Raw genomic sequence first — 61,632 nt, 5'->3', positions numbered from 1 at the left:
GAAGGCACTGAAAACATCCAGGGGTGTCTGGGTGGGTGTGTTAACGGAATCATCCAACATGTGGCTGGTGAGATGGCCAGGTGGGGAAAGGCATTTGAAGCCAAGCTCACTGGCCTGAGTTCAATCCTGTACACTCACATAGTCAAAGGAGAACCAGCTGAGCTACTGTGGGTTGTCCTGACCTCCACCCTTCTCTGAAATAAACAGTAGTGCAATAACAGGAAATCTAAAAAGCTAACATCAACTGAGAGCCTGTGAGTCTGTGTAGTCAACTCTAACTCCATCAAGAGCCGTTCTGACTTTTACTCCAGTAGTCAGGCAGTGGCTACCAATTAGTTTTCACATCCAGGTAGCTGGAGCTTTAAGAGAGCAGCAACTTGTCCACAAGGGCCCCCCCTTACTGGTTCAGCGCTGCTGGGGGCAGCTGAGGTGGGTACAGTGCTGGCTGTCACCACATCCGGGGGCAGAGGCTGGGGAAGGAAGTCTGAGGCTGGAGTGAAAACCCAAACTACCACCTGGGGAAGTTGCAAAGAGGGACAGGGGGAGGCAAGGCCACGTGGAGCTCACAGCCTGGCTAATGAGTGTCCCCTAAAAACCACATGCCTACATGTACCTTCTAGACAGGCATGTCCCCAGCATGTTTGACTGCCTGCTTCTGGGACTCACGGCCCCCTTTACCCCGTGACCCTGGGGCAGGTCTAGAAGGCGGGGGTTGTGGAACATGCTGTGCCTGCTGTTTGGAATGTCAGAGTGGCTCATACCCTGCTCTGTATGATGGGACTCCAGTCCTTCCCCACTGTGGCAATGAAGGCCTAACTCCCACCAGCCGACATTAAACGTGGGTAAGGGGAGGGAACTCTGTACTGCTCTGCACATCCTGCCCTCTGCCTGGGTCTGGTGGGCCTACCTTCCTGCTGTCTGCCAGTCCAAGAGTGGGCATGGGGCAGGAAAGGGGCTTTTGTTCTCAGCCCCTGAGCAGGCAAGGGGTCTTCAACTAAATGTTCACTGCTCCATCCCAGCATCTGCTCCCTAGCTCACTGCGCGGGGGAGCACAAGTTGAGGGACAGGAAGGGGAGGATCATGGAGATGTGGCCATGTGCTTCCATTTCCACCCCCCCCACACATGTCACCTCGTTCCCCATCCCAGTCGACCACAGACCCCCAATCTACCATATATCCCTCTCTCCAGACTCCACTCAACCAAGGCAGAGGGAGTGGCCTTCCCCTACTGTCCACCATCCCCTTGACAGATGGCCTGGAAAACCTATCTTACTCCAAAGGGTTTATTGAGACAATTTTTTTCACATACAAGTTGGGGCAAAAAGGAAGGGGCTTATGAACAGGAACCTGAAAGGGGAACCGAGGGCATAAGGTGGGACCCAAATAAAGAGTGAAATAAATAGAGGCCAAAGTGTGGAGCAAGGAGGAGACTGACAGACTATCACACAGTGATAACGTGGGGTGGGTGCCATTAAAATCCCATTCCTTTATACAGATATACAGAGAACTAGGGGCACAGGGCCCACTCCACCCTCTCTCTACATCTCAAGGAGGGCCTGTGGCTAGGACAATGCCCCAGAGGAGTGGAGGCCCTTCCCAGGAAGGCCTGGCCCCAGAGGCTTGGTTAGTGTTGGGAAGCAAGAGGAATGGACTGAGGTCCAAAAGGACAACCTGGGGCCCACATAGGAGGGCCCCAGGAGACCCCTCTCTGCACAGCCCTTCATCTGATGAATGAGGGAGGGTGGCACTCTAGGAGGGAGCCTGGCATCTTCTTTCATCTTGGTCAAAATCAGATCCCAAAGGACACCCAGCCTGGGCTGTGTCAAACTCAGGACGACAGCTATGTCAGGAGTTGGGGTTGGGGCATGAGCAGAAACCCCAGAGGCCATCCTTGAGGGGTGACTCCTGGGGAAAGGGCCTTTAGCACCACCAGGCTCCAGGAAGATGAAAGAGGCCAAGACTCAGAGCCTCTGAAGGTGAGGCTGGGGGCTGCCTGGAGAGACAAAGGCAAGGCAGCTGGTTAGGACAGTGCCCCTCACTAGCTCCAATTCCTCCCTCTATCTTCTCCGGGAAGCCTCATTTATCCCACAGGACTGTGGGCTTTGGCACAACCCAACTGACAGGCAAGTGGATCATGGAGGTGGGGTGGGTATAGGGGTGTCTTCTGGGGCAAGGACACTGGGTGTCTGCATTCCTATCTAGAACACAAATGGCCCTGATCCTTACCTCAGCCCCACTGCCTGGCCCCGCTCCCTGACACTGTGCAGCCAGGGCGAGGCCAGGTGGGATCATACGAAGACCTTGGCTAGGGCATCAGCACCAGCACTGGCAATAAGTGCCTTGCTGGGATGGCAGGCCACTGCATGGATGGCCTCCTCATGCTTCTTGCGGTGGGCCGTGATCTCCTGCACACATGTCTTGTTGTCTAGGCTCCATAAACGCAGAGAACAGTCGTGGCCTGCGCAGGCGTGGAACAAAGGAGGTTGTTTCAGCCCAGACCTGGGGTTTGAACCCTCACCTGCCCTCATGGAAAGTCCCTGGGGCAGAAGCAGCTCAGCTCTCTTCCTCCCGTGCCTCTGCCTTAAGGATATTCTCTCTGTCCCCATTGCGTCTACCATCCTGCTAACTGTCAAGTATATGTGAGGACTCTGGGAGGAATGCTACACACAACAGGCAGCTCTCAGCCTACAGGGACACCAAGCAAGAGCAGCTGGAAGCGGTAGGGTGTGGCTTAGTTGATGTGTATTGGCTTGGCCAGCCCACTGTCCTGGGTTCTATCCCCAGTACAACAACAACAACAACAACAACAACAACAAAGAAAACAGCAGACACTAGCTCCAGGTGATAAACAACCTCAAGCCTTCCAGACAGAGGGATGGCCACTAAGGGCCTGGCACAGGCAGCAGGCAGCCAGTGAGGACTGATGGCTGTGGGAACTGAGGTGGACGACACAGCAGCAGAGCAGCCTAGGCTGGGCCTCTGTTGGGCATGAGAGGAGAGGGCCTGACTGGCCTGAGGCTCTGCTCCTCAAGTCAGCTCAGCTCCAGGACTCAGCCCAGAAAGCAGAGCCTCAGATCTTAAGATGCTATCAGGACTGGGCCTAATACCATCGGGTAGGGAATAAGGAGACCTGGGCGTGGCTGCTCAGCCAGCAGTACATGGCATCGTCAGGCAGAGCAAGCTGATTCACCCGAGCCTCCCCACAGCCTCCACTACCACTGCCTGCACATCTACAAACACATGTGCACACCCTCGCTGCAGCTGACACTAGTTTGAAGGCCCTATCTACTCATTCTAGAGTAGATGGCTGCTGAGCCTGTATCTGAAAGCAGAGATGGATCAAGTACTCAAACTCTGATCCCATCACCACATGCCTACAACACAAGAGCAACCCCTCTCTCCCCCCAGGCAGGGCTCCCAAGGAGAGTCAATGAGGCCGACGTGGGAACTTATAGCACACTCAAGAGTAGAGTTGCCTGACATGGCTGTAGCCCCTCTCTTTGCCTCCAACCCTCCTGAGGAAGGAGCAGCAAGAGGCGCTCAACTTACTTCCTGACATCAAGAACACGCCATTTGGGTCCACAGCTAGGCAGGTGACTGCATCCAGGTGGGCCACCATGGAATGCACAGATTTACCTGGAGAGAGGATAGAGAGTGGCTGGGAGTCCCCGACAACTACTAGCCTTATTTGGGAAGCTGAGGGGCTGGGAGCGGGAAGTCTGAAAACCTCTAAGGTAGACACCAGAGTTTGGTAGTCTTGAATGTCCCTGTCCCATGCTGCCCGTACCCCCAAAAAACACAACGAGGGGACAATTAAGGCTGGGCCTCACCTGTTCGATTGTCCAGGAACCGGATGCCCCTGTCGTCGTGTGCAGTGATGGTGAGAGGCTGGCTTGGGTGACTCACCACCTGGTTGATCTGTGCTGGGCCTGGAGGGTCAGTGGGAAGAGTGGGAGAGGCAGGCCTGAGGGGAAAGCAGGGCCGGACAGAGGCAGGAGGGGCAGGCCACTTCTGCAGTTGGGAACGTGCCTCCCAGCCCTGTGTGTCAAGCTAGCTGGCTACCACTGAGCCTTGCTTCCTTCCTGCTTGTGGCATATGGTAACATTCTCTTCTCACTGATGGCTAGGTCCCCAGAACCACGGGAGGAACTGGGGTCCTATGGGCACTCAGCCCCCAGTCTTACTGGCCTGCCTGGCTAAGGGCCCTTACCACTGCTCCCTCGAGACTCCAATGTGAGAAGGGCGCTGCCAGCTTCCAGGTCATAAAGAACGGTATCACCAGAACGAAAGGAGGCCACGACATGGGCAGGTTCAGTGCTGGTGAAGGCCACTGAGGTGGGAATTCCATGTTCTGAGAGTACAGGGGAAGAGAGAAGGCTACTCAGAGCGCTGGTCCTGCCCTCCTCAGGAGCCACCAGAGTCCTGGGCTCTGTATCCTGCTTGTGAGACACTGGGGTCAAAACTCACCTCCATCCATGGGGAAGGTACAGAGGCAGCTTGGACCACTGCTGCTGGGATCCCAGATGCGGACGGTGCCATCGGCAGAGCAGGATGCTAGGCGCTGGGAGGTGGGACTGAAGGCCAGACCCCACACAGCATCCCCATGGCCTTCCAGGACATGGCTCAGCACACTTGGGTCTGGGCAGGCCGGGAGGAAATAGATTGTCAGGGACACCAGCTACACTGATTGGCCCAAGGGCTTTATCTTTGCTGGGACCTGGGTGGCTGCCACTGCCCACAAGCTCCTCTGACTCTAGGGCTCAGGAACAGCTCAAGAGCTTAGAAAATGAGGCTTCCATGTTCACTGTCTCTCCAGGGCCAAGGTCAGCAGCTCAGGGGACCAGTGGAGCACGAAGGAAAGCTGCCTCGGCTCCCCTTTTAGTCCCTGCAATGTCTTTCCCTTCTACTTTCTCAGGCTCTGCTGTTCAAAGGACCTTCTGTGGTCTCTCTCGCTGTTAAGTTCACATGGTTCTGGGTCAAGTCCTGCTGACACCTGAAGTCCACTTAGGATTGATGCCTGACCTTCCCAAATGATCATTAGTTTGACAGGAAATGCAACTCTGTATTCTGCCATAACCAATTTAGCACAAAGCCATGTTCAAGAGTAAACAGCACTCAGGAGGCAGAGGCAGGAGGATCTCTATGAGTTTAAGGCCAACCTGGGTCTACATAAAGACAACACAGTGAAATCCTATCTTTTAAAAGAGGGGTGGGAGTGGGGTTGGAGAAATGGCTCAGTGGTAAGAGCATTTGCTTTTACTCACGACCATCTGTAACACAGAGATACATGTAAAAAGAGCTCACTAAGCACCAACAAGTTAGGCAAGGGCACTGAGTAGGAGGGAACTCTGGGTATCTCTTCACATTAAAAAAAACTACTTAAAATTTTTTTATTTAATTTTATTCTTTTATGGTTACCAATGGTGGTAGCACACACCTTTAAGGGAGGGAGGCAGAGGCAGGTGGAGTTTGAAGGCAGCCTGGGCTACAGAATGAGTTCCAGGACAGACGGGGCTAAACGGAGAAACTGTCTCAAAAAACGAAGCCAACCCAAACAAAAAAACAAAACAAAATAAAAAACTTTTTTACTTAAGCAGAGATGGAGTCTATAATAAAGACATTTCTTTCTTTCTTTCTTTCTTTTCCTTTCTTCCTTTCTCTCTCTCTCTCTCTCTCTCTCTCTCTCTCTCTCTCTCTCTCTCTCTCTCTCTCTCTCTCTCTTTCTTTCTGTGTAGCCCCAGCTGACCAAGAACTCAGCAGTTCTGGCTCACTGAGCTCTGCTTGTCTTCTGCCTCAAGGGCTGGAATTAAAGGTGTACATTACTACATGCAGCCTATAAGACATTTTTTAAAAATGTACTTACCCTCTCTTAAAAAGAAAAAGAACTTTAAAAAGTTTTAAAAAAATACTTAAAAGAATTTTTTCTTAAACTATATTGTGAGCACACTCTTTCTCTCCCCAGCTCTCCCCAGATTTTCCCACCTCCTTACTGCCCAAGCAACTTCATGTTCCTTCTCTCTAAAAGACTAAAACTAAAGCAGAAGATTTTAAAAAAAGAAAAAGAAAAGGAAAAATAAAGGAAGGAAGGAAGGAAGGAAGGAAGGAAGGAAGGAAGGAAGAAAGAAAGAAAGGAAGAAAGAAAGAAAGAAAGAGCCAAAAATGAAAGAAACATAAAATTTCCCCCAACAACATGGAGTGTGTTCTGAGTTGTCAGCCACCCCTAGGCATGAAGCCTGCCCTGGAGTGTCACTGATAGACCTAGTGACTCTGGCTCAGAGGCAGCTCATTTCCCTTCCTCACAGAAGTCAATTGTAAATAGCTTCTTGGTGAGGGATAGGACGTGGTGTTCATTTCTCCTAGTAAAAGACTTTTGTCTGTTTGTTTGGTTTTTCAAGACCAGGTTTCTCTGTCCTAGAACATACTTTGTAGACCAGGCTGCTGGCCTCAATTAAAAGTGTGTGCTACCATTGCCAGGTAAAAGGCTTCTTAAAAACAGACTTAAAAACTAGTTTTAAGACCTTGTTTCAAAATAGAATAAACAAAAACACGGGAGTTAATATAAAATGAGGTCCTCAGGAAGGTGAGAAACATCCAAGAACATGGGTGAGGGTGTTCCCAAGACAGTGTTACCCACTAATTAACTCTTTTTTTAATAACAATAAAAAATATTTATTTATTTATTATATGTAAGTACACTGTAGCTGTCTTCAGACACTCCAGAAGAGGGCATCAGATCCCATTACGGATGGTTGTGAGCCACCATGTGGGATTTGAACTCAGGACCTTCGAGAGCAGTCAGTGCTCTTACTCCCTGAGCCATCTCTCCAGCCTCCTCCTATTTAACTCTTATTCCTCCATCTACCTGCCCACTTACCTGCTCATCTGTCCATCCCTCCCGCCTGCCCTGCCCCGTGTCTGGTCTGCACAGAGACAAGGTTGCTCTGTGTAGTCCTGACCACTCTGGTACTCTGTAGACCAGGTTGGCCTCAAACTCAGAGATCCTTCTGCCTCTACCTTTCAAGTGTTGGGATTAAAGGTGTGCACCATTGCGCCTGCTGGCTGCTGCCCAGCACGTGTGTGTGTGTGTGTGTGTGTGTGTGTTCACGCACGCAAGTATGTGAGAACCCAAGTGGTGGCAAGATGACAACTCATGTTGGTGTTGGTTCCCTCCTTCTAATGTGGGTTCTAGGGACTGGACTCTGACCATCAGGGGTGCCTTTACCTGCTAAGCCATCTTGCTGGTCCTATGTAGTGTGTTATTTTGAGACAAGACTTTTCTATGTCGAGCAGGCTGACCTGGACCTTAAATTAAAATCCCCCTGCCTCAAACTCCTGAGCACTAAGATTATCACTTCCTCTTTAACTTTTTCTTGGAGTGGAGAAGACTTTTCCTCCCAATAGGGATTCACTATGTCCGGGCAGTAGCTTGATTGTTATGTGGCACAGCAGGCCTGAAACCCAATACATAATCAAGCTGGTCTTGAACTTGTGATTGCGGTTATCCCTCCTGCCATTACTGCTCCATTGTAAGATGAAACAGCAATTTTTTTTTTTTTGAGACACTATGTAGCTCTAACTGGCCTAGAACTTAGTATGTAGACAAGGCTAGCCTTGAACTCAGAGCATTGTTTGCTTCTGCCTCCTGAGTGCGATTAAAGATTTATGTCTTGTTTTTTGTTTTTGTTTGTCTGGTTTGTTTGTTTTTGAGATATGATTTCATGGCCTCAAACTCCCTATGTAACCAACAATGAACTTAGCATTCTGATCCACCCAGCTCCTGTGGTACTGGGATGGGACCCAGAGCTTCACTCCACCTACTTACTGATCCCCATCTCCAGCTCCTCCACTTAACTCTTAAAGGGCTAAAGGACAAGGCCTCAACTCCCTGCCATTTATGGTCCCCCCAATGCTTCTCAGCTCACCTCCTCTGTTTCTAACAAACCCCTGACCCACAATAAGACCTTAGCTGATCCCCAACATAGTCCACCAAGTTGACCAAGCCCATTCTGGCCCTGACCCAGGCTAGCCTCTGCTTCCCCAAAAGCCAGCTCACACTGTCCCTCAAATGCAGCCCAACTCTCCCCTCACCATTACGCCTCATCTCCCTCCGCCCACTCTCTTAACCTTAAGTCAGACCAGGAAGCTTACAGTGCTACTTCCCAGAGCTGTGACAGGAGGAGGGAGTGGCAGGGTCTGTCCTCACCATAGCCATCATATGGGTCCATGTTGAGGTCAGGAATCTTCCAGCTGTGGATCCTGGCATCAGCCCCACCACTGTAACAGTACTCGCTGTTGCTGCCCATGGTGACTGCCAGCACCGGGCCCCTGCAGGGTGCAAGGGAGAGGCGATGCAAGGCAGCTAAGGCTCAAGCCTTCCTTGCTCACGGGAGCTTGAGGATTTCTCCTAGCTTTTAGTTTTGTTTTGTTTTTGTTTTTTCAAGACAGGGTTTCTCTGTGTAGCCCTGGCTGTCCTGGAACTCACTCTGTAGACTAGGCTGGCCTTGAACTCACAGAGATCTGCCTGCCTCTGCCTCCCAAGTATTGGGATCCAAAGTACATGCCACCATGCCTGGCTCTTCTAGCTATTTTTAAATATCATTTAAATGTATTTATTGTCATATATCACAATGCGCATGTGGAGGTCAGAAGACAACTTCTGGAGTTGGTTCTCTCCTCCTAGCACCTGAGTCCTGGGGATCAAACTTATGTTGTCAAGCTTAGTAGAAGGCACCTTTAGCCACCTAGCCCTCCCATCAGTCAGTGTCCTTTCCTAGGTATATCTTAAGGATGCCATGAGGAATTTGGCATCTTTGCTCTAGGGGCCTCAGTGAAACCACAATGGGAACCAACATGGCCCCTGAGTAAGGGGTATGCCCAAGCCTCCACTGCTCCAGGTCTCCAGGGCAGCAAGAAGCAGCAGCCCATCTATGCTGCTGGGTCGCAGGGCTTACAACAGGCTCAGCCATCTCCCTACCTGTGAGCTCGGAAAGCATGAATCGGCTCCACATCCAGTGCAGCATTTCTGTGGGAAAAAGAGGAATCCCATCACTAGGACCCCAGGTCCTAAGGCCCCGCACCCTCCAGGGTGGCACCCTTACTTCTTGGCCGTAACTGCCTTCTGCAGGTTCCACAGTTTGAGTGTGCCATCCTCAGAGGCAGTAAGCAGTGCTGACTGGCTGTGGTGGAAGGCCAGGGAGCGGATGCCATCGTAGTGTGAGCGGAGGGTAAACTTGGGGTTCCATGTCTTCTTGAAAGCGTCTTTGCTGTCAGACAGCTGGGGATGGGGAGCTGCCTCAGTGTCCTCTTGGATTCCCCAGCACTCATACAAACACTGACAACCACCCATGAACTGACTCGACTAGAACTGACGGTCCCCAGCCTGATATTTCTTTCTGTGTGCCTCAGAAGAGCCCTTCACACATACTCAGGTTTTAGCAGCAAGGGAGGCTCTGGAGGGGCCAGAGGAACCTGACTCTTTGGGGCCTCACAGTTCAGAGGCCTCTAGGAAAAGAGAGGCAGGTCTTTCCTAAACACACAGAACCGGAAACTCTTAAGGATGAGAAAGGGACACCAAGGCACCCTAGCCTCCTCTGCACAGACCAAGAGGTTGTCATGAGGGAGTGACAAATTATGTAGGACTTAACCAGTACCAGGGAAGAGGACGTTTAGGAACAAGGTGAGTATGTCAAGGCCCTGAGGCAGGAGACAGCAAGGCTGGGATACACAAATTCAGAAACATGCCACACACACAAGAAGAAGGCAGAAAGGTCAATGGCAGGCACGACAGTGGATCCCTTAGAAACCGGCAAAGCCCCAGAGTAATGAGAAGCCACATGGGCTGCAGAGCAGTGGATGACAGTCGGTCCTGGCCTCTCTGGGGAAAGTCAGCATAATTGCAGAGATAGGTCCCGAAGCTTCAGTCACAGGGAACGACCTTCACTATGACTTGGGAACCAAGTTCTAGGACAGGGGAGTCTGGAGACTCGAGCCTCAGACCCCGGGAGAGACACTCTGAAAGCACGTGCCCTAAAAGGTGAGGCTGCTCACTCTGAGTGGAAGGCCCGGTCTGGGAGAAAACATGAGCTGTCAGGCAAGCCTCAGCACCCCCAGACCCCTTCACCTGCGATCAGCTAGATTTGCACCATGATTCTTAGGAACTAGATTTGTGCTCAAGTGGGTTCCCCCTCTCTGAAGGACCACTGTGGGGCAGGTTGAGGGATGCTGCACTACAATCCCAGGTAGATCCTGCCCAGCCTCTCTTCTACATTCTCCACAGGTCCCCAACCTCACTGGGGTCAGTAACCTGATCTTCTGCCCTGGAAAAATGCATCCGATCCTACACCAGAAAGTCCCAACGACCCATCCAAGGTGCACAGCACAGAATGCCAGGCATGAGGCTCTTCATTCCAGCCCAGCTGCTCCACTCAAAACCATCTCCCCACATCCCCCAAGAGGGAGGGCATGGGGAAGACCCTGCACCCTCTAGTGAGGCCCAATGTGTTGGAGCTGCCCAGGGGCTGTGGAATGACCTCTCACAGTTCTCACATGAAAGGGACAGAACCCAGGCCTGTAACACGGTCAGAGCTGAGCCTGACTGATGGGGTACCCCAACAACTTACATCACAGCTGAGGTCGTTGTCATTGGTGACGGTGAGATCTGCCAAGTCCCCCAGGCTCACCTCCCCGCCCCCGATAGTGTCCATGATGAAGACGTCTGAGGAGAAGCCAAAGGAACCTGGTAGGGGGGAGGGGTGGGTGGGGCAGACAGGGCCAGGGAAAGAGAAAGAGGCAGAGAGAGGCGGAAAGGATGAGGAGCAAGGAAGAGAGGCAGAAAGACAGGATCAAGAATCACAGCTGGAAAGGAAGACAGGGACAGACAGACAGACAAGGGAAGACAGACAAAAAGAGAGGGAAACAGACAGACAGACGACCTTTTGGGACAGGGAGGCTGCAGACTGGAGGCTGGGCCTTACCTCTGAGGACACAGAAACCCCAGGCTTAGCTCTGCAGCCTCCCTCTGTCATGAACCCCAAGGGACTGGAGTGTGGGGCTGAAGATTACCTTCATGAGGCCGGGGCTGGGGTGTGCCAGGAGGTGGGACAGTCACTTTCGGGGGCAGCCCATCCACATCCCGGAGGTCAGCAAGAATTCCCTGGAGTTTGACCCGACGGCTTTCTGCATGGAAGAGGGATGAGCAAGGGTTGGCCACCAGTTCTACTCAATCTCTCAGGGAAGCCCCCTTCACTGCCGCTGCCTTTTCTGCAACAGGGGAAGCTATAAAGACCTGACCCCAGAAAGGGACAGACTGAGGAGACAGACTGGCAGGATCCCAGTGAGAGGTGGCAGGCAAATCCTGGCCCTGCGCTAGACCCAGAAGACCTCACGGCCCTTCTGGCCAGGAGTCACAAGACAGGAAGACACAGCCCACGCCCCTCCTTCACCATCAGTTTTCATCCTGCCCTCTGTTTGAGCTAGATAGGCACTGGTCACCTGCTGTAAGGACCAGCGCTTGACTTCTGGCAGAGCTGCTTGAATACAGCTTCCAGGGACTTTCCAGGGAAGAGTAAGGGCCTGGCTCTGACTAGGGGCTTGAGCTATCCTTGACCCACCTCGGGAAGTATATCCGTCCGGGCAGAGCCCTGGACAGGAAGCAGCTGAAGCATGCAGGGTCAGATCCTGCCCTAGCCAGGCCTCTCAGTCAGTCCTCAACTCACCCAGCTCATGGGGGTTCCCCTCTGAAGTACAACGTCGAGGATCTGGAGACCCCTCTCCATCCTCTCCTGAGCCCAGGAAATCAAACTCATTGATGGCATCTTCTGAGTCATCCTCTTCATCCTCGTCCTCCATTTCAGGCACTAGGGCCTTGGATGGGAGCTGGGACGGGAAAAGAAGTGGGGATAGGGGTCAAACCCACCTGGCTCCCAGGAAAGGAAAGCCACCAGCTCCTTTCCCAAAGCCTAGATCCAGACACTGTGTAGTGGGCACTGGGCACTCACACATCTCTCCTCACACCTCCGCTGAGGCCCTCCCCAGCACACGGCTCTCAGGAAGGCATATGGTACAACCCCTAGGGGTATACAGAGACACACAATTGCAGGCAGATGAGCAGAAGCCTGTATCTGGGCATAAAACTAACAGTGATAACACGAGGAGCATCAATCAGTGACTCATGGAAGGAGCTTTGAGGCATGGCTTCACTCTGCCCCACAGCCCTATAAACAGATTCAAATTACAGCCCTTTTCCCCATCCTACATGTGTGGGAACAAGCTAAGCAGAATAAAGCCAATTGTTCCAGGTCCCCAAATTCATACCTGGCCCCAGGGTATCAGTGTCCCCCTCCCCACTCCCCCCACCCTCCCGCTCTTGTGTGCACGCACACACAGGCAGTCTTGAGTAGGGGTTAGGAGGAGCAGAGGACTCCAGCATCTGACCCAGGAAGCCAAGTCAGAGTCCACATACTCAAAGATGCCCTTTATCCTTTTGCCTCCTTCAGGATTCCAGGTCTGTGTATTTTGCTCCCATCAGAATCACATCAGGACAGGACCCTATTCTAAGTTATGCTAAGAACCATAGAGACAGAGTAGAAACCAAGCCTCCCCAACACATACGGTAAGGGGTGGTCAGAGTCTGGAGAAGGGAACCCAGAGGCTCTAGAAGCTGACACAATAGATCCTTCGTGGCCCCAGGAGACCCAAGGCAAGACAGAGAAGGGGTGCCTGTAGAGAGTGGGAAAGAGCCACAGAAGCTACATATCTGAGTAAAGCCCAGGTATTTCCCACAGCTGACGTCTCTGCCTCCACCTCAGCACATCCTACAGGTGGCCACCCCAGCCACTATTGACCCACTTGTGGTCTAGACTTGTGTCGTCTTGTCCCATACTTGCTCAGAGCTGGGCTGTGAAGGGCTCAGCAAATGCTCAATAGGCAACTAAGGCTACACCCATGACCAAGGACAAAATTCTGAAGAAAAGAAGTACAGAGCCCAAAAGGTATAACAACAGATGTGAGGACATGCAGTAAGATCAGGATGCTACCCCAAGGTCAGTGTCCACAGGCAAAGGTCCTGACCACGATAGCAGACCAGAATGCCCAGATCATAAACTCCCCCAGGCCTCACCCAGACCTGGGTCCAGGCACATTTATTTCATTTACAAATCTTTACTGAGGGCCGTGTTTCACACCCTTTTCAGGATATGGGAACAGAAAGCAAGAGTCACTGGAAAAAACATTCAACTTAGGGGGGTGGGCAGGCTGGCTGAATGAAGGCAGACTCAGTGGGTCAGGGCACTGAGCTAGCCTGCAGGACCATAAATGGGAAGGTGGGATGGGGCATTGTCTGGAGCCAGGGAGGGCCAGAGCAAAGGTCAGTAGTGGAAGGCTCACCCTCACACGTTGCTTCTTATGCTGCACACTGTCCAGTTCATCATCCTCATCGCTGTCTTCATCCTCGCAGTTCTGCAGGAAGGGTATCTGCTCCAGCACCGAGCCACCCAGGCGCTCCTTGCCATCTTTGCCAGCTGCATTCCTGCCAAGATAGGGACGTACACAAGCGACACTCAGTCTTCAGGTGACAGAACCCAGAGAGGGAGACACTCCAGACATAGCTGAGCTCCTAAGCCCCACGGAGTCTTGGCTTTGAGCATGCAAGCCTCCTATCAAGCCTCTGCCGTGTCCCATCATCCCTGGACCCTTGTACAAACCTGAGGCTGTGCCTCCCATAGCACTGAGTTCCAACTGTGGTGACAGAGCAAGCCCCCAACCCTGAACATTCCTGCTCCACATCTGGCCAAATCAGATATGAGCTGGCTAAGAAGATGTCTCTGCCCAGCAACCCCCTCCCCTAGTCAGCCATAGGCAGCAGCCACTCTGCAACATTCAGTCACCTCAACTCTTCAACCACCAACTAACACGGACATGGAGAGAGCCTTGCCCCACCATATAAGCAGCAACTCCTCCCCTGCCTCCTGCCTCCCAGGGGATCCAGACCCCAATACCAAGTTCAGGTAACACAGACACTCAGATGCCCTCTCTCCTGCTGTCCAGGGTCACACCACAGCTGTCAACTGCCAAGACACAGTTACTGCTTCCCATGGAAATCAGTGTAGAACATCCTTTATGGTCACCTCAAACACTTTCTTTTGAGGACTTCCTCTTCCACACCCACCTCTGCCTCCTCGATGACTGTTTCCTCCCTTAGCTCTTTTTGCCAATCTCTTGCCTTAGGAGCCCGCAGGATATGCAGCTGGATCCCTTCCCAAACACATCAGTGTGCTGGTAAACTAGAAATCTTTAGGGCTCTTGTAGGACACACGGCACCTTACCCTTCACACAGCTGCACTACTGCTGATCAGCTCCTGCTGTTCCCCTCGGGTTTCTGACCTTAGGAGGTGCCAGTCAATTCCTCACACTTTTCTCTCTCTCCCTCCCCTAAGTCTTTCACAAGAGCACATTTCTTACCTGTCCATTGCTAATGTCCACCAGCCCTGGCCTGGATCACACAGTAAGCCCCACCTGGTCTCCCTGCTTCCTCAATCTCTCCTCGAAGCAGACTAAGATGTCAAATGATAGACCTCTGCTGGAAATCACTGGCTTCCCACAGCCCCGTGGGTAAGCATCCACTGTTTATCATGGCCTAGGAGGCACTCTGTGATCTGCCTCCTGAGACCTGGCCTCACCACAGACCACAGGCCACAAGGCTCATGTGTTTACTGCAGCAGCCATGCCACACGGGTCTCCTGCTTCCCACATGCATTGAGCCCTCTCTGTCTCTACTACTTCCCTTGCCTAGAGAACACTATTTCCTGCTACTCTCTGGCCACATGTCACCCCCACAAAGTGGTCCTCCCTCCTAGCCACCAAGAGGGGTACTACTTCCGTTACTTCTCATGTAGCCCAGGCTGGCCTCAAATGTGCCCTGTAGCCAAGAGTGACCTTGAACTTCTGATCTTCCTGAATCTACCTTCTGAGTACTGGGATGTACGTGCCTGTAAAGCAGGAGTCTGTTTTCCATGTCTGGTTTATACAGGGTTAGAGATGGAAACCAGGGCTTCATGCCCCCCTCTTCCTCCTTGTCCTCCCCCTTTTCCTCCTCTTCCTCCTTTTTGGCCAGGCTGGTCTCTAACCCCTGGGCTCAAGCAACTCCTGCCTCTGCCTCTTGAGTAGCTATGACCCCAGGGGTATAGTACAGTACCAGGCGGTCTCCTGTCACTCTTTCCACATGCTTCACCTAGCACCACCTAATGACATTTCTGCTTCTGAGGGGTATCAACTACTGATGGGAGATGAACTAAATGAGCTCCTAAGACAAGGGTGGAGGCCTCATGTGTTGCTAACCACTGCAGCCAACCCCTCCCCCACCTCCTCCTACCCCACCCCCACCAAGGTCTGTCCTCAGCTAGAAAAAGAGGCCATGTGGCAACCTGAAGGGGAAGCACTCAACACAATCTAGAAGGGCTGGCAGCGAAGCTGGGAACACTGCCTTCCTGCCCAGCCTCCCCGGGGAAAGAAGAGCAGAGTTCCTCATGACTCAGGGTCTCACCTCTTGATCTGTTCCTCGATCTGTTTTACCAGTAGAGACTCGCCACCGCTAAGTCCCCCAGGGCCTGGTGAAGCCCTGGGGGCCCCCTCAACGGGCTCACCGGCCCCATTGAGTTCCAGTGAACGGCCCAGAAGGGAACGCACACGCTTGGACCGCATGTCCAAGATGGTATCTGTGTAGCCCACCTCTTCCAGGTACCTGTGGGAGCAGAGCCAGGGCAGGTAACACATGAGCCGAGCTGCTTCTGACTGCTGGGCCACGCACAAGCCAGCAGCCTTCTGAGGAGCCACCAAAGAGCAGATGGCAGTTTTTCAGAAGCAGCCCCTGAGCAGCAGCTTGGCTTCTGACACTTATCAATGGAAGCCCTGGTCCCCATGCACGCTGCTATGGCACACGGTGTCCCCAACATGTAGGAGAGAGCCCACGTGCAGGAACAGCCAGATGTCCACTGATGGACGCTAGGCAGAAGGTGACAAAGGCAGAGTGCCACAGAGAGATGGCTATGACCAGCAGCACAGTGAACATGGCGGATGTTCCATGTTCCCACGCGATTCCGAGTTTTATAAAAATGCAAAGAAGAGTGTGATGGTGTGTGTATGCTCTCATCACACACAGACACACCCTTATGCTTGCTTCCTGGACGCCTATTAGACAGACATAAACTGAGCAACAGTGACCTCTGCAGGGGAGGATACAGGACACAAGAGTACACTGTTTTTTTCTGCAGTACTGGGGATGGACCCCAGTGCCTTGAGCATGCGAGGCAAGCGCTCTACCGCTGCGCTACATCCGCAGCCTGAGGTCTACTTACTTCTATACCTGAGCATTTATTACTTCTGCAACTTAAAAAACTGAAGCCAGCTGAGACTGGCCTAAAGGAAAAAGAAAAAGAAGAGAAGATCAAAAAGTCAATCCTGAGTATGTGCGGCTTCCAGGGTTAAGGGACAACACTGCCTCACTGCTCTGTTGCAGGACCCTTTGGATGCCTGTGCCCTTCTCTGCTTCTCCTGCCTCTGCAATGCCTTATGTGGCCCAGGGAACAAAAGAGGCGGAGAAGCCTGGCAATCTGGAAAACGGGCTCTATGGGTGACTGCCTAAGATCTCACTATGGCCCTCCATGCATTTATCAAATGCTCTTGGCACCAGTGAGAACCAGGGGCAAGTCAGCAGTTACACAGTACAGGGACTATGGGGAACCAGAGGACAGGGAGACATGAGTATAGTGGCAGGCCCATGCTCCCATAATATTTGTTTTACAGCCCTCTGGGGTTATTTGTGCCCACTTAAACTAGCAGTGGTTTGCAGATACTGAACTGAAGACAGTGAAGGTCGGCTTCCTGAGTTCTGTCATTTGTCTTAGACTCAAGTTTTAAAGTAGCTCTCAACACAGCACCTCAGGATGGATTGGCTCTGGAGATCTGTGGCTTTCCAGCAAGGTCCCTGTTACATAGTGGTGATTTCTGTAGTGCTGTGGATGGACCCTAGGGCCTGGTCCACAGTAACTAAGGACTTAGCCCTTAAGCCATACACTCCACTCCTTTAAGTTCTTAACTTTACATAATCTGACTGATCTATATGTGGGAATTGACAATACTTAGTAAAAGCATTACAAACCACAGGGACAGTTTAAACAAACAAACAAACAAACAAACCAGTCCTGGCTCTTACACATCATGGAGCACACCACTTGAGGGACTCACAGTACCTCTCCAAATATTAAGACTGACACAGCTCTTTAGCCCTCACCTCTCTTACTCTCTAGTCCTCCTTCTCTCTCTCTCCCTTCCCCCCTCTCTCCAGGTGGCCATGGCCGGTCTCTCTCTCTCTCTCTCTCTCTCCCTTCTCTCCTTTCTCCCCGCCTTTCTACAATAAAGCTCTAATACAATTAAAAAAAAAAAAAGAGAGATTGACACAAAGATGCAAATGTGAACAGGGCCACATTTCCTCAGAAATAAGATTATTTACTTCTCAGATATCCTAAAATGCTAAAATCTTTACAGTAAGAAAAAAAAAAATCCAGATTTGGTTAGAGGCTGGTGAACCTCTGATTCTGTTTGAAGCCTTTCTCTAGTCAGGAGGCAGGCCAGCTCACCTCTCAGAAGGCAGGCCAGTAGAGCTCATCTTCTCTGGGTTGAGCCCACAGCACTCAGGTACTACTACTGCTATCATTTAACTTCACTGTTAAAAATATTTTACCCCAACACTACTCTTTTAAAAGGAAATATCAGAGAGGCATACAGGGTCAAGTTTGGGGGGAGGAGTGTTAGGGGGTGCCCCCTGCTGCAAGCCTTTCCTCTATTTCCCACTGAGTGTCTGGGTGGAATACTGATAGTTCATGTCCCAGTGGGGACAAGAAGGACTGTGGATTCCTTGGGCCTATCTCCTGAGCCAAGTATGCTGTGAAGTCTCATGTCCCATCCTGTCCCTCCCTTCCCATCACTCACTGTCGCAGAAGCTGTCGACCCTCCTTCCACACCAATGGGCTGTTCTCCAGTGTGACCGACTCTACAGGGCCATTGGAGACTAAAAAGAGAGAAGAGGAAGATGTCTCAGTCAGGGCATGGACACTCTCCAGTCACCCCTCCATCTTCTCATATCAAGTCTGAATGAATCTGCCACCATCACAGGCCTGTCCCCATTTCCTGAGTCCCCTCCACCCACACTCCCCCTCCGAGTGACTCCTCTCCTGGAAGCTCTCCTGTTAGGCTCTTGACTGGCCCCTGCCAACCACGGCCAAGAATAGCAGAGCTGTGCCTCCACATGCACGGCTGGCTGCTGCTTTCTTATGCAAGGAGTGGGTAGTCTAGCTCTAGAGAATGAGCAAGCAGGCTGGAGAGAACCGAGGGTAGCGGCTATAGGTGAGCTGGCTGGGAAGCTAACTCTATGCATTGCTCATCTATCCATAAGGCCTGGCTGAGTACCTTTGCCATCCCAGTCAAGAGCGTACATCTCAGTAGCAGGGCATGAAAGGAAGACCTCACTTAGCCCTGTAGGCAAGAACTCCACAGAGCCCCAGGACCAAGCTCCAAACATCACTGGCACAACCGTGCACACTGGTGCCCTTGCCACTGGGCCCACCTGACTAGACACTAGTGTGTCACCCGAAAACATTCCCGCACTCCCATGGACATCTGTTTCCTCCTTCCAGAAGCTTAAGCTGCCAATGCCCACAGAATAAGCACACATCTATTCTGCTCTCTGCTGTGCCCTGCTCTATGACAAGAAGCCAGCACCTCATATATTAATTGAGGTGGGGGGGGGGGGTTAGTGTAAATGACTGAATGACAACCCAGTGCAAACACTACCTCTTCAATGAAGTTTTTCCTAGACTTTCCACAGCACACCATAAATAGTTACACTCATTCTCACAACAAAAGGATGCAGGAGATGCTGGGCCATCCATCATGTCCTTGGGAGGACAGCAAGATGGCAGACAGGTAAGGCTGGACACAGTCTGACACAGAACTGGTGGGAAGAGCCCCTGAGGTTGCAACTCTACCCCACCCTATGGCCATGTGCAACTTCTCTATGCCAAGCAGCTGCTCTGCTGGGGTGGCCGCAGGAAGTTGCAAGGGTGGGTACCTTGTTCTGACAGATCTGTCTTCTTCTCCCCCTGATTCAGGTCTGTACCAAACTTCAGTTTATGATATTTGGCCCTAAAAGAATAACAAATGAGCTGAGAGAGGAGAACAAACAGGATAAGGGACCACCTCAGGAAACCCGGGGCCTCCCTCATCAGCTCCCTGCCGCAAGCATCAGTTCTAGAATTCTCAAGGCTGTCTCCCCTCCTCCTGAAGTCTCAGTTCCTTCCCAGACGGCAACACCATCAGACTATGGCAAAAATAAGCAAGGTAGCTGCTGTGCAGAACTGGAGCACATAGTAGGTGTGCTCAAGCCACAATGCTGCTGCTGCCATTTGAATCCCACCCACTAGAAGCTCCTTTATACTCCTAGGGATGACAGCAAGAGGACAGTAGAGAAACTTCCTTTGCCAGCAGAAGTGTAGTTAGCAGCCTGCCACCTTGTCAGAACAGTGACCTCTCTAGCAGGGGCAGGGCTCACCTCTCCTGCTTTAGTGCATACTCCAGCATCTTGATCCGCCGCACCAGGTCCGTCTTTAGATTCTCTTGGCCTTTCCTCTCCCCCTGGAGGAAAGCCACCTGAGCCTGGGACAGAAAAGAAGGGAGGACAACAGGTTCAGGGGTTGTCTCCCTCCATATTCAAACACAGCTTCAACCCCTCCCCTACATCGATGTCAGGGTTCAGTGAGAAGAGATGACATGCTGGACCCACCTCCAAGGTCTCTAGGTATGTCACCCATAAAAGAGCTCAGTCTATAATCTCAGCATTCCCTAGGGATTGCTATGAGTTCAGGTCCAATGTGGGCTAAGACTCTACCTTTACAAAAAAAAAAAAAAAAGGCCGAGGAGTCACCTTTAACCCATGAAGTTCCAACAGGGACAGCAGAGCCTGACTTGGCTGTAGCCTTCTGAGGAGTTAGGTCAGGGATGGTGCTGGGGGTATTAACAGCCCTGGACTCCTCTCTCCCCCCATCAGCTGCTGTCCCTATGGTTGCTGGTGGAGGTGGTGTCCCACTATTCCTTCAGAGCATCTGTTGCTGGGAAGCGTAGGAAGCTACTTCTGGCACTCGGGGACAGGAGTAGGAGGCTGGGCTCAGCTCCCACTGCAATGCAGAAGAAGCTGTTCCAAGCTTTATGCTGCCCAAGGCATGAGAAGATGTGCCACAGACATGACCTACGGGTTCCTGTCAAGCTCGTCTGTCAGTCTGCTAGCTTGGGCTGCCCCAGTAGGCTCAAGTCTGTCAACATGTCATTTAGAGACACTGGACCAACTGCCTTAAGGCAGAACCCTGTGGCTTCCCAATCATGTCTGAAGGCCTTCTACCAAAACCCAGAGCCTGGCACTCTTGCAGGCTTTCTCAGAATGGCTTTACTGTTCCAGTCCAAGCAAGTCTAAGAGCCAGGCCTGGCTCTGCCGCTGATTTGCTGCAGATACTAAGTAGTTCATGGGGTCTTCCTCTGCTAAGAGAATGGAGCATTGTGGGCACTGTCCCTCACATGCAGCCTGCATGAGGGTTGCTGTGTCAGTCCCTGCCTCTGACTCTTTTCATTTTCTCTCCCTGTCCAAATTCCAAAGCTCAGCTAGCCAAGGGGACCTAGCCCTTGAACAAAAAAAAAAAAAAAAAAAAAAAAACATCATCAGGAAGAGAGCTTGGGATGGCAGGCCCTTGCAGATGTCTGTCTTCCTGGGGCCCCACTTCCTGAACATCACAGACCTGCTTAAGTGCTTCCAGGGCTCTCCCAAAAGCTCACAGGCTGACCTGGCTGGCCCCAGGCGGTGTTCAGATGTCTAGCAATGTTGCTCTTTGTGCCAGCAGGGCCCTGACCTATCTGCCCTGTCCCTGTGCTCCAGGCTTGCTCGCTCTCATCTCCATTGTAACTAGGGGCTAATAGAGAACTGAGGCTTACCAGACGCTAGGTGAGGGAGGGAGAGAGTTGCAGGCAGAAGACAGAAACAACAGGGCAGGGCAGACTGAAGATACTCTTAAAACTGCATCATGGCTGCATCAGAATGTGAACTTAGGCTTAGTGTGAACTTAGACTGAGAGGAGCATGGCCACCGAGATGAACAAGATGTCTACTGGAGGACCACAGGAAATCCATACAAGAAAACTACAACGAGGTGTACAAAGTTTAGGTGTAATGACCAAAGCCATTACAGCTACAATGTGGAGAATCAAGTGTGAATTTAGCAAAGCTCAAAGAAGAGCCACCCTAATAAAAGAAGTAGCTACTCAAACGCTGGAACTGGGCTGAGCATGTTAGCATGTTGATCTAACATGCATTTAGTCCTAAATTTGATTTACAGTACCACATAAAATTGGGTATGGTGGCATTAATACCCAATAACACATGAATACAAAAATGCAATGAAAACTTTTTTAAAGCCCAGAAGAACTGAGAATGGCTGACTGGGAGTCTCACCAACACGCTCTATTCTGCTGTCTTCTTCCCAGTTCCTCTAGTAGAGAAGAGGAAGGAAAACCAGGAAGACATGGCTGAAGTGTCTTATTAGATCAGTGGAATCTACCAAAAACGGGAAGTGCTGGCACTAGCCTGTCAGTCTCCTACATGGGAGCTGGAAGTGTCCTCCCTGCCTTCCATACACAGGATCCCAACACCCTGAGTTCTGACTTGGGGCTGCCATCTCTCCTAGGCGGCTCCTCTCTCTAAGGCAAAGTCCTGAACACAGAGCCACTCCTGCTGCAGTCTTTCCAGTTCTCAAGCTCCCATTCACTGCGTGGCCTGGAGGCCATAGCTCACACAGCTCCTGGCAGGGAGAGCTTCCATAGGAGGTGGAGGGAACGAAGGGACTACACAGTCCTTTTTCCTTAATGTCTTATCTATTTTCCACACCTCAAGAACATCAGGTTCAGACCTCTCCCCAAGGGCTCCCTTCTCAGAAGCACACAACGGAGCCCCACAACCGACTTTATGCATGAGTGCAGACAGTTCTCTGCAATCTCCTTAGCTGGTCTAGAAGCTTCTGAGGGGCAGGAGCCACATTATCTACTCCTCAGAAGCCACCCATCCCAACACATTTCCACTCGTTATCACAGCACACTCCACCTCTTCTCCGCTCTGATCTCTGGAGTCTCTTGGCTAGCCCTCTCCCTACCGGTGTCCTGGGCACTGACTGCACAGTGGGCCTCTTATCAAAAACAGCCAGGGCCAGCTCCTCAGTACTGACACTGCCCAGTCATGAAGGGTCTCACAGAAGTTGCCCTTCAGAAGGTGTGAGTGCTGGGTAGAAGGAAGGTAGGTAAGAAGGGATACTGCTTGTGAGATGTGTTGGTGCACACCCATTACAAAGGATGGGGTTACTCCTGTAATGGTGCAAGACTGTAATTCTAGCCCTCCAGAGGCTGAGGCACAAAGATTGTGAGTTCAAGGCCATCCTAGGATACATAGTAAAGACCTGACTCAAAAAAAAACAAAAAGGGGCCAGATGGGGTATTGGGCACATCTAATTCCAGCACTCGGGAGCCAGAAGTATTGGGAATGGGGGATGAGCCAACAGGAATTTAAGGCCAGTCTAATCTACCACTCTACATATGGAATTCCAATACAGCCATAGCTACATAGCAAGATCCCACCTCAAAAATAAGCAAGCAAGCAAGCAAGCAAGCAAGCAAGCAAGCAGATAGATAGATAGATAGATAGATAGAGGTGTGTGGGCCAAGGAGATGATTCAGAGAATAAAGATATCAGCTACCAAGCCTACTATCTGAGTTCCATCTCAAGATCAACATGGTAGAAGGAGAGAATCAACTTCTGCAATTTGTCACCTGATCTCCACAACAGTGCACACCTTTAAACCCAACACTCAGAGGCAAAGGGATCTCTGTGAGTTTAAGGTCAGCTTGTTCGACATAGTGAATGCCAGGATTACAGCGAGAGATCTTATCTTGAAACAAAACAATAAAGTAAAATAAATAAGTAAAAATGTAAAGAGCACAAAAGACGGAGCAATCACCATTTTATAAACACATCCACTTCACTACTCCACGTCACTCTCTCACAGGATAAACACTGCCAGCAAAGCCATATCTTGTGTTGTGTGTATACATACACACCATTCCTCAGGACCCTCCCCTGGAGCTTAGCTCTCTCTCATGTGCATCCTCCCCCTCCACCCCTCTCCTCCCTCTCCCTCTCTTGGTGGGTAGGATGACTACCCAGTGAGCGCCAGAAACCTGCCATACTGGATTACAGTGTGTGCCACCAGACCTGGTTTTCTCATATGGACTCTAGGGGATCAAACTCAAGTCCTCATCCTTCGCAGCACGTACTTTACCAACTGAGCTGCTCTTGAGGCCTCAGAGCCATTTTGGGCAGGGGGAAAGATGGAAATAATCCTGAAAATCCATTGACAAGGGTCAAAATAAATAAGCTATGGTGTGAATACCCAAGAGAATACTACCCAAGCTATCAAAAATAAGTATTCTCTGCTAATGGGGAAAGGGAACTAAATGTATGACTTATGAAGTGTCGAATGTGGTATATTCTAACACATTCAGGACATGTACATACACACACACACACATCCTGATGTCTGACTTAGAATGCAACAAAAGTAGCAAAAGCATGAAGTTGGTGATGCTGGAGCCTTACAGAGCATGCTCTGTGACTCCACAGAAGGTCACTAAGTGAGTGGGAAGACCTCTTCTTAGGAGGCAGCACATACTGTACACTCTGAGTGGAGTCTGGGATACACAGCATGGCTGACACAGTGAAAGCTGTCAACTGTACCCCTGTCAAGCTCTGCTGTGATGGCCTGGGTGACCTGGTGAGGTCTCTAAGCTTCCTTAGAGACTTTTCTCACCTGTGCTCAGTGTCAGACAGGGAAAAGACACAGTCAGCACTGCCACCACTGCTGGGATCCGTAGCATCTCCCTCCCCTGCTTATTAAAAAAGAGAGGAAGGGATACCATTTCCCCTCTCAGAATGCCACAAGAATTAAATGATAGCATGTATAATACTTAATACAGTGTCAGGCACATAATATGCCCTGAATAAATAGCAGCTGCTGTCGTTATTGCTGAGTGAGGTAATGACATTGGCCCTGCCTACATAATGGGGTATTGAGAAGATCTGATGAGATGTATGCTGGGAAAGAGCCTGAGTTAGAGTTGGGCACAGCACGAGGAGCACTTACATAAGGACTTCTCTCTCAGGGATGGGAGCTACATACACAAAATTCAAATGCTCTTGGCATTCATCCCATGGACAAAAACTGAATCAGTCACTTATTTGGGGCTCCATTTCAATCTGACAGGAAAGAGCACATTGGAAACAGAAAGATGGGTTGCCAGAAACCAAGCGCTGACTGTTTTTGTTAATAACATCCCAGCCTAGGAACCATTTGACTCCTGGGGGCCCATCCCTGAAGGCCTTGAAGTGCTCACCTTTCTGATTCCCCACAAGCAGTACCTAGCTCAAGGTCACAGAGCCCAGCCCAACTTCTACTCCACGAGCCATCACCTGGCACATTCTTCTCCACAAACCATCAAGTCCCTTTAGAGGCCCTTACACAATCACTTCCCTCACGGAGTCCCTCCTCGTGCTGTCTTTTCCCCCTACTCATCACCCAAAGGCACCTCCATCCCTCTTCACCGTGTGCAGCATCTCAGACGCTCCTGTCTTCCCACTGAATATACCCAACAAACGCCCTAACAGTTCAGGGGTTTCTACCTAACATCCTCAAATCTTTCATAACGGAACTCTAATTCCTTAAAGCACCCAAAATGTCGCTTCCCACTCTCAAGCTCTCCTGGGGGAGCCCAAAACATGTCCTCTACCCTCTCCGTGGTTCCACCCAAACGATCCCAATGTGTCCCTACATTGTAGCCACACGTGCCCAAAGTGTCCTTCTTGGACAGGAGGCCACACACTTCATCCTGGGACCCCTTCCTATCAAGCTTCCTCCCACCTTTCAATTGCTCCGGGCCAGCCACTCCCCCAAGGTACCCCATGCCAGCTTCCAGTCTTCCTCTCTTCACTCCCTGCACCCAGTGGATGTTAAGAGTGTGTCACCCCACTAGACATCTAGTCCATTCCACCCTGACAGCCAGCATCTGGTTAGGATCCGGAGGCGAGGCGTGGCATATTTATTCGCGCAGACCCCATCCACTTTCTCAGCACTCTGTCCCCCGGGAACCCCGAGTCGCATCGCCCAGACAGGCTCTCTGGGCTTGGGCTCGTCACTCCCACTCGCGGCTCCCGGCAGACTCGGCCCTGCTCAGATCCTCTGACCGGTCCCGGCCCGCGTCCGCCCCGAGGCCCCGAGGACCCCGCCGCCGGCCCGTCGCCGGCCCTGCCCGCCCCCTCCCGGCCGTCCCGGCGGCCATTGCTCCAAGATGGCGGCGGCGGCGGCGGCGGGTGAGGCGAGGCCGGGCCGGGCAGGACTGGGGCGGGGAGCGCGGGAGGGCAGCGGTGGCGCTCACCTGCAGCTCGGCGCGCTCGGCCTCCCAGCGGGCCTTCTCGGCTTCGAAGCGTGCCCACTCGTGTTGGATAAAGTGCAGGATCCCCGGCAGGCTGAGGGGCTCCGGGCCCGCCGTAGGGCCCGGGCTGCCTCCGCCGCCACCTCCTTTTCCTACCGGGCCGGGCCCAGGAGCAGGGCTGGAGGCCGGGGCCGCCGCCGTCGGGTTGGGAGCCGTGCCCGAGCCCAGAGGGCGGCAGGAGGAGGCGGCCGATGCGACCGCGGCGGCCGCTCGCTCCTCCATCATGGAGGCCCCGGGGCCGGCCCGCGCGCCCGCTGTACCTCGCGCGCCTGCGCGGACGCGCAGCTTCACACTTCTACACCCCCGCCTCGTGTGCGCGCGCGCGCGCGCTGGGCGGGCGAGGGGAGCGGGGACAAGCACGGGGCTGGGCGCGAGCCTCGCCCACCCACCCGGGTCGACCCCGGTGGTGCGCGCGGGCGGGGGTGCTGACAGGGAGGGGGAGGGACTGCCTCTACGTAGGCAAAGGACCCAGGGTCCCTCGCAATTGTCTCCTTTGCGGTCGAGAGACCAGACCGGACTTTTTTTTCTGCATTCTCCCCAATGTCAGAGTCCTATCCCCTCCAAATGCAAATACACCCCCATCTCTTTCACTTAGTGAAGAAAAAAAAAACAAAAAACAAAAAAGACGACCTGGGGTGGGGAGTGGGCTCTGACCAGAGGAAGTCGGTTGTCATAATAACCCTATCCAATCTGGAGGCCCCTTCCCAGTTTGCATATGTGGAGTCCCAAACCTCTACTATCATTGCACTAGGAGGAGGTTGCTAAGGTAACCCAAGTCCCTGGTGGTTCTTCTGACCCTATCCTCATCAGTTACTATAGCAACCTCCCCTCACCTAGAGCTCAGGTAGAAAAAAGGCCCAGCCCCAAAGACATTCCTCTAAGAGGAATGCCTCTGTCCCACTCCTCCCCCAGCCAACCCAGTTGCCATTACCATGGTAACCATCTCCCCTTCCCTTATGGAAAGTCCATGGATAAACCAACCAGGTGTTTTTATTTAGAAGACAAGTGCTGCTGTGGGACAGTTGCTATGGTTACAGGGCCTGGACCATTTCCAGGGAGATGAGAAACAGTTAAATCCATGCCCTGGTTACTATAACAGGGCAATCTCCCACAGTCTGATGATCCTAGCAATCAGGTCCTGTAAGATAGGGGATGTTTAGGATTAGCTCCAAAGGATGCATGAGTCTAGAGAAGAGGTTGTCATGGTAACAGTTGCTGTCACTTCTGCCCTTCTGGACACCATCATGGAAGAGGGATAGTTATAGCTTACAATTGATGACTCCTACCCACCACATCACTCCTGAGACGACTGAAGTGGTAACCAGGCTTATGGACTTCAAATAGACAAAAGAGTCTGTGACTTCATTAGCTACTTTCACGGGCGGGTAGAATGAAATTGCACTTTGTTGGGAGGGGCTGGCTCATTTGATGCTTTCTGGTTCCTCCCTCAGCAGGGCAGATGACCCAAGGTGAAACCACTCTTCTTGATCACCCTCAGCCTGAAACCTAGGGAGGTAAGAGTCCCTGGATGTCACAGTAATCACATGGGTAACTGCCCTTTCTATGTCCTTAAAGGCTTTCCTGAATGGGTCTCCTTTTTGTACCTACTGTGATTGAAAAGGCTAAGGCTAATTCCAAGTGATGCATACGCTTAGATTTTTTTCATGTGTTTGTTTATTGTGTGCATGTGCATGTGTGGAAGTCAGAGGCTGAGTTGCCGGAGTTGATTCTTTCCTTGTATTGTTTGGGTTCTGGAGACTAAACTCAGGTCTGCCTTGGTATCAAGAACCTGCTGGGCCATCTTTAAACACTGTTTTGTTGTTGTTGTTGTTGTTGTTGTTGTTGTTTTTCTGACAGTCTCATGTAGCCCAGGCTGGCCTCAAACTCAAGCAGTGGTCAAGGATGACCTTGAATTTTCAATCCTCCTGCCTCCACCTCCCAAGTGCTGGGAATACAAGCATTTAACATCAGACTCAGCGTATATAATGTGTGGGGGAAGAAATGGAAAGCTAGTATGAGCTCAGATTCACTCTCTTCCCTGACCACTTTTCCTAGGCAAGGCCCCATGTTACTCACTCCTGCTCCCGGCTGGTCTCCTACCTTACCACTAAGGTGTGCCTGTCTTCTCAGATCTGCAGAACACAGAGGCTGGGGTTGGAGCTGAGGAGACAGCTCGGTTGGTAGAGCGCTAGTGGATAATGGTAGTGTGTGCCTGTGATCCCAGCCCAGCCTTTGCCTTGTAGCAGTGTCATCCCTCAGCTACATACCTAGTGCAAGGTCAACCTGGCCCACATTGAGACCCTGTCTCAAAAACAAACAAACCCAAAACACCCTGGCACAAAGTACCTACTTGTTGATAAGGTGACTTTCGGCTGGAAAGTCACATGCCATATTCAGCTTTAAGACCACCCATCAGCTTAGCTGTAGTGTAAGAGTTGGGATATGTGATTGCAAACAAGAATTAGCTGGGTGGACAGTGGTATACGCCTGTAATCCCAGCAGTCAGAAGGCAAGAGGTTCTTAGTTCAAAGCCAGACTTCAATACTTAGTGAGACCCCCTCTCAACAAAACAAAACAGTTTTTTGGTTGTGAGACAAGGTCTCTGTACACCAGGCTGGTGTCGGAGTCATGGAGATGCCCCTGTTTCTGCCTCTGGAATGCTGGGATTAAGGCAAGTACCATTGGCTTACTGGTTTGAAGCAGGATTAGTAACCAGCTTCTTCTTGCATCAACTCCCGCGTCCCTCTTTTCAGATGTATGGCTTTAAGCAAGTGCCTTCACCTCTCAGTGCCTCAATTCATTAAGAGTATGAGTGTTTTACCTGCATGCATGTCTACACACCATGTGCATGCCTGGTGCCCACAATGCCCACAGAGGCCAGAAAAGGGCACCAGAGTCCCTAGAACTGGAATTCCAGATGGGTGTGGGTGCTCTTCACCGCTGACTTCTCTCTCCAGCCCTGCTTTGTGTTTGTTTGTTTTTTCCCCCTTCTTCTTGATTGTATTGTAGTTTAAACATAAAGTAACTTTTCATGTTATGCAATAACACCGCTAAAAGCCACACCCCCCAGGGGACCCCCTTGATGGTGAATTTTAGACTAGCCTTCTGTCTTAGGTAGGGTTTTACTGCTATAAACAGACACCATGACCAAGGCAAGTCTTATAACATTTAATTGGGGCTGGCTTACAGTTTCAGAGGTTCAGTCCATTATCCTCAAGGCAGGAACATGGCAGGATCCAGGCAGGTGTGGTGCAGGAGGAGCTGAGAGTTCTATATTTTCATCTGAAGGCTGCTAGCAGAATACTGAGTTCCAGGCAGCTAGGCTGAGAAGTACAATGACACACCTACTCCAGCAAGGCCACACATCCTAATAGTGCCACTCCTTGGTCCAAGCATATACAAACCATCCCACCCTCTATTGCAAAGCCATGCCTCCAGCCCTGCTTTAAATTAAAAAAGAAAAAAAAAAAAAATAGCACGTATAGCCCTGGCTAGCCTGGAACTCACCCCATAAACCAGACTTGCTTCAAACTCATGGAGATCCACCTGCCTCTGCCTCCTGAGTGCTGGGGTTAACGGGAAGCCACTGTTGCTTCTTTCCTCCTTTTCCTACTTTTGGATTTTTGTGGTTTGGTTTGGTTTGGTTGGGTTGAGTTTGGTTTAGATTTTTGAGACATGCTTGCCTTTCCCATCCTCCTGCCTCCTCTTTCCAAGGGCTGAATTACAGAATGTACTATGGCTTTTAAACACTGTGATCCTGGGCTGAAGAGATGGCTCAGAGGTTTAGAGCACTGGCTCTTCCAGAGGTCCTGAGTTCAAGTCCCATGGTGGCCTATATCTCATTTATAATGAGATCTGGTGCCCTCTTCTGGTCTGCAGGCATACATGCAGGCTGTGTACGTAATAAATAAATCTTTTTTAAAATTTGTGATCTAATATTCCTAAAATCAAATGCATCACTGGCACACTCACAGTTCAGTAGTACTAAGTACATCTACAACAGTGTGGTGTCCACACCTGGAAACCCCACATCGGGAGGTAGCTGCAGAAAGACCAACAGTCCAAGACTGGCCTCTGCTGCGTAGCCTGGGATAATGTGTGAAACTACAGCCCTCTAAACACCCTCACATTGTTAGGCAAGTAAGGTGTCAGAAGTGTTTCACCTTACAAAACTAAAACTGGGTGCTGGGGTTGTGCTTAAACCACCTTCCTGGATCCACCAGTGAGGGGCTGGGAGTGGGGCTTGGTGGTAGAGCATTTGTCCTGGGTAGGGCCCCAGGTTCAACCAGTTCACAGCTCTCCCTCCACCCTCTGGCAGCGACCAGCATTGTTTTTTTCATTTGCAGGGGTGATGGGTTCAATTTTTGGTTTTAGTTTTAAACAGGCCCTCACACATTAATTTAAGAACTCACTGTGTAACTGAGTGGGAAAAGTGACCCCATGACGTGATGCTTACAAGTGGTCTGTTTAGGGCAGGGGCATGAACCAACCTAGGAATTCCTGGAGGGCCTGAAATCAGATCCAGGAAGGGCAACTGAGAATTCAAGGGTAAGGAATGCTGACAACTTGCTCCACACTCCCTTTTCATCCTGTCTCCCCAGGATGCCCTGGACGCCCCAGCTAGGGTCTGACATCAGGCCCCATGCGGCTCACCCGCTGCTGGGCTGCCCTGGCAGCCGCCATCATCCTCAACCTCCTAGTCTTCTTCTATGTGTCATGGCTACAACACCAGCCCAGAAACTCCCGGGCCCGGGGTCCCCGCCGGACTTCTGCCATTGGCCCCCGAGTCACCGTCCTGATTCGGGAATTTGAGGCTTTTGACAACGCGGTGCCAGAGCTAGTGGATTCCTTTTTGCAGCAGGACCCAGCCCAGCCCGTGGTAGTGGCGGCCGACACACTCCCTTACCCACCCCTGGCCTTGCCTCGCATCCCCAACGTTCGCCTGGCTCTGCTCCAGCCAGCCCTGGACCGGCCAGCGGCGGCCTCGCGCCCGGAGACCTACGTAGCCACCGAGTTTGTGGCTCTAGTGCCTGATGGAGCGCGGGCCGAGTCACCAGGCCACCTGGAGCGAATGGTGGAGGCGCTCCGAGGGAGCAGCGCGCGCCTAGTGGCCGCCCCGGTCGCCACCGCCAACCCAGCGCGGTGCCTAGCTCTGAACGTCAGCCTGCGGGAGTGGACTGCGCGCTACGACCCAGCTCCCAGCGCGCCCCGCTGCGACGCTTTGGATGGCGACGCTGTGCTGCTGATGCGCTCCCGCGACCTCTTCAACCTCTCGGTGCCCCTGGCGCGGCCGCTGGCCACCAGCCTCTTCCTACAGACCGCCCTGCGCGGCTGGGCAGTGCAGCTGCTGGACTTGACCTTCGCCGCGGCGCGCCAGCCACCGCTGGCCACCGCCCACGCGCGCTGGAAGGCGGAACGTGAGGGGCGCTCACGGAGAGCGGCGCTGCTGCGCTCGTTGGGAATCCGTCTGGTGAGCTGGGAAGGCGGGCGGCTAGAGTGGTTTGGCTGCAGCAAGGAGAGCGCGCGCTGCTTCGGTACGGTGGCGGGCGACACACCCGCCTACCTGTATGAGGGCCGCTGGACCCCACCTTGTTGCCTGCGCGCGCTGCGCGAGACTGCGCGCTACGTGGTGGGCGTGCTGGAGGCGGCGGGCGTGCGCTACTGGTTGGAGGGCGGCTCGCTGCTGGGTGCAGCTCGCCACGGCGACATCATCCCTTGGGACTACGACGTAGATCTGGGCATCTACCTGGAGGACGTGGGCAACTGCGAGCAGTTGCGGGGTGCCGAAGCTGGCTCGGTAGTGGATGAACGCGGCTTTGTGTGGGAGAAGGCGGTGGAGGGCGACTTCTTCCGAGTACAGTACAGTGAGAACAACCACCTGCACGTGGACCTGTGGCCCTTTTACCCCCGCAATGGGGTTATGACCAAGGACACGTGGCTGGACCACCGGCAGGATGTTGAGTTCCCAGAGCACTTCCTGCAGCCACTTGTCCCCCTGCCCTTTGCGGGTTTCATGGCACAGGCCCCTAACAACTACCGCCGCTTCCTGGAGCTGAAGTTTGGGCCTGGGGTCATCGAGAACCCGGAGTACCCCAACCCCGCACTCTTAAGCTTGACAGGCGGTTGAAGCCCTGGTACCCACATCTGGGGCTAGGTGAACAGCAGGGTACAAGAGTCTGTTCTTGCCTCGGATTGTGTATGGATCTGAACCAGTTTGTGATTGGGTAGTGGGGCTGTGCACTGGAGGGAAGAAAAAAAAAGGGTGAACTGGCCAAGGAAGATTGGAGGGAACACACAGGACAGTTTCAGCTTTGGCGGGAAGCAGAACCCAAAGACTGGAGCAACTCAGCCTCATGAGGGAGGAAAGTGGTGGCCTTTGATAGAAAAGCCCAGGGAGTCTTTAGGGCTCTGCATAGTCTCTGCCCTATATTCCAAGAGCTGTAGGCCCTTGGAGAGTGAGATCCGGAGAACAGACGAGCCAGCCTCAGTCTACCACATACAACTTAGGTATCCCTGGACCAGTTAGTTACCCAGTCTGTTTCATTTGAGATACCGAATGCCTCCCTTTGTGTTTAGGATCCTCAGGACGCTTGGCTCCAGTGCTTGCTTCCTCCACTAGAGGGCACTTCTGTCCCGCTTCAGTTCGTGTTTGATGACCGCTCGCGGCTCTGCTTCATCACCTTCATCTCTGGTTTTCTTGGAGTGGCTCTGGGAGGTGGGACAGCACTGGCCACCTCCTCTCCTCCCCGAATGTGGCACTTTCCTTTGAGAGTGCTGCTTGATGTATCTGCTGCTTCTAACCCCATCTTGCTCTTGGAGGACTGACTGGGCTCTCTCTGGTTTGGGATCTGGCCAATGCATTACCTCTTTATTTCAGCCCTCTGCACCTGTTCCCCGCCTTCCCCCTCCCTTCTAGGAAGGGATAAACCTTCGCCATAGCTCACATTTACAAAGAGCTTTCGGGCTCAGGCATACACTCGGAAGTGACAGCTGCTATTACGTCCATTTTCCGGGGAGGAAAACTGAGGCCAAAATGACAGTCACTTGCCAGTAATCAGATATTTTAGGAAGTGGCTAGTAAGGGACTTGAATTCAGATCACCGTTTCAAGGCCCACACTTCATTTCCTCTCTAGGTTCTGCTGTAGAAATAGTACCCAAGTGGAGCCTTGCCATGGCTGTGCCACTCAAACAGGTTTAAAAAAAAATTCTCATTTAATTATGCATATAAATTATGTTCAAACCAGTCTGTATATTGTTAAATAAGACTTAAATTATGCTACTTTAAAGTTTAAAAATTCAAGACAAATAGAGCCGTTTGTTTCCTTGCTTCATTCTACAGCTTGTTCCACACACTCCCTGAATCTCCCCACACCCACCCTGCACCCCATGAGGAGCAGGAGTTTAAGGCAGGTGTCTAACTTTCTAGGCCAAACTGGCTTCAAACTTACGGTCCTCCTGTCTCTGCCTGTGGAGCGCTGGGATTACAAGTGTGCACCACAATATCTGGTCCAAAGGAGGAGGAGGATTTTTATTGGTGGTCCTTGACCCAACCTCTGTCCTTGCTGCAAATCCTAGGCGAGCCTGCAAGTCATAGCCCTCCCTCCTCAGTCTCCCTGGCGCTAGGGTTACAGGTCTGTGCCACCACGCCCTTGTCCCGGCTTTTTATTTATTTTTAAAGCACAGGAACAGGGATGTAGGCCTCGGGTTTTTCTAGCCTGCACAGGGCTTAGGCTTGGTCACTTGTACCACAAAATAATAATAGCTAACGATTACAGCAGCGCAGGAAGCCAGGCACAGCTGTATCCATCTGTGATCCCAGCTATTTAACTGCAGCTGACTGAGGCCGCATTATCTCCAGCCCAGGCTGTTAAGGCCAGCCTTCGACACAGCCAGATGTCTCAACCAAACTAAACAAAACCACCAGGAGTGGTGGTCTATGCTCAGCCTCAGCACTTGAGAGGTGACAGCAGGAGGAGCAGTTCAAGACTCAACTTCATGGAGAATTCTAAGCCGGCCTGGGCTACAAGGGTCTCAAGAAAACCATACTATTGGTCCAGGTTTAGTGGCGTATATCTTTAATCCTAGCACTCGGGAGGCAGAAGCAGGAGGATCTCTGTGAGTTTGAGGTCAGCCTGGTCTCCAGATGAGTTTCAGGATAGTGGGGGCTACACCGGGAAACCCTGTCTCAAGAAAAGGAGGAGGGGGTAGTCCCAATGGGGAAAGTGCTAACTGCTGGTTAATTTGTCAGCTTGACACAGGCTAGGGTCTTCTCGGAAAAGGACCCTTGGTTGAGAAAAATCAGAGTGGCCTGTAGGAAAGTCCGGGAGCATTTTCTTGGTTAATCGATTGGTGAGAGGACCTAGCCCACTCTAAATGGCGCCCCCAGGTGGTGGTCTGGGTTTGGTAAGAAAGCAAGCGGAGCAAGCCAATGGGGCATCCTCCAGGGCTTCAGCTTCCGTTCCCGCCTCTTTATTCCTACACTTACTTCCTTAGTGACAGTGACCTGAGAGTTGCAAGGAATAAGCCCCCTCATCCCCAGATTGCGTTTGGTCCTGGGTTTTTTATCACAGCAATAGAGACCGACCTAGGATACTGTTGAAGCATGAGACTTGAGTTCCAACCCAGCACCCAGGTGACCTTACAAGGGGCTCAGAGAAAGACAGACAAGCTGCTCTTGCAGAAGACTCAGGTCCCGTTCCTGCAACCCACACGGTGTCTCAGAACCATCACCAACCGTAGTTCCAAGGGATCTAATTAATGTCTTGGGGGGGGGGGGTTGTTTGTTTGTTTGTTTGAGACCGGGTTTCCTGGAACTCACTCTGTAGACCAGGGTGGCCTCGAACACAGAAATCTGCCTGCCTCTGCCTCCCAAGTACTGGGATTAAAGGCGTGCGCCACCACAGCCCGGCAGCTAATTAATGTCTTTTCTGGTTTCCAAAAGCATCAGAAAATACACACAGGCAAACCTCCTAAAGCACTCAGGAGGCAGAGGCAGGAGGATCCCTTTGAGTTCAAGGTCAGCCTGGTCTACAGAGCTAGTTTCAGGTTAGCCGGGGCTACACAAGGAGACCCTGTCTCAAGAAAAGGAGAGGGGGAAGTCCTTTAAATATCTTAAAATAACAATATTTTGCCGGGCAGTGACGGCGCATGCATTTAATCCCAGCACTTGGGAGGCAGAGGCAGGCGGGTTTCTGAGTTCGAGGCCAGCCTGGTCTACAGAGTGAGTTCCAGGACAGCCAGAGCTACACAGAGAAACCCTGTCTCGAAAAACCAAAACAACAACAACAACAAAATTGTTTTCAAGACAAAAGTTGGGCAGTGGTGGTGCACGCCTTTATTCCCAGCACAAGGGAGGCAGAGACAGGCAGATATCTGTGAACTCGAAGTCAGCCTGGTCGACAGAGAGAACTCCAGGACAGCCAGAGCTACACAGAGAAATCCTATCTTGGAAAACAAAACAAACAAACAAACAAAAGAATAAGGTAAAAGGAACTATTGAGGGATACCCTGAGGTCACAACTGAGCAAACCCTTCCCCACACAATAATAGGGCCAGCAAGATGGCTCAGGGGGTAAAAACATGTGCTGCGGAGCCTGACAAGCTGAGTTGAAGCATACATGCCCGTCCCCAGTAAATTTATAAAGAATATGTAAATTTACCATTTTACCAATTGACTACCAGCCAGAAGAGATATTATTTCTACATTTTAATACCTTTCGCCTTGCAGGTGAAAATACTATTGATCTTCGCTCCCCGTTGACGAACCCCTCCTTCGTGAACAGGTCTTCCGTGAGACTCTGCCTCTGAATTTTCCAGGAAGTCTAACAGCCATGTAAAATGAGGGAAGCTTGTGTCAGCGTTCATTAGAAACTTGGCCAAGGCTTGCCTATCACACGGGAAAATCTTGTTGCCCACAGCACTTGGTAATTAGCCACCAGAACATCTTCCAACACATTTGGAGCTGCCAGTTTAGTAGGTACCAGTGTCAGACTACCTCCTGGCATATCAAGAAGGGGAACCCACAGATGTGCCTAGTATTACAAATGACTAGCCTTTCGGGTGGGACGTAGTCAGTGGGAGAGAGGTAGAGTGCTGGCTTAGCATTAGTAAAACCCTATTTTCAGCTCCCATCACTTAAGGAGGTTGTGGCAGAAGAAGCAGGAGCTCAAGGGCAACCTTAGATACATAGAAAATTCTAGGCCAGCCTGAGCTACATGTTGAGTTCTCAGCCAGCCTAGGCTACAAAGCAAGACCCCTGTCTCAAAAAAAAAAAAACAAAAAAACAAACAAAACAAAACAAAAACAAAAAACAAAAAAACAAAAAACAAAAACAAGAGCCGGGCAGTAGTGGTGCACACCTTTAATCCCAGCACTTGGGAGGCAGAGGCAGGCGGATTTCTGAGTTTGAGGTCAGCCTGATCTACAGAGTGAGTTCCAGGACAGCCAGGGCTACACAGAGAAACCCTGTCTCAAAAAAACAAAAGACAAAACAAAACAAAACAGGACCCAGGAGACTGCCTGGTAGATACAGGTGCTCAGCCTCTAGGCCTGAGTTTTGAGTCCCACAGCCCACATAGGCTGGAAGGAGAGAACTGGGATTTGTTCTCTGACCTCCATATGCATACATGCGTGCCAAATGCACAAAAAACAGTAAGTGTAAAAAAAAAATACCTAAATAGGTGACAGGTTAGTAACAGTGGTGGTGGGGGTGGGGGGGAGGGTGGAGATCAAATTAATATTGTCCAAGATGAAGAAAGACCCAAGTAGAGATGTAGGCCAAAGGTGTCTTGGGGAAGGGACAAAGGGTTCTGGGGCAAGAGCTAGCCTGGCATATGGAAGAAATAACTAACAGGCAAGACAGGGGGGTCAGGGTGCTTGCCACCAAGCCTGAAGACCTGAATTCGAGTCCTAGGTTCCACATGGTAGAAGGAAAGAACACATCTCTCTCTCTCTCTCTCTCTCTCTCTCTCTCTCTCTCTCACACACACACACACACACACACACACACACTGCTGCACTTGAATGTGCAGGAGCATGCATGCACACACATACTTTTTTTTTTTAAGAAGAGAGAGTAGAGGAGAGAGTTAAAAATGGATATGATCAATATATATTGTATACATTTAAGAAATTGTTGCCGGGCAGTGGGTGGCGCACTCCTTTAATCCCAGCACTTGGGAGGCAGAGGCAGGAGGATTTCTGAGTTCGAGGCCAGCCTGGTCTACAAAGTGAGTTTCAGGACAGCCAGGGCTACACAAAGAAACCCTCTCGAAGAAAAAAAAAAAAAAAAAAAAAAAAAAGTAAATAAATAAGAAGGAAAGAAATTGTCAGAGAGTAAGTAATAGATATTCTAAACAAAATCTTAAAAGATTGGCTTATTTTATTTTATATATATGGATGTTTCCTCTGCATGTATGTCTTCACACCAGAAGGAATTGGATCCCACGAAGTTATGAGCCACCATGTGGGTGCTAGAAATTGAACTCTGGACCTCTGGAAGAGTACCCTATGCTCTTAACCACTGAGCCGTCTCTCCAGCCCTTAAAAAAATATTTTTTTTTTCAAAGAAAGAAACAGTAAACGCTGGAGGGAGTGGAGGGAGGCTGAGACCAGGAGTTTCAGGCCCCCTTGACTAGGGAATGAGACCTTGCCCCTAAAACAAAACCAAATGAGCAAAAAGCAAAATAGGAACGGATGCCCTCTTGTGGACATATGAGGAACAGTTCAACAAGAAGCCTGTAGAGATAGGGAGTCTCAGAAGCCATTCAAATGGGTGAGGGGTCAGCTGGACCAGGGAAGCAGCCAGTGTGGGAGGCGAGAGGAGCCAGATGTGAAGTTCTTTCGAGAGCAGGAAAACGTGGTGTGTGGTAGCTTGACTATGAGACATGAAGGGCAGGGACTACAGCTCAGGTGGAGGAGGGTTGCCTAAAGTGCAGTGGCCTGGGTTTGGTCCTCAGGGCCACATATAACTGGGCACAGTGTAACATGCATGTAGTTATACCACTCAGAAGATCAGAGATTCAAGGTGGCTGGGCAGTGGTGGTGCACGCCCTTAATCCCAGCACTTGGGAGGCGGATCTCTGAGTACAAGGCAGCCTGGTCTACAGAATGAGTTCCAGGACAGCCAAGGCTACACAAAGAAAACCGAAAATCTTGTCTTGAGAGAGAGAGAAAAAAAAGGGGGGCGGGAGAGATGACTCAGCGGTTAAGAGCACTGACTGCTCTTGCAGAGGTCCTGAGTTCAATTCCCATCAACCACAGGGTGGCTCATAATTATCTATAATGGGATCCAATGCCCTCTTCTGGTGTGTCTGAAGATGGCTACAGTGTGCTCATATACATAAAATAAATAAACAAATCTTTAAAAAAACAAAATAAATAAATAAAAACCACGCATGAAAGAAAGAAAGAAAGAAAAAAAGGAAGAAAGAAAGGAAGGAAGGAAGGAAGGAAGGAAGGAAGGAAGAAAGAAAGAAAGAAAGAAAGAAAGAAAGAAAGAAAGAAAGAAAGAAAGAAAGAAACTCAAGATCATTCTCAACTACACAGTGCCAGACAAACTTTGTTTAAATAGGATCTTGTCCTAGAAAAAAATGGAAGGAAGGAAGGAAGGAAGGAAGGAAAGAAAACCCTCTGAGTTAAGCATGGTAATAGACATCAGTAACCCAGCACTCAGGAGGAGGCAGAAGAATGGAAAATTCAAGACCAACCTGGTTCTCCCTTCTCAAACTAAAGGCAGCCCACTATGCTAGGATTTTGAAAGCACTGATACAACAAAACTACTGTTTTGTATCATATCACAGGATTCAACCTTGGGATTGAACCCAGGACCACAGGCTTGCTAAGCAAGCCGTCTACCACTGAGCTACATCCCCTGCCTACTCCTCTTCTGAGGCAAGGTCTGATGTCGCGTAGGCTGGCCTAGAACTCACTAGGAAACCTAACACTCCTGATCCTCCTGCCTGCACGTCCCAATTATATTCCCAAGTTCTGGAATTATAAGTGCGTCCCGCCATGTGTATATATGCACACACACAGAGGGAGTGTCAGTCAGAGGGCGATATGCAGTGCGTCCTGCCATGTGTATATATGCACACACACACACACACACACACACAGAAGGCGTGTCAGTCAGAGGGCGATATGCAGTGCATCCTGCCATGTGTATATATGCACACACACAGAGGGAGTGTCAGTCAGAGGGCGATATGCAGTGCATCCTGCCATGTGTATATATGCACACACACAGAGGGAGTGTCAGTCAGAGGGCGATATGCAGTGCGTCCTGCCATGTGTATATATGCACACACACAGAGGGAGTGTCAGTCAGAGGGCGGTATGCAGGAGTTGGTTCTTTCTTCATTCTGTGGATCCTGAGGACTGAACGCAGATCTTCAGGCTGAGCAGCAAATACCTGTCCCCACTGAGTTGTTATCTTGACTTTGTAAAGCTTTTACATGTATGGGTGTTTGCTCATGTGTATGTATGTGCACTGCATGTGTGTGTGGTGCCTGCAGAGGCCAGGATAGGGCCCAGGTCCCCTGAAACTGGAGTTACTGACTTATGTGAGCTGCCATGTGGGGGTGCTGGGAATCAAACCCAAGTCCTCTGCAAGATCAGCCAGTGCTCTTAACCACTGAGCCATCTCTGTAGCCCTCCCACAGTTTTGGTTTTGAGATGGAGTTTCATTCTATAGCCGAAGAAGGCTTTAAACTCATAGCGATCCCGGCTTAGTCTTCTAAGTACTAGTGTTTCACTACTTTCTCTGTGTGGCCCAGGGCACCCATGTACTGGGTGGGGATCCTTGCCTCTGCCTCTCTGCCTCTGCCTCTCTGTCTCTGCCTCTCTGCCTCTCTGTCTCTGTCTCTGTCTCTGCCTCTCTGCCTCTCTGCCTCTCTGCCTCTGCCTCTGCCTCTCTGCCTCTGCCTCTCTGTCTCTGCCTCTCTGTCTCTGCCTCTGCCTCTCTGCCTCTCTGCCTCTCTGCCTCTGCCTCTCTGCCTCTCTGCCTCTGCCTCTCTGCCTCTGCCTCTCTGCCTCTGCCTCTGCCTCTGCCTCCCGCATGCTGGGATTACAGGCACACCACACCCAGCTCTGTTTTTTAAAAAATCCTCTTACACTCTATTACCACTTAATAAGGATTAGGACATACCAGAAAGCATTTAAGACATCTGTTCCATAAGGATTCAACAGTAAGCTCATTAGTAGTGTTTGTGTATGGCATAGGATGGGCCATGGAGTCAGGACCATAATGACCATGGGGAGTAGCAACCAAAATCATGCTCAAGAGACTCAAGATTCCTCCATGCTAAGACCCAGGAAGATCCAGGAATGAGTCAACAGAGCGACCTAGGATGGGGAGAAAGCAGGTGCTGGACTGCAGCAGAACTCACAGCCTGCACACAGCAGGGCTTGACGGATCTAAGCACACGGGAAGCTGAGGCCATGGGATCTAAACACAGCAGACACAGCAAGAGTGCCATAGCAGAGTTGGGCTTTCCAAGACAAAGGAGAATCAGAGAGCAAATCAAAGTCAGGCAAGCGGCTGATGCCTTCAGTCCTGCCACTGGGGAAGGCTTAGGCAGGAGGGTTGCTTTCTCGGGGTTCAGCCTGGGATATGTAGGAAACTCTGCCTGAAAAAATCCTAAAACGGGGTTCGGTGTGGTGGCTCAGCAGTTAAGAGCACTTGCTGCTTGTGCAGAGGACACAGGGTCCGACCCCAGAACCTACATGGTGACTTACAACAGTTTGTAACTCCACTTCCAGGGCTCCAGTGCCTCTTCTGACCTCTGTAGGTGCCACACATGCCGTCATGCATGCATGCAGGCAGAACATTCACACACATGAAGTAAATCTAAAAAAAAATTCACAGAAGATGGGGCTGGAGAAACGATGGCTTAGCAGTTAAGAACATTTGCTGCCCTTTAAGAAGACACAGGTTCAGTACCCAGCACCTACTTTAGAGTGTTAACATCTGTGTGTAACTCCAGTTCCAAGGTAGCCTCTGCAGATGCACACAACACACACACACACACACACACACACACACACTCACACACTCACAGCATGCATCCACACAGACAGATACACATAAATAAAAATGAATCTTAGGCTGGACATGGAAGCAGAGGCAGGTGGGTCTCTGTTAATTCAAGGCAGCCAGAACTATGTAGAGACCCTGTCTCAAAATTCTAAAACTAATAAGAAAATAAAAATAAATAAATAAAAATCCAAAACGTTAGAGATGGCCCAGCACTTAAGAGCACTGACTTCTTTCTACCAAAGGACCTGGATTCAATTCCCAGCATCCACATGGCAGCTTACAACTGTCTGCGATTCCATTTCTACAGGATCGGTTGCCTTCTTTTGGCCTCTGCAGATATCAAACATGCACATGGTACAGGCATACATTCAGGTAAAACCTGATTTAAAAAGGGATTGTAGGAGCCGGAGGGATCAAGGACACCACGATAAAACCTACAGAACCAACTAACCTGGGCTCATAGGGTCTCACAGGGACTGACCTGCCAACCAGGTAACCTACAGAGGACTGACCTAGGCCCTCTGCACATTAGCTATGCAGCTTGGTCTTCTCGTCAGACTCCTAACAGTGGAAGAAAGGGCTGTCTGACTCTGGTGCCTGCTTTTGGGACCCTTTCCCCATGCTGGATTGCCTCATCTGGCCTTAATAGGAGAGGAAGTACCTAGTCTTACTGCAATATGATAATGCCATGGCTGGTTAATATCCACGGGGAGGCCTGCCCCTTTCTGAAGAGGCAGAAAGAGTGGGAGGAGGGAGGAGAGGGGCAGTGGAGGGGAGGAACTGGGAAGAGGGGAAGGCAGAGAAGCTGTGGTCAAGATGTAAAAATTAATTAACTGGGCCTGGTGAGATGGCTCAGCGGATAAGAGTACTGTCTGCTCTTCCAAGGTCCTGAGTTCAAATCCCAGCAACCACATGGTGGCTCACAACCACCCGTGATGAGATCTGACACCCTTTTCTGGTGGGTCTGAAGACAGCTACAGTGTACTTATTTATAATAATAAATAAATCTTTTTTTAAAATTAACTGACAAATTAATTAATTAATTAATTAATTAATTAATTAAAACATGCTAAAGCAGACTTAGTGTCATATATCTTTAATCCTATCACCCAGAAAGCAGAAGCAGGAGGATCTCTGCTAGTTCAGGACCAGCTGGAGCTACACAGAAAGAATTTATCTTTAAGAAAAAAAAAAAAAAAAACAAACCTAAAAGAGCAAAGTTATTGTATGGGAAATATTTGGATAGTGAGGGTTCAAGCAGTTAGTCATAGTGGTATAGTGGTAAATGAACTTTCTAGAAGTTGTACAAGACACTTCACGCCATCCTGGGTGAAGCCAACAACTTCATATTAGAAAGGCTCCGGGCGCGGTGACACACGCCTTTAATCCCAACACTCAGGAGGCAGAGGCAGGCGGATTTCTGAGTTTGAGGCCAGCCTGGTCTACAAAGTGAGTTCCAGGACAGCCAGGGATACACAGAGAAACCCTGTCTTGAGAAACCAAAAAAAAAAAAAAAAAAAAAAGGCTCTACCACTAAGCCACATCTTTTGCCCCTCACAGGGGGATTCTAGGCAGGGGCTCTACCACTGAGTCACGCCCCCAGCCCCTCACTGGGGGACTCTAGGCAGGGGCTCTACCACTGAGCCACGCCCCCAGCCCCTCACTGGGGGATTCTAGGCAGGGGCTCTACCACTGAGCCACGCCCCCAGCCCCTCACTGGGGGATTCTAGGCAGGGGCTCTACCACTGAGCCACACCCCCATCCCCCTCACTGGGGGATTCTAGGCAGGGGCTCTGAACCTGAGTCACCCTCACCTCTGTACAAGATTTATAAATAGAACACAGAACAAAATGCACCAGTTTTTACAAGCACAGGTTCATGAATTTTTCCAACGGAAATGCATTATTCATCTTATCTAAAAGGCTCTAGTACTGATGACACTAAGCCAGGATCAATGATGACTTTTAGCAATAAAAATTTAAGTATAAAATAAGAATTTAAGTATAATCTGAGTGTAGTGGCAGATGTCTCTAATTCCATCATTCAGGAGACAAGTGGATTTCTGTAAAGTCAGTCAGAGGTACATAGTGAGATGTTATCTTTTAAAAAAAAATGCTGTGGGTATGTGGAGTTCAGAAGACAACTTGGCAGGTCTCTCCCACCTTCCTTGGGATCCAGGGACCAAGCTTACATTGTCTGGAACTGGAGTTAGAGATGCTTGTGAACTGAGAGTGGAACCCAGGCCCTCTAGAACACCCAGGGCTCCTAACTGCTGAGACTTATCTCCAGCCCTGTTTATTTAAATCGACTACTGTATGTGTAAAAACGCTTTGCCTGCATGTACATGTGTGTCACAGGATCACACGCATGCTTGGAACCCAGAGGTCAGAAGAGAGCTACTGTCTCCACAGAGTGCTATGGGTGGTTGCGAGCCACCGATGTGAATGCTGGGACTTAAACCCCAGTCCTCCGCACTGCTGAGCCAGCTTTCCATCCCCTTATTTATCTGTGTGAGTGTGCACCACATGTGTGCAAGTGACCAGAGGTCAGGTGTTGCATCCCTGGGAGCTGGGTGCTGCTGGGTGCGGGGGATGGAGCCTGCCTTCTGAAGAGCACAGTGCGCTCAAGTACTGAGCCACATTTCTAGCCCCTCTCTCCCAACCATGTGGATCCCAGGGATAGAACCCAAGTCCATTCTTTGCCACAGGTACCTGTACCCCATGAGCTGTCTTACCAGCTCACAACTTCTTTTCTGTTGTTATTTTTGAGGCAGGGTTGTGGGGAGGGGTGTTGGCTGTTCTAGAACTTGGTCTATAGATCAGGCTGGCCTCAAACTCAGAGATTTGCCTGCCTCTGTCTCCCAAGTGCTGGCATTAAAGGCGTGCGCCACCACTGCCCGGCCACAATGATTTCTGATTTGTAAAGTTCAGTGACATCTAAAACTTGACTTCACTGTTGATTTTCATATTTAGTCAAAAAATTAAAGATACATTTTTGGAGATATGGTCGATGTAGCACTGGCTGGCCTGAATCTCACTGTGTAGATAGATCAGGCCAGGGTCGAACTCAGGTATCTGCCTTCCTCTGCCCCGCAGTACTAGGATTGAAGGTGTGTGACACTGTGTCCAGCATAAAAGGTTTGGGACAGTGTCACAGCCCAGGATGCCCTTTAGCTTCTGAATCTCCTGCCCGTGTCCTTCCCCAGGCACGAACCTCGGAAGCTGCTTCCCCAGTGCAGAAAGGAAAGACATGTGACAACACACCTGGTATTACTCAGACTCTAGGGCCATGGTCAATACATTTGACACCATTTTATTGCTAAAAAAAAATGTGTTCTGGAGTGACATTTATTCTTGGCTTTCCCTCGAGACTCATGGGAGTGTTTTCTGTCATGGAGGGACTACTGGGAAGGTCACAGCAAGTGCACACACACCACAGATAGGGACATTAAGATAGTATTGCATCCCAATACTTTTGCCTTTAAAAGGGTAGAGAACTCTACAGGACAACCCATTTCCTGAGAGGGTAGGCCAGATGGCTCTGGGTGACTGAGAATGTCATTCCTTGAATGGGGGACAGAACGGAGAGGGGGTGGGATTTGTGGACACATTCACATATAAGCATATGCACCCCAGCAACAAGGCTCCTAATAGCCTCTCCAGGAAGGAGACACCGACCCCTAGATTCCTGGAGTGTGTAAACAGCCCACCCCTAGAGCCCTCATCCAGTCCATTTCTCCAGCTCGCAAGACCCGGCTTCCAACGTGAAGTCACCAGGGCGTAGAAAGTCCCTCCTGATATTCACATGACAGATTCCTTTTCGAACGTGGCACTGGAGTCCCCGGTGGGTCCCTGGTACTGTTTCAGGAGGGGATTCCCCTCCTCTGTGGCGAGGGGCAGTGGATTCAGAGACACCTCGTTCTTCACCTGGATCAATTCGGGCTCTGAGCTCGGCATCTTGGTTCGATCCACGTAACTCTGAAGCAGTCCAGCCCCAAAAGCATCACCTTCCACGTTGAGGACAGTACAGGACCTGTCCCTAAAAGGGGGACACAACAATAATGTGAGACGGAAGGAAGGGGAGGCAGGAGGCCAGGGCCCAGGTGGCCTGCCTTCACCCACTAGAAGAGTTGATTTAGGAGTCAGAGTCTACATAGCTGTCCTGGAACTCAGTATGTAAACCAGGCTGCCTTCAAACTCAAGAGATTCTCCTGCCTTGGCCTCCCAAGTACTGGAATTAAAGATGTGTGCACTACACCTCACATCCTTATTTTCTGTGACAGCAGCTCTCACTGAACTGGCCATGAATGAGCTCAATCAGCTAGACTGACAGGCCCACAAGCTCAGAGATCCATCCGTCTGCCGAGTCTAGGGGTCATATGGGGTTAGAGATCCAAATCCAGGGCCTCATCCTTGTGTAGCAGGCACTTTGCTACCTCCCCATTGTACAGATGAGGAAACTGAGACACAGGAGGATTAAGGTAGCTACGACAGAACTGAGCGTAAGCTGCCAGGCCTAGGAGTCACGACTGCAAGCTACAATGGCTCACTGCTCTTCCAGGGTTCCTTATAAGACTCCAAAGATTGGCCAGGCACAGCTCATGGCTCATACATGTGTTTCTAGTACCATGGAGTCTGGGGTAGGAGAGTTTGGGGCTTGCCTGGACTACAGGGCAAATGCCAGGACGGCCAGGGGTTACATCATGAGGTCCAGCGTCAAACAAAACAAAACAAAAGACACATCCCAAAACAAACAAAACAATGGTACGATGGTCCAACAGGCGCTTACTGTACAGGACAGGAGGCCTGCAATTGATCTCCAGAGCCCACGGAGATGGAAAAAAGGAACCAACCACATCATGGAACATGCCTCATCCCCTGTCACCCACACACTCACCCACACACAAGTAACAATACATAAGTTAAAAATAAACAACCAGAGGCAGAGGCCGGCCTGGTCTACAGAGTGAGTTCCAGGACCAGCCAGGACTATACAGAGAAACCCTGCCTCGAAAAACCAATAAATAAATAAATAAATAAATAAATAAATAAATAAATAAATAAAACAACCAAGCCTGGTGATATAGGCGTTTAATACCAGCACTGGGACGGCAGAGACGAGAGAATCTCTGAGTTTGAGGCCAGCCTGGTCGATAGTCAATTCTGGGCTAATCAGGGCTTCAGGAAGAGACCCTGTTTTTTAAAAAAGAAAAAAGAAATAGAACCCCCTAAGTCGCTAACTCTTCCTCCCTACGGGAGGATTAAAGTCTCACATGCTCCCTCTAGATTTGTCATGTCTGTCTTACTTACTGTGTGCAGGAGTCCTCATGCCCTTTCCTAGGAGACTCCTTAGCCCCGGCAAACACCCAAGGCCCCACTTACACTAGCCAGTCCACGGCCAAGATCAAGGAGATGTCCTTCACAGGCAGGCTGACTGCTTCCAGGATGATGGCGAGGGTGAGGACGCCCCCTGCAGGGATCCCTGCCGCACCGACACTGGATGCTGTGGCTGTGACCCTGGGGAAGAGAAGAGCGGAGATGGCAGAATCATGGGGGCGGGGCCTCCTGCCACAGCCCCTGGCACTCACAGGATGGTGATGATCTTCACGAAGTCCAGGGACACCCCGTTTAGTTGTGCGATGAACACTGCCGCCACACACTGGAACAGCGCCGCCCCGTCCATGTTGACCGTGGCGCCGATGGGTAGGATGAACCGGCTGATGTGTTTGGCCACACCATTCTTCTCCTCTACACACTTCATCATCAGAGGCAAGGTGGCAGAGCTGATCAAGGTGGCAGAGAACATCACACTGAGTGAGCCTGGGCGAGCACTCCCGGACCAGCCCTCCTGGACCTCAAAGGCTAGGCCCGCCCACCCGACAGCTGCACGGAGCCCACCCCTAGCTGAGGTAGTTACTGACTGCTCACGGATCCACATCCAGGGTCCCTGCCCACCTGCCCAGACCTCCTTTCCTCACACCACCCTGAGCTTCTAGCTCTCCACTGTCTTTCCCTTCTCAAAGCAGCAGGCTCCCCGGATCCTGCTGAAACAGAGGGAGCCTCATCAATACTGGGAATGTAGTATGCTCCCTCTGCAGACACGCACAGAAAGCTGCATGTACTGACAGGAGCTTGTAAATATCCGGGAGACTGAGAACCAAGTTTTTTTGTGTGCATATGGGGTTTTGTTAGGTTAGTTTTGTTTTTCTTTAAGAGGGTCTCACTATGTATGCAGCTAGGGCTGGCCTATAACTTTTTAGGTAGACCAGTCTGGCTTAAATAGAGACCACACCCACCTAGCACTGACTCTCAAGAGTTGGGTTTAAAGCACTACCGACCCTGGCAAGGATTCCAAGTTTGAGAGCAGCCTAGGCCAACCCAGTGAGACCCTGTCTCAAAATAAAGAGGGCTGGAATGTAGGTCAGTGGTTAAGCCTGTGGCTAGAACCCACCAATGAGGGCTGATGGGTGTGGCTGTGGTGGGGCTCATTCTTAGCATGCACAAGGTCATGGTTTCAATCCAGAGCACCACAAAACAGAAAAGAGTGGTCTTAGGTGTTCGCTGCAAGCCTGAGTTCAACGCCGAGTGTAGAAAAAGATCCATTTCCCCAAGTTGTCGTCAGAAGGCTCTCCATGATGTACAAATACATACAAGAGGAAGGCTCTCCATGATGTACAAATACATACAAGAATAAAAGGGTTTTTCCCACTCTGGTTGGTTTTGGTTTGGTTTTTCTAGACAGGATTTCTGTGTGTAGCCCTGGCTGTTCTGGCACTCAGTCTCTAGCCTACCTAGACTGGTCTAGAACTCAGAGATCTGATTGCCTCCATGTCAACACTGCCTAGCTAAAAATAAATTTTAAAAACCAAAACAGCTGGGCAGCAGTGGTGCATGCCTGTAATCCCAGCACTCTGGAAGCAGAGGCAGGCGGATCTCTCAGTTCAAGGCCAGCCGGCTCTACAGAGCGAGTTCTAAGACAGGCAGAGCAGTATAGAAAAACCCTGTCTTGGAAAACAAAAACAAAACGGCCGGGGGAGAAGGCTGTAGTTGTACAAACATGAGGACCAGCGTTCAATTCCCCATAGCTCTGTAAAAATCAGACACATAGTATACAATGTCTGTAATCCTTAGCACCATTACTGAGAGACGGGAGGGAAAAACAGACAATCTCAAATAGGTAGGAGGTGAGGAGGGACACCTGCAGGTGTCCTCCGACTTACACACACATTGCACTGTCACCTCACACACAAAGAAAAGAAAAAATGACAGAAAAAAAAAAAAAAAGACTGAGTGAAGGAGGCTGGAGAGATGGCTCAGTGATTAAGAACGGTGGCTGCTCTTCCAGAGACCCTGGGTTCAACCTCCAGCACCCACATGGTGGCTCAGAGCTAACGCTATAGACCCAGGGGAAACCAAACACCTGGCCTCTGTGGGCACCCGGGAGCACTGCAGACATGCGTTCAGGTAAAACACTGATACACAGAAAAAATTTTTTTTAAAATAAATTAATTAAAGATTAAGAAAGAAAAGAAAAACTGACAAAAAAGTAAAATTAAAAAAAAAAATGTGTCCACATCAAATGACCCCAATCATAATACAGGTCTTCAAACACCAATACCCACTCCCAGTTCCCTTTGTTATATTTGGTAACAGGGCTCACCTAGAAGAGGTCCCGAAAGCAGTGGCCAGGGGTGTCATGATGCCCCACAGGAATCGATAGGGATTTTTGCGGGTGAAGAGGAAGTAGATGAGAGGCAGAACCAGGAGCCCGTGGATGGCGTGGCCCAGCAGGCAGCACAGAATGTATTTGCCGAGGCTGATGAAGAGCTGGCGGACGTCTTTCATCTCCACAATCTTGCTGGCCACCAGGAACAGGATTCCAACGGGTGCGTACCTGATCATCATCACAGAGACTTATTGCCGCCGCCGATCATGGGACTGTCACAGCCATGCCCCGTGCGCAGCACTTCAGCTGACCACACTTCCCAACCTTTCCTAGAAGTCTGGAGTTACTCAGAGCACCACTCCAAGACTGGTGAGAGCCTCAGATAAAATTGTAGACACAAAGATAGCACAGGTATGAAATAAAAGCCCACGCATGCGCACACGTTCCCATCCCTACCAGAACGGCGACCTCAGATGTAGACTTGACAGTAAAGTAGGGAAAGAAGCACCCACCACTCTGAGTTGTTTGCTGCCTGGTTTGCTTGTTAAAGCAGCTGCTGTCACTCTCAGTTAAAAAAAAAGTCTCTGGGTCACTCTAACTCACAGGTCTGTGGCACTTGCAACATACCCCCCACTTAAGCCTTTGATCTCGGATGACTGGCGGCCCACCAGACACTTTGTAACTTAAGCTATGAGGATCAAAAGTCCAAGGCCAAGAGCTGGAGAGATGGATGGATGGCTCAGCCGATAAGAGCACTGGCTACTTTTATACAGGATCCAGGTTCCGTTTCTAGTACCTACCCGGTGGCTCACAACAGCCTAGAACTCCAGCTTTAGGGGATCTGTTGCTCTCTTATGTCCACAGGCCCTGAGTACACATGGTGCACAGACATACATGTAGGCCAAACACTTATCCACATAAAATTTAAATACACACACACACACACACACACACACACACAATTCAAGGCAATAAAACCCTGTCTCAGAAAGTAAAAAGAGGGCTGACAGGTGTGGCTCAGTGGTAGAGCCCCTGCCTAGAATCTCCCAGTGAGGGGCTGGGCAGTATGGTTCAATGGTAGCTCAAAGACCTGCTTTTAATCTTCACCACAGAATAAAGAAAATACCAACCAGGCAAGGTAATGCTACTAACCTCCAGGAACTACAACAGGATGAAGGGAGACACTAGCTGGGAGGCATTTGTACACAGTCCCACTGCTGGTGCGACAACCCTCCCTGTGTCTATCCTACAGCCAAGACTCCCAGGGTGCACTTGCTGTTAGCCTGGTTTCCCAATACCTTGCAACCATGGCTGGTTGTCTCCTCAGTTCCTTGTCCTTTACACAAAAGAAAGGCACCTGTGCAATAAGGGAGGGGAGGGCCAGCTGGCCAAGTCCCAGCCACTCAGACGCGCCCAGGAATTTTATAAGCACAAATGCTTAAATAAATATTTGCCATTGTTTACTCTGAGCATGGGACAGAGCAGGCACTGGCATGAGAACATGTGTTAACCCTGCTGTGACCTCTGAAGCCGCTGTCACGGCACCATCTTCTGCAGAGAAAAACTGATGCACAGGAAGTTAAGTCTAACTTAGAGTAGTGCTCAGAGCTGGGGAAGAGCAGTAGCAGGGAGGGAAACCAAGCTGTCTTGGAAGCCTTGCCTCTGCAGCACCGACCATCTTCTTACTGATCAAGACACACTAAGGGGCAGGGACGTGGCTCAATGGTAGAGCCTAGAAACACCCCATCCCCTGAGCCCCCACTGAGGGGCGGGGTGTGTGTGTGTGTGTTGTGTGTGTGTGACTCAGCCAAAGAGTACCTAGCAATTACTTGGCTCTGGGCTAGATCCCTAGTTCCACACACACAAACAGCGCTGAATGTGGTGGTGGGTGCCTGTGTTCCCATCACTTAGGTCCAAGAGTAGGAGAATTCTGAGTTCTAGGCAAGTCTAGGCTACATAGTGAACCCTAGTTCCAAAAATCTACAACAAAAAGGCATACCCAATGAGCATAGCTGTTTTTTGATTTGGCTTTTTTTTTTCCCAAAGATTTATTATTATAAAAAGTACACTGTACACTACAGCTGTCTTCAGACACACCAGAAGAGGGCGTCAGATCTCATTACAGGTGATTGTGAGCCACCATGTGGTTGCTGGGATTTGAACTCAGGACCTTCAGAAGAGCAGTCAGTGCTCTTCCCCACTAAGCCATCTCGCCAGCCCCTTGTTTTGGCTTTTTTATGCAGAGTTTCTTTGTGTAGCCCTGAACTCACAAAGATCTGCCAGCCTCTGCCTTTCAAATGCTGGCATTTAAAGGCATAGACAAAAACTTAGCATTTTGTTTTGTTTTTCTTGAGACAGGTTTCTCTGTGTAGCCCAGGCTGGCCTCAAACTCAGAGATTCGCCTGCTTCTGCCTCCCAAGTGCTGGGATTAGAGGTGTGCGCCACCACAGATCTGCGCATTTTGCTTTGTTTTTTAATATAGTGTCTTACAGTTTGCCTCACTACTTTGGTAGTGGTTCTGTAGAACAAACTAACCTTAAACCCACAAAGATTCATCCACTTGCCCCTGTTTCCTAATATTACAGGCATGTGCCACCATGTCTGGCTAAGATTTTTCCACTTCATTCTATGTGTATAAGTGTTTTGGCTACATGAATGTCTACTCATCATGTGCATATTTGGTGCCCTACAATGCCAGTACAGGGGGTCTGCCCCTGGAACTGGAATAACAAACAACTGTGAGGCCACCATGTGGATGTTTGAAATCAAACCTAGGTCCTCTGGAAGAGCACTGAGTGCTGCTAACCCCCAAGCCATCTCTCCAGCCATTGGAAAGTTACTTTTCTTAAAGTTTTTTTTTTTTAAGATTTATTTATTATTATATTTAGGTATTGTACACTGTAGCTGTCTTCAGACACACCAGAAGAGGGCATCAGATCTCATTACAGATGGTTGTGGGCAACCATGTGGTTGCTGGGATTTGAACTCACGACCTTTGGAAGAGCAGGCAGTGCTCTTAACCACTGATGCATCTCTCCAGCCCCAGGAAATTCTATATGTTGGAAATCGGGGGAGTTGTTGTTGTTATTACTTTTCTTTTTTTAAAAAATATTTATTTATTTATTTAATGTAAGTACACTTCATATACACTTCAGACACACCAGAAGAGGAGTCAGATCTCATTATGGATGGTTGTGAGCCACCATGTGGTTGCTGGGATTTGAACTCAGGACTTTAGGAAGAGCAGTCGGCGCTCTTAACCACTGAGCCATTTCACCTACTTTTCTTTTTCTGTTTGATTTGGTTTTGTGTTAGTAGCCATCTTGTCTTTTCTCTCAATTTCTGATCTTTAGATCCAGGCCAGGTGGGTGGAGCCTACCTGTGTGAGACCAGATAGACAGGAGGAGAGCTCCTGCATGTGGTTCTCGTTTTCATTTCCTCAAGTCATTTATGAAAAACCAAAGGACAGTACTCACATCAGGGGCTGCTCAACAGTTAGAACCAGGCACGGGGATTAGAATGCAGGGTGCTCGAGGCACCTGTGAGGCAAGTACTCCCTGGCTGAGTGACACCCTGGCTCCAAATAAACCTCTATGGCAACCTGGTAAAGCAGGCGTTATCTCAGATCCTCAATTCAAGAGGAGCCGTGCTATTACATTAAAAGCCATGGTACATCTGTTTGGCTGTCTTCCATCATCTAGTATGATCAAGAAGGCAAAGGTATCAGTCCTAGCACCCATGGACTACAGGATGGTCACCTCTTGACATGGGGGAAACTCAGGCACAGAGATGACAAGTCACTAGCACAATGTCACAGCCAGTGAATGGTGAACACAGATCTGAACGCAGAACCAACCCCTCAGGCTCTAGGAAGCGCATTGGAAGGCTCCCCCACATCACACAACAGACATGCCCACCCCTTGTCCCCAACACCTACCACATAATCCAGGAGACCAGGACCATGGTGGCATCATTGAAGGAGTTGAAGAAACGAATGAGCAGCTCACCCTCGGGCCCCAGCTTCCGCAGAGCCACACCAAAGACGATAGCGAAGACCACCAGGCCCAGGATGTTCATTCCCTCCACCTCACAGAGAAGCTTCAGAAAAGAACAGAGGTGTGGGGAGAGAGCGAGCGCCAACCCATCTTCGCAGCCACTGAGTACCCAGCGCAGCCAAGCAGGGCTGGAACTAGCCAGTCCTGGTTATTTTTGTTTTGTTTTGTCAGCTTTACCTTACAAGCTTGGAAGGAGGAACAACCTCCACTGGGAAAAAAGCCTCTACCTGATTGGCCTGTAGATAACTGTGGTTGTGGTGGTGGGGGGATTACAGGCCCTGAAGGGGGACAGGAACCCCTTCAGGAAGACCAGAGTCAACCAACCTGGACCTTTGGGCTCTCAGAAACTGAACCACCATCCAAAGAGCATACGCAGGCTAGACCTAGGCCTCCCCGAGACCAGGCTGGCCTTGAAATCAGAGATCTGCGTGCCCTCTGCCTCCCGAGTGATGGGTTAAATGTGTTAACCACCACAATCATTTTTTCTTCATTATCATTTACTTTTTATTTATTCACTTTATATCCCAATTGCTGATCCCCTCCCAGTAACCATCTCCTACAATCCTTCTGAGTTCCAGGATGGTCAGAGCTACAAAGAGATACTGTGACTTAAAAAAACAAAAAAATATGTAGCAGATGTGCAGCTCAGTCTTCAAGTGGGTCCCAAGCAACTAGAGCAGGGGCTGTCCTGTCCCTAAAGCTGCTGCCTGTCTGTGGGACGGGTTCTCCTAGCTGGGCTGCCTTGTCTGGCTTCAGTGGAAGGGGAAGTACCTAGCCTCACAGAGATTTGATGCACTAGGGTTGGGGGATGCCTACACCCTCTCAGAGAAGGGAAGGGGGGTAGGATTAGGAGAGGGGGGATTGTGGGAGGGGGTGACTAGGGAGTGGGGCAGCAATCAGGATGTAAAGTGAATGAATCAGAAATAAATAAAAATAAAAGAATGAAAACAAAATTGATGTGGGAGCTGGGTGTGGTGAGGCACATAGTTAACCCCATCACTCGGGAGGCAGAGGCAGGCAGATCTCGGAATTTGTGCCCAGCCTGGTCTACAGAGCAAGTTCCAGGACAGTCAGGATTATACAGAGAAATCATGTCTTTAAAAAAACAAAACAAGAGCCGGGCGGTGGTGGCGCACCCCTTTAATCCCAGCACTTGGGAGGCAGAGGCAGGCGGATTTCTGAGTTTGAGACCAGCCTGGTCTACAGAGTGAGTTCCAGGACAGCCAGGGCTACACAGAGAAACCCTGTCTCGAAAACAAACAAAGACAAAAAAATGTAAGCGGGTTCAGCCCACTTCAGTCAGAGCGCCACCTTGGGCAGATGGTTCTGAAAGCACGCTGAGCAAGCAAATTAGTAGCAGCCCTCCTTGGCCACTGCTTCAGTTTCTGCCTCCGGGTCCCCGCCCCAGTCCCCTCATGATGGCCTGTACACACACATCACTAAGGTGAAATAAACCTTTCCTTCCCAAGTTGCTTTGGCCATATTTCTCACAGCAATAAAAAGCAAAACTAGGAGGGACCCAAGCAAGGCAGGCCCTGAGAGGAGGCATCAGCTCGGAGTAGATGGGCCTGGATGGAAGCTGGACCCCAGCATTCACATCACGAGCCAAGCGTCCTACAGACACCTCTGACTCCAGTTCCCAGGAATCAACCTCTTCTTCTGGCCTCTGTGCACAAAAGCAACACGCATCTCTCATAGCACTGGGGACTCTGGGCAACGGACAGATCAGATCGGCACTGTAGACAGACCCTCTGGGCATAAGGTTATGGGTGGGTGGGAGAGGGTGGGATCCGGTAGGGGAAGCCAGTGAGGGGCTGGAGGTGTGGCTTGGGACTGGGGGCTTGCCTCGTAACCATTAGGGCAACAGCTGATCCTAGAACCTCAGGACATACTGACGACTATGGAATCCCATAGGGTCTCTCAAAGCCCAGGCTGGCCTCTTAACTCCAATGTATCCAGAGATAACCTTGAACTTTGATCCTTCTGCACCCCCACACCCTCAATGTGGGATTACAGGCACACACCACCACCTGACTTGCTTACATGCTGTCAGGGACTAAACCCTGGGCTTCACTCACACTAAACAAAGACGCCAGACTGAGCTATAGCTTCAGCTCCAAAGGCCGCAGACTTTTGTGTTTCGCTTTTTTTTTTTTTTCCTCTTTTGATTTTTCAAGATAGGGTTTCCCTGTGTAGCCCTGGCTGTCCTGGAACTCACTTTGTAGACCAGGCTAGCCTTGAACTCAGAAATCCACCTGCCTCTGCCTCCCAAGTGCTGGGCTGATTTTTTTTCTGACTCAGGGTTTCTCTGTGTAGCCCTGGTTGTCCTGGAACTCACACTATAGACCAGGCTGGCCTTGTACTCAGATATCCACCTGCCTTGGCTTCCTTCCCGTGAGCTTTAAAGTCTGCCAGCTTGGACTGCAGACTTTAAATCAAATTTCACACTTTACTTTTTTTGTTTTTGTTTTTGTTTTTTTGAGACAGGGTTTCTCTGTATAGCCCTGGCTGTCCTGGACCTCACTTTGTAGACCAGGCTGGCCTCGAACTCAGAAATCCACCTGCCTCTGCCTCCCAAGTGCTGGGATTAAAGGCGTGCGCCACCACGCCCTGCTTACTTTTTTTTTTTTTTTTTTTTTTTTAAATGTGCTTGCCTGCATGGCTATCTGTATGAGGGCATCAGATCTCCTGAAACTGTAATTAAAGACAGTTGCCAACTGCCACATGGGTGCTGAGAATTGAATTCTAGGACCTCTGGAAGAGCAGCCAGTGCTTAACTGCTGAGCCATCTCTCCAGCCCTCACACTATGTTTTTGGGGAAGACTCAAACAACAGAGGGTGGGGGGCAAACTGAAAAGCCACAACGGGCTGGTGGTGTGGAGCTTCCTCAGCCCTGGCCTTGCTTACCTGGACCATGGTTGAATTGATCTCCCGCTGGATACAGGATTGCTGCAGACAAGGTTGGAAGGATTAGTGTCAACTGTCATCATGGCTCCCACTACTATGCTAGAAACAGCAATGCCCCAAACCTGCTCCAATCCAGCCCCAGCAACCAACCCCTCTATCCCCAACTTTTAAGGTAGTCTCTTGTAGCCCAGGCTAGCCTAGAACTCCCTATGTAGCCAAGGGTGACCCTGGGCTCCTGAAATATTTGTAGTCATTCTATTTATTACTGGAGTCACAGGTGTGAGCCAGCATGTCTGGTTTATGCAGTACTGAGGATGGAGCCCAAGGCTTTGAGCATGCTAAGGCAAACTCTCTACCCAATGAACCACAACTGCAGTCTCAAGGATTGCACACTAATCCCAAGTTTAAATCTAAATTCACACTAACCTTTTGGAAGATTCAAAAGACAAAGAGGGGAAGGGGAGGAGGGACTACACTGGCCCAGGGGCAAGGCTGTTGGGCCTCCACACATCAGCTCACCGGTATTTTACATGAGTTGTCTTTGGGTTCATATGAGGTAGCAAACTGCAGATGGGGTGGGGGGAAAAAAATCAGTGTCCATTGTTACCAAAGCTACACAAAGCCCCAAACCAGCCCCAAGCATCCCTCATTCCTCCCGTCCTTTCCCTTTTTAAAGACAAGGTCTCTTGTAGCCCAGGCTGACTTCTAACTCCCTATGCAGTCAATGATAACCTTGAACTCCTGGTCCTTCCCCATCCACTTCCCAAGCACTGGGATTACAGGTACGAGCCGTTCATGCCAGTTTCACTTATTGAGATGCTATCCCCTTGTGTAGCCTGAACTTTCTGCTGAACCTCAGCCTTTCTGAGCTAGTAGTACAGGCTCCACCAAGCCCATAATCTCATTTCTTTTTAAAACTTAACTTTGTGTGTATGTGTGTGTGGCCCATGTGGCCCCCCGAATGTGTCTGGAGGTCAGAGGACAACTGCGTGTTCTGAGAATCAAACTTGAGGCTGTCAGCTCACACAGCACCTGTTGTCTGGTTGTCTGGCCAGCTCCCCAGAATCTCATTTCTTAGTGAGAAAGGCAGGGATGAGTCTCAGTGGCAAACTCAGAATGCTCTTGGCAAACTCATACACGCATTTCCCTTTTCTTATCGGTCACCATCCCACCCCTAAGCCCCAGAGGACTCACAGAGCGGAAGGCAGCAGACACCAGATTGGAGGGGAAAATATTCCTGCAGAAACAGACACCGATGTTAGATGCTGTCATGGGAGGGTGGGGAGGAGGCAGCGCAGGCAGAGAGGGACGGGGCTGGCTTCCTGGAGAGTGGCAATGGGATTCTCTCTTGGTGGCTTAAGAAGGGGATCATAAAGTACTTAGACTGCAGTCACATCCTCCACACATACAACTCCACCCTACTTTTTTTTTTTTTTTTGATAGTGTCTCACTGTATAGCCCTAGTTGGCCTTGAACTCACTGAGGAGATCCACCTGCCTATGCCATTGTGCTGTGATTAAAGGCCTGCGCCACGGTGCCTGGCCATAAACATTTAATTACTGGGGGGGGGGGGGGGGGGGGAGGAGGAGCATGTGTGCCCCTACTTGTGTGCAGGAGTCTGTTTTCTTCATCTCTTGTGACCAGAGAGCAACCTCAAGTCATCAGGCTTGGCAAAAAAAAACAAAAACAAAAACAAAACCTTAAGCCCTGAGCCTAACCCCCACCAATCTCCCACCCCCCCCCCGCCCCCCATGATAGAACACAAGGACCTTGCCCACTCTACTACTGATCTACATCCTCAGAGCTACTTTTATTTTTTGAGACAGGGTCTTGCTAGGTTACCCAGGCTAGCCTTAAACTGTGTGAGCCCAGGCTTGCCTCAGACCTGTGGTCCTTCAGTCCCTTGGGTAGCTGGAGGTACAGACAGTCTAACACAGGCCGGCCAGCACACCTTTTCCAGGATGTGGGAGTTTCAATTGGCCTCTTCTGGCCCCAGGAAGTTGAGGTTTCAGAACCAAGGGGAGGTAGGGGTGGGAACTAGGCTTTTGAGAGGCAGGCAAGGGCAGGGTCACACCAGACCTCAGCTCCACCCCCAGCAACCATTTAATACCCTGGGCGTCTTGCATCAGCTCCTTCCTGGAGGGCTAAGGACAGGGTGATCCCTAAGGAGCAGGCTGGTGGGTCTGGTGGGTCGGAAGGCATGGGGAGGACCTGGGCATAATGGATGGTGGCCTGGAAGGCTAAGCCACACGGGGTGGGACCGCTGTTCCGGTTATGAATATGCACGTGTCCTTGTATGGCTGCTCATGCGTGGCGGGTGTCTGCCCAATGCCAGGTGGCACAGCTACTGCTTTACATCGTCCAACTCCTTCTTAACTGAAGTGGACTCCAGGTGTGTGGTGCAGGCATGGGGACAGCTGAAAGGACAAGGTTACACAGTATGACCCCGTCTAAAACCCCATGGATAAGTAAAGGAAAACTAAGGCACAGAAAGGCAAGAAACTTTCTCAAGAGAGATTGTCCTTGTTCTTGGGAGTTGAGAGGCCCTCATGTGGTCCGGGATGGCCTAGAACTCCTGATCCTCTTGCCCCCGCCTCACCGTGCCGGGGTCTGGCAGTGTGGGGCAGCCATGTCTGACTTGTACTACCTACCCTCTTGAACACGGGCTTAAGCATTCACATGGCCAGGGGCGGGATTGAAGGTGGCACCATGCCAGTGGTGATGCATGCCTTTCCAGCACTCAGGGGACAAGAGGCAGGTCAGGGATTTCTGAGTCCCAGGAACAGAGAAACCCTAGCTCAGCAATCCCTCCCCCTGCCCGGGAAAAAAACAAAACAAAACACCTTAAAAGAAAGTGGTCCTGTGCGGGAGACTGGGGGGTCAGGGGAGCTAGATGAAGATTCCCAGCATGCATATGGCAGCTTACAACGACCTCTAACTTCAGTCCCAGGGAATCCAATAACCTCTTTCGGCATCTGCAGGCACCAGGCACACATGTAACGCACACACATACACGCAGGCAAGACACTCACACACATAAAATAAAAGCGTAAAGAGTATCCAGTCCCTCGTGGGTTGTATGTGTGCCTCCCAGCTGGTTTAAGGCCACGCGGGCTTCTCAGTGCCTAGGTTTACATGCTTGAAAGCTGGGCGTGAAGTATCCTGGCCTAGAGAGTGTGAGTTCCAGCTGTTTTGAGCTTGCCTGGGAGGAAAAGCCTCAGCTCACAAACAGCCTGAAGGTGGGTGTGCCGCCTCGCCACCCAGGGCAGGGCCCAGGATCCAGCTAATCTCCATCAGCCAGAAGGCATCCTCAATACGGACACCAAGGGCACAACCCTTCATGTCATCCCATACGATGGCCCAGAAGCAGAGGATGCCCGGTTTTCTGACTCACGGTTTCCACATCCCCACCACCCCACCCACCTCACTTCTCTCTTCCTTCCAGGAAGTCCCCAATCTGAAGATACTGAATCAGAGGCCCTCATGGCAGGACCACGTGGACCGGGAGTCTAGAGTCCTCCAAAGTGGGAAGGGTACAAGGATAAAATGTCACTCTCTGCTTTGGGGAAGGCACTGAAGGGGACATACAAGAGGAAATGAGATGGTAGGGCAGGGAGGGCGAAGGCACCGGAAGTCTGACTGCCTGGCCCAGGTGAACCAAGTAGGGTTAGAGGGAACAAGAAGCTGTGTTCCGGGGACATTCGAGCACACTCCTATCGCTGGGAATCAGGCAGCCTCTCACATCACCATTGGGCCTCCACCGGCTCATAGGAGTGAAAAGGTCACAGACCCTGGGTCCAAATCCTTATCCAGGAGCCTCATCTCTGCCCCTCTGCCACAAAAGAATCCCTCCAGAAGTTTGCACAACGTTCTTGTTTGTTTGTTTTTGTGGTTCTTCATAACTTTCATGGGGGGGGGGTGGCTCTTCTTAGGGCAGTCCTTGTATCTTTTATAACACTTCCCTTGCAAGCCAAGGAAGGAGGCCGAGGCAAGAGAGCAGCCTGAGATACTTGTAGCAGACTTGTTTTCAGTAAGCTAAATGATGCTCCTTCATCCCAGCCACTAGGGTGATGGAGGTAGGGCGCTAAGGAGAGTTCAAGGACAGGCTTGGCTGTACGAGACCCTGTACTGTCTCCAAAAAGCGTAACAAGACTAAGAAGGCTTATTATTTTTCCTTCCTCTAAAAGCCCTCCATGTTTAGGCCCGCCCCCAAATTTGGAGAACTTCCGTAAAAGTTCACCCTTCCAAGATGTTAGCGGTCCTGTCACCGTTACCTTATTTTCCTAGATTCTAGAAGGCATGACTCAATCTGGAGGACTCAACCTTGGTGACTAGTGGCGGCACACACGGGTAATCCCTGTACTCAGAGGGGGTAAAGCAGAAAGATTGCACGCTTGCACTGGCCCCTAACCACCCCACTGCCTGGCGGGAACGTACCTCACGAGATCTAGAAAGGAATCCAGCACCTCTTTGGTTGGTGCACTGCGGGCACAGGGGTCTACAACAGAGTCGTTGATGGAGGTGATGGCGGTAACGGCGGCGCCCGGCTTCAGCGCCAGGGCCAAACCCACGCCGAGCGCCGACGCGAGCAGTGTGGTGACCAGGAAAAAGAGCAGCGCCCAGGCGCCCACACGACCGAGCGCGCTAGGGTCCAAGCTGGCTGCACCTCCGATCAGGCTGCACACCACGAGCGGCAGGATGATCATCTTCAGCAGACGCAGCAGCAGCTCTCCCGGGAAGGCGAAAGCGGTCAAGCGCGCGGGACCCAGCGCGTCAGCACCGCCCGCCGCCGAGACCCCCAGCCCCAGCCCCACGCCAGCCACCACCGCAGCCACCGTGAGCAGCACCAGCAGGTTGGCGCGAATGCAGCGGCGCACCCGGTCACGGGAACCGCAGCAACCACCTGCTTTCGCACTCTGGTCCTCTCTGGATCCCAGCGCGGGGCCACCGTTCGCGGTGGAATCCACCGCTACTACCCCTTTGGGGTCAGCCTTAGGGGGATCCACTGCCATGCTGAGCCGTAACAGGGAGGTTCCTTGTGAGCCTGGAGACTAGGTGTGACGTCCTTAGGACCGAGAATGGAGGCTGAAACTTTGCAGCGGTCCTTGAAGTTATGCGTCCACCGGATCTCGGAAACTGGAGGGTCCTAGGCTCCCTGAGCTGTATGCGGAGATCCCTTTATTTTTCCTGGTGATGTCGAATCCCCGAAAACTGGGAGTTGAGAGCGCCTTGTTGGAGTAGGGAACAGCTCTTCAGAGGGTTCTTTGACTCCCTGAAGGAGTAAGGAAACTCAGGTAGCTGAGGTCTTCAGGAAGCTCAACCCAAGTGGCATAGATCCGGGATGCCTTGCTCCGGGAGACCGAGATCCCAGGATTAGGACGCCTGGCTCTCGGACTCTTGGGTACTGGAGCCCTAGAAGGAGTGGACCGAGCGTTTCGGGCTCTGGAGAGAAAAATCAAATTTCCAGATGCAAATAGGAAGCAGCCCGGGGGATATGGAAAGTGGCGCCAAGGAGAAACCTCCCAGGCCGCGCCGCGTGTCTCTGAGGCTGCTAGACGGAAGCGACCAGGATTAAAGGCGGAGGGGCGTGACTTGAAAAAGCGGAGGGCGGGACTTGAAAAGGCGGAGGCCGTCCCGCAAGCGCTGATTGGTTATGGAACATTCGGCGCCAGGTGGCGAGCGAGGGGCGGAGCCAAGATCACAGTGGGCAACCTAGGGTGAATAACAATGCATAGCCAGGGGCGGGGCCGGGGCAAGGGCATCGAGCCAGAAAGGGTGCAAAGCCTCCAAAAGGGGCGGGGCGTTGGGAAACTATCCAACCCACACCCACCCACACGCACCTCACCACTGGTCAAAAGAATCTAATTGTGGATCATATCTGATATTCCACAGAAGGACCCCTAGAAAGGGCAGACAGATGAGTGGCACACACCTTTAATCCCTGCTCTCAGGAGGCAGAGGCAGGCAGATAGATCTCTGTGAGTTCAAGATCAGCCTTGGTTGGTCTACAGAGCGAGTTCTAGGGCTGCCAGGGCTACATAAAGAAAAAGAAACCCAGTCTGTAGAAACAAATTGGGGAAAGGGAGGGAGGAGGGGCCAGTAGGCCCCAACATTGAATGTGGGGGATTTGAACTCAGGCCCTCATGCTTGAGCTGCAACCCAGTCTCTTTCCTCAGATAGTCACAGATTGGGTCCTCCCCACAGGAGCATGGCACATGCAACACACACAAATAAACAAATATATAAATAAATGTAGCAAAAAATATTTAAATGGCCAGTTCACCACAAACATTCTTAGTTTAGACACTGTTACCCATCAACTGTAAGAATAACAGACTTAGAGAGG

General features: G+C 50.8%; 3 protein-coding genes across 14 annotated transcripts; 1 reads left to right on the top strand and 2 right to left on the bottom strand.

Moving 5' to 3' along the window:
- Nucleotides 1–1,267: 1,267 nt before the first annotated feature.
- Nucleotides 1,268–26,310, bottom strand: Strn4 (striatin, calmodulin binding protein 4). 5 transcript variants are annotated; one of them, NM_133789.3, is made up of 18 exons: nucleotides 25,565–26,310; nucleotides 19,600–19,703; nucleotides 19,120–19,193; nucleotides 17,982–18,060; nucleotides 15,538–15,735; nucleotides 13,383–13,524; nucleotides 11,714–11,873; nucleotides 11,061–11,174; nucleotides 10,619–10,734; nucleotides 9,098–9,273; nucleotides 8,974–9,021; nucleotides 8,203–8,324; nucleotides 4,467–4,637; nucleotides 4,210–4,350; nucleotides 3,831–3,929; nucleotides 3,550–3,636; nucleotides 2,227–2,458; nucleotides 1,268–1,993 (listed from the first exon to the last, which is right to left on the bottom strand). In NM_133789.3, exons 1-17 carry the CDS (start codon nucleotides 25,844–25,846, stop codon nucleotides 2,289–2,291), a joined length of 2,283 nt encoding a protein of 760 aa, NP_598550.2. In that variant the 5' UTR covers nucleotides 25,847–26,310; the 3' UTR covers nucleotides 1,268–1,993; nucleotides 2,227–2,288. The 5 variants fall into 5 exon arrangements, with proteins under 5 accessions (NP_598550.2, NP_001034967.1, XP_017167898.1 ...); NM_001039878.2 differs by having other exon boundaries at nucleotides 10,619–10,713; XM_017312409.2 differs by having other exon boundaries at nucleotides 10,619–10,853; nucleotides 25,565–26,232.
- Nucleotides 25,467–32,932, top strand: Fkrp (fukutin related protein). 5 transcript variants are annotated; one of them, NM_001358846.1, is made up of 3 exons: nucleotides 25,467–25,499; nucleotides 27,076–27,135; nucleotides 30,223–32,932. In NM_001358846.1, exon 3 carries the CDS (start codon nucleotides 30,264–30,266, stop codon nucleotides 31,746–31,748), a length of 1,485 nt encoding a protein of 494 aa, NP_001345775.1. In that variant the 5' UTR covers nucleotides 25,467–25,499; nucleotides 27,076–27,135; nucleotides 30,223–30,263; the 3' UTR covers nucleotides 31,749–32,932. The 5 variants fall into 5 exon arrangements, with proteins under 5 accessions (NP_001345775.1, NP_775606.1, XP_006539992.1 ...); NM_173430.2 differs by having other exon boundaries at nucleotides 27,073–27,135; XM_006539929.4 differs by lacking the exon at nucleotides 25,467–25,499 and adding an exon at nucleotides 26,648–26,938 and having other exon boundaries at nucleotides 27,073–27,135.
- Nucleotides 32,933–43,924: 10,992 nt separating this feature from the next.
- Nucleotides 43,925–60,865, bottom strand: Slc1a5 (solute carrier family 1 (neutral amino acid transporter), member 5). 4 transcript variants are annotated; one of them, NM_009201.2, is made up of 9 exons: nucleotides 59,724–60,853; nucleotides 56,481–56,523; nucleotides 55,806–55,850; nucleotides 55,287–55,328; nucleotides 52,262–52,422; nucleotides 48,319–48,552; nucleotides 46,247–46,441; nucleotides 46,041–46,175; nucleotides 43,925–44,697 (listed from the first exon to the last, which is right to left on the bottom strand). In NM_009201.2, the coding sequence occupies exons 1-9, from the start codon at nucleotides 60,296–60,298 to the stop codon at nucleotides 44,460–44,462; spliced, it is 1,668 nt and encodes a 555-aa protein (NP_033227.2). In that variant the 5' UTR covers nucleotides 60,299–60,853; the 3' UTR covers nucleotides 43,925–44,459. The 4 variants fall into 4 exon arrangements, 3 of the variants coding, with proteins under 3 accessions (NP_033227.2, XP_030098133.1, XP_006539758.1); XM_030242273.1 differs by having other exon boundaries at nucleotides 43,956–44,697; nucleotides 55,713–55,850; nucleotides 59,724–60,854; XM_006539695.2 differs by lacking the exon at nucleotides 52,262–52,422 and having other exon boundaries at nucleotides 43,956–44,697; nucleotides 59,724–60,854.
- Between the last annotated feature and the right edge of the window lie 767 nt (nucleotides 60,866–61,632).

The sequence above is a fragment of the Mus musculus genome, chromosome 7 (genome assembly GCF_000001635.26).
Source record: "Mus musculus strain C57BL/6J chromosome 7, GRCm38.p6 C57BL/6J".
Taxonomy (NCBI): domain Eukaryota; kingdom Metazoa; phylum Chordata; class Mammalia; order Rodentia; family Muridae; genus Mus; species Mus musculus.
This window is presented reverse-complemented; position numbering and strand designations above follow the sequence as displayed.

Bases quoted from the DNA above. Each gene is read 5' to 3' on its own strand.
- Strn4 (NM_133789.3), bottom strand. From the start codon at position 25,846: ATGATGGAGGAGCGAGCGGCCGCCGCGGTCGCATCGGCCGCCTCCTCC. The intron at 9,274-10,618 runs GTAAGTTGTTGG...CCCCATCCCCAG, and splicing joins ACAACGACCTCAGCTGTGAT to CTGTCTGACAGCAAAGACGC. The intron at 4,351-4,466 runs GTGAGTTTTGAC...CTGTACTCTCAG, and splicing joins TACCTTCCCCATGGATGGAG to AACATGGAATTCCCACCTCA.
- Fkrp (NM_001358846.1), top strand. From the start codon at position 30,264: ATGCGGCTCACCCGCTGCTGGGCTGCCCTGGCAGCCGCCATCATCCTC.
- Slc1a5 (NM_009201.2), bottom strand. From the start codon at position 60,298: ATGGCAGTGGATCCCCCTAAGGCTGACCCCAAAGGGGTAGTAGCGGTG. The intron at 56,524-59,723 runs GTACGTTCCCGC...CTGTTTCTGCAG, and splicing joins TCCTTTCTAGATCTCGTGAG to GAATATTTTCCCCTCCAATC. The intron at 52,423-55,286 runs GTAAGCAAGGCC...TCTTTTCTGAAG, and splicing joins TCAATTCAACCATGGTCCAG to CTTCTCTGTGAGGTGGAGGG.